The sequence below is a fragment of the Nannobrachium achirus genome (assembly GCF_963921795.1).
Source record: "Nannobrachium achirus genome assembly, chromosome: 16".
In the NCBI taxonomy this organism is placed as follows: Eukaryota; Metazoa; Chordata; class Actinopteri; order Myctophiformes; family Myctophidae; genus Nannobrachium; species Nannobrachium achirus.
This window is the reverse complement of record NC_137823.1, coordinates 45261029-45326169: the sequence shown is the minus strand read 5'-3', so window position 1 is coordinate 45326169 and position 65141 is coordinate 45261029. Positions and strand designations below refer to the sequence as shown.

The window sequence follows — 65141 nt, the reverse complement described above, 5'->3', positions numbered from 1 at the left end:
GCAAGCATTGGATATCTTGACATTGTGCTGCCCATGACATCTGCAGCAGAGACTTCAAACTTGATTATACTAGTAAGATGCCTCAGGGCGACATGAGACCTCGAGGTCGCGCCAATTCTTGGCCATCTGGCCAGGGACTGCCCATAAGTCTGAAGGTTCATTAGTCCGAAGGTTCATTAGTCCGAATTTAGTTAGGGTTACTGAGGTTAGGGTTAGGGTTAGAGTTAGGCATAGTATTCTTAACAAATTCGGACTAATGAACCTTCGGACTAATGGACCTTCGGACCAATGCCATGGCACCCATCTGGCCAGTGATGTATATTGGACCAGTTACCCATATATGGAGACCCCTGCATGATAGTCAACAATGTGATGTCAGAACATTACCAAATATGGGCATTCCCAGATATGCGCTTAATATTGATGACATCGGGACAGGGATCTCCATATATGGGCATAAAACGGACAGGTCGCAATTAATTTGAAAGAGTGACTCGTGATGACATCAGTGATCTCCATATATGGGCATAAAAGGGACATCAAGCCCATTCCGTTAAGAGTGGTTCCCCTGACATCACAGTGACATCAGAGCATGATGTCAGAGCGACAAACCCATAGAACCACAGACAAACCCATAGAACCACAGTGTCAGGCGTGACAGACAGACAGAGATACGTGGACATGTGCCGGTTTTCATTGTAAACCTACGGTCGCAATGAGATAGATAGAGAGAGAGATAGAGACAGGTAGACAGATATGTAGATACAGTAGATTGATAGACAACCATGGCTACAAGCATCATGCTAGCGGTCAAGCAAGAGAAAGTCTGTAGTTTACATTAGCTTGAAATTCCCGCAGGTCGATTTCTGAGCTATCCACAGACACCAAGCAAGTGGACACAAATGCTGACCTGAACGATTATATGGACAGATTGGACAGAGGGTTAAAGAATCAAATAATAAAAGTTAAGTGTTCCTTTCATTCTGATGGGGTTGATGCCACAGGGGTTCTGAACTTCTGCTGACAGTTCGTATTATAACCACATCCTGCAAAAGGACACTTGATACTGTATCTCCCACTAGACATGCTCCACTGTCGACGCGCAAAGGCCATCATGTTTGGCAGTGTGGTGAAAACTCAAATCCAACATATCACACTGAAGCAAGCTGTTATGAAGTAAACTCGTCAGGTTTAAATGCAAGCTGTGAAATTGCACGAGACAGACGTGGCGTCATTTGAAATCCATGACGAGGCAGCTTCCCAATAGCAACGAGTATTGACAATCCTTTGGTAATGAAGCAGAAGTGGGGAAAATACAGGGGTGACAAGCAGTTACATAATATAACGAAGACTTGCACTGCACTCTGCATGGGACCAGAGAATAAAACGTGTTTGTTTATTTCCTTTTATACATCTTCTTCCTTGCTCACTTTTTTCCTCCCCTTTTCTTTCTCTCCATCTCCTTCTCTCTTGCTTTCTCTCTTCCTTCTCTGTTAAACTGAGAACAGTAGAGCGACAAGCTTGCTAATTTTCCCTGGCCGTGTGTTAAGATGATGGTGGAATATTTGCGTTGTTCCTTTGGAATCCACCCATGCCTGTAGGCCTGTGAGTGGTACAGTACTTCTCCAGTCTGTGCTGCCTCAGAATCAATCAGCCAAGACCAGACTTGACTCCAATGCAATGTTGCAAATTATCTATTAGTGTTTATTTTAACTTGCACCAGATGGCCAGTTCAGAATCGTGTCAGGCCTGTTATCATGCAGTCACATGATAACTAAACTTAAGCGCTTGTACCACAACATCCATATTCTGGGGGCGAACATTAGACGTTGGTAAATCGACTATTTTTCACTCAACTTTGTGGCAGTTCTGGCATTGCGGCATACCTGCACCTTACTAGTTTGGTTTCTTGGTCTCTCTTTTTGTTGCCTTCTTTATTTTTCTTTCTCTTGCATCATCTAATGTTGATACCATACCTGATAAAGAAACCTCTACTCCCAGTGGCTGAGAAAAACAGAGAGGCAGCCAGCCAGACAGCCAGCCAGACAAACAGAAGGAAAACAGCAAAACAAAGAAGCCATCTGGGTTAAAGCTGCATAGTGAGCACGTCGGTCTTGTCCTTCTACTCAGACAGGTATCATCATTTACTATTCATAAATTGACCTGGGAACTGTATTCATCTGTATGCAGAAGAAGACAGACAGATGTGTGCCCATTGCCCAATTTAGCAAAACATCCTCACAAATGTGCATACAGTAGCCTACACATGCACACATGCGTGCACACACCCGAGTATCATGAATCTGAAACTAGGCATTAAATACTGTATATTATACGCATCACTCTCCTCCTTCCTCGGCGTCTGTATTAACGCCACTAAATCTCAACGAAAAACACATCACCACATCTTGAAAAGCCATCTGATACCAAGGGAAGTCATACATGGAAAAATTAGAACACAGTTTCCAGAAGCGCCTTCCAGAGCAATATATTACTTAATGTCTTATTAATCACCGAGCATTAAAAAACATCCTCACTGTCCAGGGCCAGAAGAAGATGCTGCGAGAGAGAGAGTGCAGGTCTCCCTCCACTCTGGCTGACTGGCCTTCTCCCACCATTGTGGATGGAAAAAGTCACATCACATGAGGCGCTGCCTGTGCTTTGCTGGCCAAGGTAGAGGGATACCGTAGCCAGCAGACGGAAGCGCAGGAGAAGGGAGGACAGAAGGAGCACAGTGTAATACGTTTATGAACACTTCAAGACGACTTTCCAGTGAACTTTGACAGGGAGCCTACGTGGACTCGTAAACACAGTAGGGCTGGCACTCAAGGCTGATTTATACTTAGTTGCGTGCGGCCGTCGTGCACAGAAAACAGCCGATCTACAAGCTCAACAACCCGCAGCGTTGACGTGCCGTGTCAACTTACAGTTCTTAAGTATACCGATGGGTGTGATTACTTGAGTCGTTCCCGCCAACTGTAAAGAATGTCAAAGGATGAAATGGATACTTTGGTTGGGAAAATGTTATATTTTGCTCACGCAACTCTGCATGTATGTTTATTGTACCTAGTATTTGTATTTGTAATGCGTCTGCCAGTCATGATGAATCTTGGTTTCCATCTTCTTATCTCTAATAAACAATCACAGATGTGCGTGTGTGTGTGTGTGTGTGTGTGTGTGTGTGTGTGTGTGTGTGTGTGTGTGTGTGTGTGTGTGTGTGTGTGCGCTTGTGTGTGTGCACTGTAGCCGCTTGCTTTGAAGATCTGTCCATAATGTGCTCATAACCGTATGCTCCTAACTAAGCGTGAACATGATGATGTAATGCCGAGTACAAACACTTCTGCCGTGGAGTGAAGGCATTTATTTTGTTTTGAAGGAACCCCTTGAAAATTCAACTGTATGAAAGTAATTAGAGCATATGTGTGTGTGTGTGTGTGTGTGTGTGTGTGTGTGTGTGTGTGCGTGTGTGCGTGTGTGTGTGTGTGTGTGTGTGTGTGTGTGTGTGTGTGCGTGTGCGTGCGTGCGTGCGTGTGAGTATGATGTGTGTGCATGTGTGTGTGGCTGTGCTTCTGCGAGTGTGTATGTAGTGCGGCCTGCGCACGTGTGGGTCGTAAGCCCCGGGGAGCACAGACTGAGGCTGCTGTGCCTCAGCTGTTAAAACGCTGCCGCATGTGCATGAGGATGAGCTCATGCACGTGCTGCCTCAAAGAGTTACGCTCACACCGGACCACCTCACATGGACACAGAGAGACATGGGGTGGGGGGGGGGCATGAATAATGAGTCGGGGGCGGGGGGGTTAGTAATTACTTGTTAGCTAAATCTTTCCTCTCCAAATACCATCGATGCAGAGAATTTGGAAATATGTGTGAACTCACTTTAAACCATGAACAGACCCCCAGAAAACGTCCCGCCTGAAGAATGACATGGTCCACACACACTGTCAACACTGACACTGTCAAGGGGTGTGAAATTAATTGGCGCCTTTCATCGAAAGCATCAGCAGAGGACAACGAAATCCAGTGGACTTTATTAACACCTTTCACACTGGCATTTTATTTATTGTATTTTTTAATTCCAAAGTTATCAAATCTACAGGCTGATAACATTAGCCACACATTTCCAAACAGGGCTTAAAAGAGTAGTTCACCCCCAAAATGTCATTTTTTCTATTGATTACTCATGCCATGGAGACTTGAGTTCCATAATACATTTTTGTATTTGTCGCATTACTAAGACAAAAAATGTATGGATGGGGACCCAAATGCAATACGTTTTTTGTCTTAGGAATAAGACAAATACAAAAAATGATCATTGAACTCAAGTCTCCATGGCATGAGTAATCAATAGAAAAAAATACATTTTGGGGGTGAACTACTCCTTTAAGTGTTTAAGCATGTTCAAAAAGAAAGACAAGACAGAGAAACAGACAGACAGAGCGGGTTATCATAATTTATACCAACTTTCAAGCTTGCTATAGCTTGAAATTCGATTATTTCCCGCCGCCGTGCAACAAAATATAAATTAGGCCTTCGTGAAGTGAAGTGAGGGCCCATTTTAAAAGGGGGGTGGGTCTGCAGTGAGAAAGAGGTTGGAGTGTGAAATTAGTTGGGACAGAGGCTGGATTGCTTTGAGGGCTTATTTTTCTAAAACTCTCTATAGCTCAGTCTCCTGGACACACTGCCAATATTGCATCTGTTTCTAGATACAGCCGTGAGTATGGAAAATCCCCTGGCAAAGAGAATCTCCTTCTCACACACACACGCACACGCACACACACACACACACACACACACACACACACACACACACACACACACACACACACACACACACTGTCATACACATTATGCTCATCTGAACCACTTTCAACCTGGCATCCCTATTTCGGGTCGATCATTATAGGCAAGTCCCCGGGGCCCTATACTAGTCCCTCTCGTGTTTTGCGCTATAATATCTTCTGCAAATATATCCGATCTACACGCTCACAGCACACCGCAAGGCAACGTGTTGTGAGATTGTAGATTGCCTATAAGTGTAAAATAGGGCTTGAGTAGTTAAAGCTGCTGTAACCTTAGTTTGCACATGTAGAGGATGTGCCCGCACCTCATCTACACACCCCCTCCATTTACCTTCACACAACAGCATGCATCGAGCAGTCCTGCATATTATGTTCTGATTTGCACCTATCAGTTGTAAGAAGACTGCTTGTTATTACAGAGTGAAAGTCTAATCGCCATTACTGTTCCTTCCCCAGCCTCCTTGGTTTGTTCCATCTGTTGGATCATCAGCTGGAACAAGCCTCCAGAGGGCCTGTTGCAGGTGAATCCAGAGGGGAGAGGTGGGGGGAAATCTGGCTTGGTGTCTTTCACCTCCGTAAATTCTCCCCCTGAGTCTCTTAAGAACTACAAATGTGGCTTCTGTGGGGAAAGCTATGTTTTGGGGGGATAGGGATTTCAATCTGGACCAGTGGCGTAGCCAGAAACCGACAGACAGACCGGGAGAAATTGAGGGTGGGTTCATAACAATTCCACAAACCTCCACAAAGCTGTTGTGATCAGAGAAGGATGTCCATATAGCCACCATAAAGACTGACAAGAGCGAGAGAGAGAGTTTGTATCCCTGTGTCTCCTCCTAGGGTAGGTAGTAGGTACCCTCACAAAAAACATGCAGTAATCCCGGTCTCTCTCTGTAATGGCCCAGATAAGCGACCGCAGTTTTCCCGGTGAACCTGTGAACTGCAGTCGCCCCTGATAAGAGGGGAAAGGAACTGGTTGGAATAACATGTTCCTTCCACACGCTACGTCCAACCGGGGAATCTCCCCCCTGTCAGGTGAAAAGAAGCGGCGTGGATAGAGGGAAGCATGAGGTCAGTCCGATGCTCTCCCCAGGTTGGCAGAGGGAGTGTAGCGCCCAGGATTATATTAGACAATTGACACCGGGTGAAAAATGGGTTACAAAAGTCATGGGATAAAAAAAGAAAAAGGAAAAAAAGAACTACAGTAAAATACTAGGCATAAGCAGTCCAGGCAATATTCAGCAATGTTCCGCACAACCAGCAAAATATGATTATGATCAGACCACTCATGATATGCTAACCAAGCCAAGCTAAATGCTATCTTTGAACCAGAAAGTAACTAGAAGCAGTGCTCTTCCGAGCACAGGTCTCTGTCAGGTTAGGTAGGTTATTGTGGCCTCCTGGTGGCGCTATAATAGGGCAATGTGAAAAGGGTGCCATGTCTTCTTTGGCCTTTCACGGTAATGCATGCACGATTTGCGGCATTTTTCTGTAAAAATGTGTTTTGCACCAATTGTGCCACTAGTAATTAAACTTTTTCTTTTTTGTTTTTAATTCTTTTTCCAGCAGTAGCCTCTAGTCTAGGGACCACTAACTGGGCTTGGACTTTTATTGTATTTATTTATTTATTTTCAACTTGTTTATTGGATTTTCCATGGAAGCATAAAAATCAAAGTAATAGCTTCCCCTTGTGCAATCCATCAAATACAATAATATTGCAATAAACGGAATGAATTATCACCCAAAACATACAGAGAATAAATAGGCCTACAGGATAAAATAAAAAAATAAACGTATTTAAAACAAAAACAAACAAGCCGATAAACACAGACAGATAAACAGAACAAACCATCAGTCAAAGAGCACGCATCCCTGTCACATCTATGACTTTTAGCCTTGTTTTACACAAACAAACAAGCAAATCATGTCTTTCATCCAAGCATTTCCATGGTCTTTATTTATTTGACACAAATATAAAATGATGACTGGAATAAGATTTATCTCAGCAAGAGAGTGGTGTGCATGCTTTTACAACTAATCAAACAAATACATAATATTTTAATTCCAGCACTGGGGATGGGTGGGTCAAGGCAGGGTGGGTTGGTCTCCAGGCCTGGCCATCTGTGGCTACGCCACTGGACAGGAGGTGAGAACGTCTTCTCTCTCTCGCTCTCTCCCACTCTCTGTCTCTTTTCAAAATACCTTCTGTCATGATCCCGTCACTTTTTCCACTGCTGGTTATCGGTCGCAGTGTTCCATATGCACACCAGTCTGCTGTGTTTAGTCCGAGGGTGACATACAGCAGACTAGAGAGATGGATTGAGACGGACGCTGAGAAAAATATAGCCTAGTGTCTCTTCTGTCCAGAGGGGATGGCCGATGACTTCATCTCATCATGGGTCTCATTATGACTGAATCACTAAGACAGCAGACAGAAATGTATCCAGATTGTTGAGACTATTGGATAGCACTTTTCTTTTTATAGTGGATAAATGTGTCGCTTTGCAGTTGCTGAAATATAACACCTGAGAATGCAATTGGACATTACTGTTGTAATGATGTATGATGGTGATGCAAGACACGTCTGGAGGCGCCAGATGCAAAAAATGAATTGAAGCAGAACGCAAAAATCCATCCCTAACAGAAAGACTATCAATGTCTGATCCCCCCCCAAAATCTGTGTTTGTCCATCAATAATGTACAGTTACAGTAACTCATATATCACAGGTGCTTTAGCAATTCACTTGAGCAAGTCACTGCTCATTTAATGTAACTCACTCTGCATGAGGCTGTCAGCCAAATGTGATATACTCGCCAATCAGTGCCTCCTAAGGACAAACACCTGTTTTATTCCATGTTCAGTCAAGAGGCATCTTGTTACTAACATGACCTCACCTCACTCTCTTTTCCCGTCTTTCTTGCGAGTACATCTGTCAAGGAGTCTGTTTTCCAACCAGTGTGTATTTTGAAGAAGATTCTGCCTCACTTCACTGCTCTAGAAAAAAAAAAAAAAAAGTCTGCTGCTGCAAGCACGGCCAGTTTTCCATACTGTATTGGTGAAGGTTAAGAGGGAAAAACTGCAGACGCAGCTCAATGTGTTGGCAGATGTGCGTTTGGTAATATATTTTATATCTTGTTCCACCTCACATGCACTCCCAAACATGTAACTTTGATCAGGATACCAAAACAGCACAATGTCTGAGCTTAATGGATACCATCAGTGATATCAAAGATTTCTTTTGTTTTGCTTGCTTCTTTTTTTAACTGACCATGCACAGCCTTTTGTAATGGACCATACCAGCCTTTTGAAATGTGGGTCCTTTGTCACTCTTACTTTGATAGGATTTGATATAGGTCCATTGTGTCGTAGGATAATCCCCCAGTCCCATGCGTATACATGCATAATATGGGACCTATGACACAATATATCCTACATTAAAATTGTCTTAAGGGCTGAATGGAGTGTGTTCTATAAGCTAGTGATGATGACATCAGGCAGGATTTCCATATATGGGCAAAAAAGGGACAAGGACTGACAGATGACGAATATGAATCTAGTTGCGACCGCAGGTCACAGTTTACTATGAAAACCGGCACATCCAGTCCGTCAGTCAGTCCGTCCGTCTGTAACTCCTCAATGTCTATACGTGGGCCAACGGTGACGCAATCGTAGTCCTAGAGCGGCCATATTTTGGGTCAAACACAGGTGTTAAGGTCTTTGCACACTGCTGCGTTTTTCGGGCCGAATATCGGAGTGAATTTCGGAGTGCGTGAATAAAAAAATCAACCTCACGTTATGTCAATCACGTTTGCACACTGCCGCCCGTTTCGTATTTATTTTCGGACCAGGGTTGATTTTTCCCTTACTCTCTCTCTCTTTCCTCTCTCTCTCCCTGGCCTACGGCTTTCAGATTTCCAAAACGCAACGAAAACACGCAGTGCAGTGTGCAACCACCTTAAGAATTGTTTAATTGGCATAGAACTAATGCTCTACTCCAATCTGAACACCTGTGTAAGGCTGTGTTGACCCAAGAAAAAGCCGCTCTAGAACTACATATTGGCACACCCTATAGCTGTTCTGACATCACATAGTTGACTGTCACGTCTGCTGACTATCATCACCTGGATCTCCATATATTAAGATCACGACGCTGGCCTCATCAAACCCTGGATATCCATACATGGAGACGACTGGATCATCACCTAGATCTCCATATATGGAGCTGGTCAATATCTGCTCCATGTGCAACGCACCTATGTGCATGACCTCGCTTCTCGCCCTTAGGGCGTCTTAATGGTATCTATAATGTGTAACCTTTCAGCATGTCTGTCTGTCCATCCGTCCGTCCATCGAGGACCATCGAACCGATCGACTTCAAAATTGCTGTCACAGACAGACACAGACTGACAGCCGGGTTACAATGACTGAGAGGGGGAGAGGGGGTACCCACCAAATAGGCCAATGCTGGGTACCAGAACCTGAACACACAATAACCTTGGCAACGCTGGGCAAGCTAATAACGCTGTGTGAAGTGCCATATTTTCTGCTTGTATACTGTATGAAACTGAGTGAAAGCAAAAGGAAATCAACATTTCCTTCTGTATTCTCCCTCACTCAAATCTCATTCCTTGATCTTCCTGTTGCAGAGGAATTGTTTCCAAATATTCCCTGTACATTTGCTAAATCCTATTAGGCAAGTATTATGGCCCCACACACAGTGCCAATGTTCTGTCAGAGATCTGTGCTTTAAATCACCAGAAGCAGATGTACTCTCCATATACACTTAAGAACATAATGTTAAAGGAAGCAGAAGCGATATATGGTAGTGTACTGTACCCCAAGCTTCTGTGTTGTCATCCCACATGCAGAGATCTTTTTCCTTTTTAGTGTCAATAGAAGGTGGCTTGAAGACCAGCGATATTTACATACAGTATGCAGTATAGATCTCACATGCCAATAAAGCCGATAGATAGATAGATAGATCGATAGAGCATGAGAGAGAGACAGCATGTTTGTGACTGTAGAACTGATTTTCAAATCGCAGTCTCTGGGCTTTATTCCATGGATGTGAAGCACGATTTGCTCATTTGTAATGTGGATCCTACCCCGTTTCATATCGTAGCGCTCTGCAGAATTCATTTCACTCCTGCAGTTGCAGTTGAAACCGGACCAAAGCACTGTGTGTGCACATGGATCCTCATGACAGAAGGAACAGCGTCCCTTCCAGACAGGAAGTACAGTCTGCTGCGACTGAGTGCCAGCACCCTTATGGCATCATGGGAACCTTTATGATATCCTGTCTGCGAGGGTCCTCCAGGATCTCTCCAGTTCCCTCTGACATCCTGAGGGCTCGGCCAAAGAGGATCTGCTGCTGAGGACCTCCGCGTCCAGAGGAGGAGGAGGGTCCCACATCATGCCAGAAGAACTCTCTCCTCTTGATTAAATCCACGGGGATTATCTCCCAAGATCCAGCAGGCTTAATTGCCAAGATGAATAATACAGCGATGGGGAAGGCCACTCCAGATTGAAAGGCCAAGAAACAACAGGCAGGAGGAGGGAGAGGAAACACAGCCTTGTTCACATATGCGCATCACACACACATCACACACAAACACACGCACAAACACACAAAATCAATCCTAGGCCACCTTGAATGATGAGGATATCTAAATTGCAAAGCTTTTAAGTTTTAAGGCTGGCCCAGTGGAAATGATTCACAAGCTTGTAAACTGATCCATAAAGTTGTCCAGAGTTGATGTTTTACAAATATAAATCTCACTCTCCTTGTTTTATCGACAGGAGGATCATTGTGGCCTCATTGGAGCTACAGCTGCCTGTCTCTCTCTCTCCCTCTCTAGCTATCTATCTTTTCATTTATAGTGCTGTGATGGGAGAGGAGACATTTGGACATATAATTGAAGAGCCTTGATCTCCGTGTGGATTTGTCAAGCCTGGATGGATCCCATCATTCTCATGTAAACCCAAATGACCCTAGTCCTGTGGCAAGTCCTCTCACTCTCCTGCCCAAATGATGTCCACAGTCCTTCAGATGCTGTTATACTCGTGAGTTTAGTCACTTACGTAACCGCTGAAAAAAAGCCATACAGTGTAGTCACCAGTCACACATCCCTCCCTCCCCTCTCTTTCCCCAACTCTACCTCTCTATTCTCTACTGAATGTGCATGTTTTGTCTATCCCTCTGTCTCTAATATCATAGCCACATGCACGCATGCACATTAGAGCCTGACCGATATATCAGTTTGACCAATATATCAGCCATTTAACTTTATCAGTAGTGCCAATTATGCAGCTGATGTCTCCCAGTTGTTAATTATGTTTTTCAGATTGATTGAAAATTCACTTTTTGACGAGATATTGGTAAGTAGGACTCAAAACTTAAGTCTGATTCAGCATCAGAGGGTTTGGGTAGACTCTAAGGCATATTGCACATGCAGACATGCAGAGTTGTTTTGTTTTCAGGCATGAATTATGGTGATGTTTAAAGAGATGGAACATTGAGGGAGCACTAAAGAAAGGCAGAGAGGTCAGAGACCAGTGCTATCTCCACTCACCTTCCTGTCTGTCAAATAGTCTCCTGTCTGAAAATAAAACAAAGCACTGCCTAAACAAAATCGTAAAGACATGTAACTGTTCTCTGCATAGGTCCTTCTCTGCCTGTCAAGCCCTTTGTTAACCGGAACTGCCCACTCACCATAGCTGCAGGAGAGGGCATTTAGCCAGTCCAGATGTCACGCCAGTCCCACTGAAAAGTCTAGTTCCTGGCACTTCAGTACCCGGTGGAGAGCTCCTTCTGAGAGCACTTATACTCAGAACCAAATGGGTGCCTTGTATGCAGCTCCATTGCCCCTCTTTGCCAGGAACAACGGACAACCAAAGCTGGAAAGTCTTACCTCCCTCTTGTTGCTACTCCATTTCTAATAGTTTTCCACTTCAAGTGGGATTTGTGACAGCACCATAATGCATTTTACACTGGTGAAAGACGGGACACCTTTTTTTTGTGGGGATTATAAGCCTGTTCTGATCGTTTGCTGATTAAGATAGCTACTACACTAGGGTACCAGGGTTGCTTTTGGGTTGCAGTTATTATCTGTGGTTGTCATAGGAAAGAATAGCCTATGTATTGGTTTGCTGGGAGCTAAATGCTATCCTTGTTTCACCAAAGGTAGATACTTATTGCAAAAGGACTCCCAAACTTCCCCTTGAAGCATTTAAGCATCTTTGTCTGTCTATCCATCTTTCTATATTTCTGTCTGTCTATCATTGTGTGAGCTGACAGACTTATGTCCTCAAATATTATGTCTTTTAAAGAAAAGTTATTACATTTCCGCACACACCAATGACTTCTGCATTGATTTTTATTCGACTTTTAGTTCACAAACACCTTTATCAAGACAACCCAACCATAAATAATACACTAGCAAAATCATTAGAGACAAGGGAAATTACAGTTTCAGCTCAATGTCTACAAATCCGTCCCAAAGTCAACTAGAGAGAATGTGAGAAAAAAAAAGAAAAAAAGGCAGCACTTCAGGAAGTCTGAATAAGTAATACAAGAGTTTATTTTTGACGACAGGTAGATAGATACTTATTGCAAAAGGACTCCCAAACTTCTTCCCCTTGAAGCATTTAAGCATCTTTGTCTGTCTATCCATCTTTCTATATTTCTGTCTGTCTATCATTGTGTGAGCTGACCAACTTATGTACTCAAATTTCGACGTTTAGTTCACAAACACCTTTATCAAGACAACCCAACCATAAATAATACACTACCAAAATGTTAGAGAGAAGGGAAATTACAGTTTCAGCTCAATGTCTACAAATCCGGCCCAAAGTCAACTTGAGAGACTGTGAAAAAAGAATGGCAGCACTTCAGGAAGTCTGAATAAGTAATACAAGAGTTTATTTTTGAGAACTGGTATGTTTTTCTCTCATTCGGGCCACCCTACATTTATCTTTGAAATGCAGAGTAACATTAACATTTTTATGCAAGGAAAACCTGACTCTGTGGTGTATCCAAGCCATAATTTGGGCACATTAAAGAACAGCATGTGATCGGCACGCACTTTCCTGCTCTTGCCATAACAATGAAAGTAAGGATGTGGGACAAAGCCACATGTGTGATTCTAGTGCATGCTTGTGTGCACTAGAATCAGTGGACCTTGTATTAATATCCCATCATGGCCATGGTGTATATTGTATTTCTGTAGACCTACACATGCATGCATGTCATGTGCTTGTCCGTGCACGCGTGCAAAATACTTTCTTTTCTGCTACTGTAAGCTCATCCTAATAATTATCTAATGTCAAGAGGATGTGTTAGTTTAAGCTTCACCTACAGCCATTCTAGAATGTTTAATTGCGTAAGAGGAAGATTTACATTAAACTAGTAATTTAAAAGCGTGTGCGTGTGTGTGTGCACACACACAGTATAAGCAGTCCCCTGGTCATTCCTAGTTTTCAAGACAGAATGACTTGTGAAAGAAAGCAACAGAGTGAATGGAGCATGAGAAAGAGAGAAAGAGAGAAAGAGATAGAAAGAGAGAAAGATAATAAACAGACAATGGAGGTGATTTGGGACGAGTGAAACTCTGGCTGAGAAATCTTGCCCTTTGTTCCATCCAGAGGTTAAAGAAACTGCATCTTGAGTGAGTTCACTGCTCTTTATAAGACTTGTGGAAGAAGGAAATACGTTTTGGCACGCATGCCCCAGATTCAACAGAGGAAAAGTAGGCCACATTTAGGCTACCATCTTATGGGGGGGAAGACTTCTGTTAAATAGTTTTCAAAGGCTGGCAGAATGAAATCAAACGTCATTAAATAAAGTTGCCAAAGCTTGTCTGCTAATGTTATTGCTATTACTAATATATTTACAAAAATAGGTGCAGCCTGTGTAATCCATACATAGAGAGCACCAAAGGGCAGAGGTTATGCTTCAGTGCTTAAGTATTGTTTCTGCAACATTCATGCAAAAAAACTGAAAACGTCTAACAGATCCTCTAATCAGAAATAAACCTCAGTTGACCCGACCATGAAAGTGGAAAAGCAAAACGTTTTTTTGATCATTTAATGGATCTCATTTATTAAGTCTATATATTGGTGTTGGGCCATTGCAGCATGTCCCTGCCCCGCATTGACATTTAGCAGGTTCTTGTTTTTTTTACTCTCAGCTCCCTGCATTGTTCTCAGATGTATTGTACAAATGGAATTAAGCATACAGGAAAGAAGCTTTAAAGTTGCAAATTGCCACTCATGAGAGCATAGTCAATTGTATTCAGGTATTGAACATAGAAAATAAATGGTAGAAAATTGTGTATAAGAACAATATATTGATTTGGTGCTGTGTCAAGTCTCCAGTCAAAGTATTGTGTAAATCACAGTATGAAGTCTGATCACTGCCCAGCTAGGACAGTGTGGCTGCACTTCATGACAGGAAGCTCTAAAATGAGGGTTGGACTTCTGGAATCCAAACTTCCTATTGTTAACTGGGGAGCCGAATGGCAGAAATTAAAATATCAAAGACAATTTTTGACAAGATCTGAGAGCATGCAACACAGCGAGGAAAAAGCTGTGATGAATGGTTTGTGTGCAGACATTAGACACACTACTCATGAAATAAAAGTCTGCTCACTGATGCAGAAAATTGAGGAACATTGGCCTTGTTAACATTTCTCCATAAATGAGCGCAATTGACTGCAAGGCATATATCAACTATTTAAAGCATCGTTTTGTACAAGACTATATATACTGTGCTGGTAAAGTGAGAAACCAAATCTTATAGTCTCAAAAGAATGGTTAAAGGATATGCACTATAAACATTATTAATTATTACAAATGTAAAGTATTTCTTTGGAAGCTGTTTTATGAACTTATTTAATCAGACAGAGATGCCCCTGAGACCACTTAGTGACACCAATTCACACAATTAGAGCAAAACATGGTAACTGGGGATTTTATTATTTGTTTGTTGTATGATCACATGCCATATAAAAGTTCTGTTGATTTTGAAGTCATTAATCATTGAGTATACACTTGACTCCAGCATTCTTTCTTGGAAAGGGTAATAGAGTTCTGGTGTGCAGCCAAAGCATAATTCTTGGGAGAACACTGCCACCTTTTGGTTACATGGTATACTTCCAGTGAATGTTAGATTGAAAAATAAGTCTTTGGTTATGCCATGTTTCAGCTGATGAGACTTCAGGACTCTCATATCACTACATTTGAATAAGTCTTTCCTCAAACAATTGTAAATCATTAACTGCAGAGCTCTAGATTCCAATATTTAAACTGGAATGTGCTCTAGATATTTGTATTGTGATGAAGTTATCATACATCTGGTGACCATCTACCAGTGATAAAAAAAGAAAACATGACATTCTATTAAGTTTCTATAAAGTGATACATTTCTTATTTTCCTTGAACCCTCACTGGTAACTTCATGTTGCCTGTATAAGTTCTGTATGGCTTCCCTTGCCTTCCCTTTACAACTGTCTTTGAATATAGAGTTTGAGAGTCAAGTCCAAAACAAACACAGAAAAAGATGAATTGAAAGCCACCATTTTATTATAATACATCAAAAACATATTTTCAGTGACTTCAACCGATCTTGGTGCCAACCATTATGACAAACACAAAGCTCCGCAGATTTAATATGCATTCTGGATATTTAACATTAACTACCGTATAACGGTCATCACTTGAATACGATAAGCCACCTTGCTCTGAAAGATATATTTGTGCGTTTAAGGGAATAAAGTCCAGGGGAGGGAGAAGGAACTGGGCCAGATCTTTGCATGGGCCTTTTTGAGCGATGCTAACCGCTCCAATACGTGACTTTGTGTGTATGTCCATGTGTTTTTCCAAGTGTTCAAATCAAATACTGATGTCACATATCCAAGAGTTTCCATGGTATCAAATACCCAAAACATGTGACGTCATGTGGGTCTATCATCATCAGCAACGCTCACTTCACAAGGGTGTGATTTATTTTATCTTATGTCCTACTTGAGTCAGATGGGTATCACATGAAAGACCATACGAGTCAGAAAAACTGACAATTACAACATTTGAAGTTAGTATCTCAATGTCAATAAAGTATCATTTGTGTTCATTTATCCAGAATTATTTGTGGATAATTATTTTTTTAGACTTTTAGTGCATTTTCTTGATCCATTAAAGAAAATCTTAGAACAATTTGGAAGTGCTATTTGACCCAGTTCAAACATGCTCTTACCCCTAGAAAGTGCCAGCTGGGGACATTCTAAAGGCTTAGAGTTCACTTTTTGGCGTTCTGGAAACGATCTGTAACGTTCTCCCAGTTGATGACATTCCAGATAGCTTTGACATAGTCAGGCCGGACGTTCTTGTACTGCAGATAGTAAGCATGCTCCCATACATCAATACCAAGGAGGGGAATAAGGGCTGTGGATCAGAAAAGAAGAAATCGATATAACAGAACTAGGAGTGGGTTCGATTCTACTTATAATAAACAGATTTGGCAACACAGACCAGTGCTACAGCTACTGTAGAATTAGTAGCCACAAATCCTCACACATTCTCCTAATAATTTTGCCTTAATTAAATAGGCCTATTCTTGATTCTGCTTCATCAGAAATTTGATATTAACAAAGTACACAAAAAGTAATTTTGCAATTGTAATAAAAAAAAATATATGTATATATATATATATATATATATATATAACGTATATGCCGATATATATATCTTATCGTGGCCTCTGTATCGTGATACATATCTATCGTGAGATTGCTGGCAATACCCACCCCTGTTCCATTTACAGTGGCATTGCCATTAGAAACTAACTGACCTGTGGTTCCCTGGAGAGGGTCCTGGTTAGCACAAGCAGCAATGCGGAGCCTGCCACTCTCCTTTTCATAGCCCAGCCAGCCCCAGCCTGAGCCCTGCACTGCCACTGTAGCAGCAGACATCTTCTCCTTCATCTTCTCGAAGGAGCCAAAGTCTCTCTGGATGGCCTGCATCAGCTCCCCTGCAGGATGCCAAAGAAAGCAACAAGCTATTGAGCTGACCGGTGATGAGGTGCAATTATATTATTATGTTATATTGCTTAGTAGTGAATATATTTGCTAGTTTGAGTGTGAGTCCTGAGAACTTGGATCTAACACCAGTTGTAGATTTCAGAACATGACCCTGAGACACAACTGCTGATAAGCTAAGATGAGAGGAGAGGTAGAGAGTGCATAGATGCCACTGCCAGTCAGTGGCCCCTTTGTTTTATTGCTGTGTGAAAGAGATACGTTCTTGACTTTTAACTAGAGCTGTAGAGAATAACGTGTTATTGTTATTGTTTTTGCTTTAGCCAATTTTATGAACTGAGAGTCAGGGTAGGGCAAGTCAGTCTTCGTCTTGTCTGTCGTTGGTGAAGGACATGTGTTTATGTTGTGTGACTGTTACAGCACTGTAAATAAATGTTTTCTATTATCTTTTAACATCGTTTCGGAGTCAAGGTTTACTGATCTTTTGAGTCTTCAATTCCGCTGGGCTTTAGTCATAAAGTAAGTAGGATTTCTATGTCACCGGTTCACATTAATGATTTAGCATTAAGAAAGTGCACTTTATTCACATCTAATCACAATATTTAGGGGGTTGGATGGCCCAGTTAGCTTTATAACAGTTAACGCTGTCCACCCATTATCTAGCTACCATTCAAATAAGTTCTTGTTCTTGAGAATATTCTTTTTTAATTTGAATGAATTTACAAAGGATACAAACAATTAGTTTCTGTTACAAAGGATGTTACAAAATAGGAGTGTGGCATATCCTATATACTGAAGAGTTTGTTGAGATAACATACGTTTCCATCCTGCAGAGTGGAGATAAGCGCTTGCATATCATAGGCTAAAATGAACGAGAAAGGAATTGTTGTTCTACAATAATGTTGACCAACTTCAGGGGTTTGTGATGGCTCAGCCAGTTAATGAACAGATGATCAAAGATCTCAGTATACAGATGTGTCAGTCAGGTGACATCTAAATTCAATGAATATTGAATCTAGATCTATTATCTGAAATGTTATCTTGCATGTACATGTTTAAGTTCTAAAATGTACTACTACTATCTGTATCTACTATTACATTTTTCTTAGAGCCGCATCCCACTTCCAAAGCCATACCCGCCCCTTTACATCGACTTCAACTCATAGCTAGCTCCGATGTCGGTAGAACGCCATACACGCCCCCTTTACATCGACTTCAACTCATAGCTAGCTCCGATGTCGGTAGAATGCACGGCACAGCCGTCCGCTGATTCGCCCCCCGTCGCCATGGTGTGAGAGAGAGAGAGAGAGAGAGAGAGAGAGAGGCACGTTCCGAGAGACTATCAGTGCAGAAGCGCAGAGACTATCATATCAGTGCAGAAGCGCGTGGAGAGAGAGAGACAGAGAGAGAGAGAGAGAGAGAGAGAGAGAGAGAGAGAGAGAGAGAGAGAGAGAGAGAGAGAGAGAGAGAGAGAGAGAGAGAGAGGCACGTGCGAGAGAGAGAGAAACGAGAGAGAGACAGAAACAGAGTGTATATTTCCTCTGTCTGTGTGAATCACCTAAAAACAGTCAACAAATCTCGCACGCCGCAAATGAGAGAGGGGGGAGGCAGCAAGAGAAGGCAGGAGAGAGAGAGAGAACAGCGCAAGGACTTGGTGGAAGTTTGAGGGAAAGAGAGAGAAAGACAGGGGAGGGGGAGGGGGCAGGGGGAGAGAGCGAGAGAGAGAGACGGAGAGAGAAAGACGGGTGATGTGTGTTGCGCACCAGTAGCCACTAATCACAATATACAAATAGGCTACACCGCTACAAATGTACTGTCTGTGTTACTATCGGGAACCAGGCTTCAGATTCAACAATGGACAAGATGATCTGACTGCCTCTGCTCCGCTCTGAGAGGGGAGAGGTTGGAGAGAGAGGCACGTGCGAGAGAGAGAGAAACGAGAGAGAGACAGAAACAGAGTGTATATTTCCTCTGTCTGTGTGAATCACCTAAAAACAGTCAACAAATCTCGCACGCCGCAAATGAGAGAAGGGGGAGGCAGCAAGAGAAGGCAGGAGAGAGAGAGAGAACAGCGCAAGGACTTGGTGGAAGTTTGAGGGAAAGAGAGAGAAAGACAGGGGAGGGGGAGGGGGCAGGGGGAGAGAGAGACGGAGAGAGAAAGACGGGTGATGTGTGTTGCGCACCAGTAGCCACTAATCACAATATACAAATAGGCTACACCGCTACAAATGTACTGTCTGTGTTACTATCGGGAACCAGGCTTCAGATTCAACAATGGACAAGATGATCTGACTGCCTCTGCTCCGCTCTGAGAGGGGAGAGGTTGGCGGCCCTTCGGGCCACTCACATCTAGAGTTCGGCCCACTCACCCCGACCGACCGACCGACCGACCGACCGATTAGTCGGCGACCTGGCCAACTCGGGAACGATGTAAATAGAGAATGAATGCCCCGCCCTTTAATGCAAACCCCATTATACCTGTTGTCATAGGACCCGTTTTGACCATCTGTTTGCCTGTGTCCATTTATGCCCATATATGGAGATATCTGTATCTGTCTGTCTGTCGGCGTCCATTTTATGTCCATATATGGAGATCACTGCAGATATAGTTCTGGGTCCATTTTATGCCCATATGCCCATATATGGAGATATCTGTCTATTTGCGTCCATTTTATGCCTGCCCCACCCTTTAATGCAAACCCCAATATACCTGTTGTCATAGGACCCGTTTTGACCATCTGTTAGCCTTTGTCCCCACCCTTTAATGCAAACCCCAATATACCTGTTGTCATAGGACCCGTTTTGACCATCTGTTTGCCATTGTCCCCTTATGCCCATATATGGAGATCTCTGCACACACAGTACCGGTTGCGGAAAACTCTGATGTCAGACATCAGTTCCGCATACAGGCATTCATTTTATGCCCATATATGGAGAACGTGGGAAGAATGGTTTAGAGATACTCGGATTACATACATACATACACATTCACAGAGATTTTTTGTTGACTCATGTGGCGTACGTGATGTCAGAGCCTTTTATGAAGTGATGTCACAATGAGTCAGCGCTTCCTCCGGAACAGCCTGATGTCAACAATCAGCTCCGCATAAGGAGATTCCGAACGTTTCGCGCCGGTTTCGGAAAACCGCGAGTCGGGTCGGGTCGAGGCCCGGCACTGCACTCCGCGCGGCGGCGGGGAACGCGCGTGCCGAATCTGAAGCCGGTGGGACAACGGTTCTCGAGATACGCGGATTACAAACAAACAAACAGACAGAGATTTGTCGCATTTATAGATAGATAATAATAACACAATTAGGCCAAAACTTTTTTTTTTTTCCAAAAAACTTTTCTTTCAAAAAAAAAGTTTTTTGAAAAAAATTTTTTTTTTCTCAAAAACCCATTACAAATCCATTTGATTGCTGGTATACCGTGATTGAGGGCCCCCAAAGGGGGCCCGAAATTCTAGTCTTTTACATTTGACTAGTTTCTATCCTTCTCACATGATTTCTGGTCTCTCCTGCTCATCAAAACGACTACAAGTGTAAAGAAGTGGGTGGCATTATTAAACCTGTGATGTAACAATACAAGCTTGGTCTTCTGGCTCACCCTGTGGCTCCCCTCCACCATTTGGTGAGAGATTTGTCCAGAAGATGGTGTGGTTGATGTGGCCTCCGCCATTGAACTTCAGAGCACCCTGGAGGGCAACCTGTGCCGTCACGTCACCTGGAGTAGGAACCAAACACGTCCATGGGAATTAGCACAAGAACACAAGAACCCCTCCACCCCCAACATTTCATTTGAAACGTCATCTGCGCTCTGTACCCTTTGCAAGTGCTTCCTGGTACTTCTCCTCCGTGACGTTGAGGTTGTTGACATACGTGGCGTGGTGCTTGCTGTGATGGATCTGCATTATTTCAGCGCAGATGTGGGGCTCCAAGGCGCCATAGTCATACGCCAGGTCAGGTAGCGTGTGCTTCTGCCTTGATGCAGTCACCTGGTTTAATGTTTGACACAGGCTGGCTGCACACCTGAAACAAAGACAAGTGCTTGAATTAAAATAATATCCACAGGCAACTTAAGCTACAATGCCAACTGGTATCTACTGTAAGTTACAATACCAACCCTTGACAGCACATTCATTGAAACCCTATCATAAAAGTCCTATCTATCTGGCAGTGGTGGCTCCTGGCAAACGTGTTAGCAATAGCATTCAATCATTATATCAGATAGCATTATATAATTATATCAAGTTGCTTTCGGCTATCACTACTAGATATTTGGTGGCTTCCGAGGAAATGTGAGTTCAGGCAAGAAATGTCACTGTTAAGTAAGTAGCAGCCTGGTCCAAGTTATCCAATACAATGGGTGGAGCAGCTGTCCTCAAGTGCCCTATACTACTACTTTAAGTTCACTGCTAAATTAAATTAATGGGGACAGACAAATAATGCCATACATGCATCATAGCTCATAGCTTACTAAATGAAATAAGAAACATACAGTACTTGTGCGACTGTTTAAACGCCCCAAAAGCTAACTTAGCCCTGCTGCTAGGCTATGATAGCATCTCCAGGTTTCAATAAACATGCCTTCGTCTCAAGTTCATGTACATGCTATCTATCTCTGGCTAACATTAAGACTGTGCCTTGGATTAGCTAGGCGCTTTCTACAGTTAAAGTGCTATTCGTGTTTGTTTTACCTGCGTACTTGACCAACTCTGCAAAGCATGATGTTATACGATCCACACACGTCGTCTCGATTCGAATGTATGGTTAATGCACGCTCACATACACACAGCTGGGACTGTCCTTGAAACAACTGACAGCGTATAATACAGTATCTGGCTTAAAGTCCTGTTTGCAATTTGGTGTTAGGGGAGTTTCTCACCTGAACTGAGTCAGTGGGTCCCTAGACATGAAAAATCACAGAGGTGCTCGTCCGCCATAGTGCCAGGAATGGCGCAATGGCCAAATCAAATATGGCTGCCATCGGCTATGATGAAAATCCAACTTTTCTGTTTCTGCGTGTATATGCACATGTAATACCTCTATTTGGACTAATTGTGGTGTGGGGAATTCATTTCTGATATTGGCCATTGTTAGGAGTAAAAACAGGTGCAGTAGGTCTAAATCAACTAATGCTGACATGTATAATTCATTTCTGACATTGTTTTGACCATTAAGGATCATCTTGTCTTTGAAATATCAATGTCAATGCCATTTTCTAAAAACGATTTTGTTCATTACTTGCACTTTTATAGTATTTTTTGTAAGTTTGTTACTATTTTATAGTAAGTTTGTTTTGTTTATAACAAAAGACATACTAGTGGGAAATACAACAAGTAAACATCCACATTTAACTTTAAAGGGGGGTTTTAAATGGGTGTTTAAATGAGCAAATAAGACTATTTACGAATAAAAGTGACAAATAAAATCACACAACAAAAGCACACACAAAATTAAATAACAATTTCCAAAGTGCACCATATTGGGATTGTGTGCATCCAAGTTAGTATGATGTGTTTTTACAGGATGTATTCAGCAAGGCAGCCATATCCTCGAGAGTCGAAGTGTTCCTTGCATCCGTCCATGTTCCATTGGTTCTAGTCTTTCCTCAGGTTCCTTGGCTGTTGCAAGCAGGTGGCAAGACATGCACTAGAAAGGTGCCTTGTTGGTCTCAGGCAGCAGTTGTAATTCTCTGCTACCAATGCTGTCTTGTTCTGTCAAGGTCTTTGCCTCTCCAAAGTTTGTTAGATATTGTATTCGGTCAGAAGCCATAGCTGCATGCTTAGTCCCCACCTGGCCCATGCAGTCATGTCCAGTTTCCAAGGCATATGTCCCCTGATCACTGTCTTGGCTAGTGGTGCTCCAAGATGAGAGACTGCTTGATGCTGTAGAAGCATGTGCCGCTGCACACCTAGTGCCATACTGCTACCAGATCTACTTAATCCCCAGTGCTTGGAAGTATCACTACGACAACTCTCTGGGGTCCACTCATAATCCTGGCGACCCATTATTCCCTCCATTAGGTTAGGGTTATGGGTAGGTTTAGTTATAATAGGGCCAGTTGACTCCACATGTACCAGCAGCTTGGTGACAGCCTCCTCAATCTAGTTCAATCTTTGGGATCTCTTCACCTCCAGCCCCTTTTGCAGGGAGCCACTCATCATCATCAGAGATAACAGAGTCGATAGACGCACCCATCCCTCATCAACTTTACACATTCTGGGTGTCTGAGGTGAACAAACAGCTCTCCAGCTGTGTGTTCGGAATATGGTGGCCATTCAAGCTTGTGGCGATGTAGGAAGAACGGCTGCCTTGGAATCTGAAGGTTCCAGGGTCGATTTATGTCTCCTCCTGCTTATTTGTCGAAGTGTGCTTAAGCAAGACACTGAACCCCTAACTGCTCCCGATGAGCACCTTGCATGGTTTCTTGGTGTGAATGTATGTGTGAATGTGTGTGTTAATGGGTGAATGTGAAATACATTGTACAGCGCTTTGGAGAAGAGCGCTATATACTGTAAATGCAGTCCATTTACCATTATCAGCTCTGTTGTCTCTGTTGATGATGTCGCTAGTGGAGAAGAGATCCCAGACATCTTGAATAGGATTAAGGAGGCTGACACCTGGTGCATGTACAGCCTCCATTATAACTAAGCCTATCCCTAACCTTCACTAACCTAATGGTCAGAATAATGGGATGTCGGAACTATGAGCGGACCCCAGAGAGTTGTTGTCTCCTTCACATTACTGCTATACTACACCCCATATTTCCAAGCACTGGGGATGAAGGAGATCTGGCAGCAGTATGGCACTGGTGAGACTCACTTGCACTGCATCAAGCAGTCTCATCTTGGAGCACCACTAGCCAAGACAGTGATCAAGGCACATATGCCTTGGAGACAGGAGATGACTGCATGGGCCAGGTGAGGATTAAACATGTAGTTATGGCTTCTGACCGAGTACAATGTCTAACAAACTTTGGAGAGGCAAAGACCTTGACAGAACAAGACACAGTATTGGTAGCAGAGAAGTACAACTGCTGAGACCAACAAGGCACCTTTCTAGCGCATTTCTTGCCACCTGCTTGAACAGCCAAGGAACCTGAGGAAAGACTAGAACCAATGGAACATGGAACAGGGCATGACATAAAGGCTTGTCCTGTTGTCCGGGACAAGTGCCCATACTATGGAGTGGAGGGAGCAAGGGGGGTCATTAGCCGTCCTTTTGTTATTATTTCAATGTATGAAATTTTTATCCGGACAAGTGACTTTTGTCTCCGGACAAGTGAATGGGAAATATACTTGTCCAAAGGACAACTGCCTCAAAAAGTCAATGTCAAGCTCTGATGGATGGAAGGAGCACTTTGACTTTAGTACACTCCTGCCATGTCTGAAGCAAGACACTCGACACTGATGGAGTTCTGTGCATCATATTTTGCCATGGAACAATGCCAAATCAATCCTGTAAAAACACCTCATACTAACTTGCATGCACACAATCCCAATATGGTGCACTTTGAGGGAAATTGTTATTTAATTGTGTGTGTGATTTTGTTGTGTAATTTTATTTGTCACTTTTATTCGTAAATAGTCTTATTTGCTCATTTAAACACCCATTTTAAACCCCAATTTAAAGTTAAATGTGGATGCTTACTTGTTGTATTTCTCACTAGTATGTCTTTTGTTATAAACAAAACAAACTTACTATAAAATAGTAACAAACTTACACAAAATACTATAAAAGTGCAAGTAATGAACAAAATCGTTTTTGAAAAATGGCACTGACATTGATATTTCAAAGACAAGATGATCCTTAATGGTCAAAACAATGTCAGAAATGAATTATACATGTCAGCATTAGTTGATTTAGACCTACTGCACCTGTTTTTACTCCTAACAATGGCCAAGTTATGGCCCACGGTCTTCGGAATAGCAAAATGACCTTGACCATGACCTTTTGAGGTCCAAATCGCCCAAAATGGTCAAAACAATATCAGAAATGAATTCCCCACACCACAATTAGTCCAAATAGAGGTATTACATGTGCATATACACCCAGAAACAGAAAAGTTGGATTTTCATCATAGCCGATGGCAGCCATATTTGATTTGGCCATTGCGCCATTCCTGGCACTATGGCGGACGAGCACCTCTGTGATTCTTAATGTCTAGGGACCCACTGACTCAGTTCAGGTGAGAAACTCCCCTAACACCAAATTGCAAACAGGACTTTAAGGCAGATACTGGATTAGTAGGACTGTACCATTTAACACCTCTTGGGGTGGGGGGGGGGGGGGGGGGGACTTCACAATTTATGGACAAATCCACAACATCACAGTTCGTTTACAGCCTACCCGTGACAGTTTTGCTAAACGATTTGTAGTGTGATTGTCGAGACACATTAAGTTTCTGATACATTATTAATTCACCACACTTTTTTTTAACTTATAGTTCCCCACTCTCATTCCATCAGGTTGGTACCGCTCTTGGCCTCTACACAAAGTGACTGTAAAAAGGGTTAAACTAATAATTGTGGAACTGTTACATAATTTGAACATTTAGCCTAAATTAGACTTCCTGAAAGTATTATTTGATTGTTGAAAAATATGCTATTTAGATCTTTCAATTCAACCCCATCATAAATCAAGGTTTTACCACAAACAAATAAATACTCCCGTCGTGTTTAAACAAACATTGCCAACGTAAACTAAATTAAAACAGACCCAATATAATACAACAAAAAGAGAATACTATTTTGTGGCGGGGCCAGCATGTTTACGTTCGTGTCGCTGATTGGGCCTTTAAATGTCTAATATGCTCCGGCTTACGACTGCATCGCGCGCCGAAAATAGCCGATCTACATAGTCACGGTGTGACGGGCGTCGCATCCGCTCATACACCTCGTGAGCTTGTAGATCGGCTATTTTCCGCGCGCGACACCACTTGTACGAAGTACAAATCGGGCTCAAGTAACACAAAACCGACCAATAACGTGATGTTGTTAGTCTTTTTGTCCCGCCCCCTCCGGTGCAACGTTGCCATGTCCGCTTATTATAAGCGATTTTGTGCTTATTATTCTGTGAAGTTGTAGGTTGCAAGTTTTTGGGCTTGTGTAGTTGCTTATTTGGGCTTTCATTTTTTTTTTTTTTTATCCAGTGGTTCTCAAATATTTTAATGACAGCTCATGGTCATGGACCTCCCAAATTAATATGTATTTGTCGGACTCTGTATTAAAGTAGTAGTTCAAGGTCACCCCCAAAATGATTTCCCCCCCCCTATTGATTAGTCACGCCATGGAGACTTGAGTTCAATAAATATTTTTCTTTTTTGTATGTGTTGCCTTCCTATTAAAAAAAAATATTATAGTAGATTTACCCCCAAATAAGGCTCTGAATGGGGACGGGTCAGAATCAATGGGGGTAAATTTAGGGCAGGCCAAGGGTCAAGTAAATTTACCCCCATTGATTCTCACCCAAATGCATTTCATTGGTCCCCATCTAGGGCCATGCATTGGGTCCCCATTCAGAATCAATGGGGGTAAATCTAACCTAATCATTTTTTTCTTAGGAATGCGACAAAAACAAAAAACAAATTATTGAACTCAAATCTCAATGGTGTGAGTACTCGATAGAAAAAGGTATTTTAGTGGGAGAACTACTCTTTTAAAGCCCCATCATCTGAAAATGTTTTGAGTCAGGGAGCCAGAGTTGGACCAGATTTGTGTTGTTATAATGTTTTCAAAAATCTTCCAAATATTCCACATATTATTTAAAGATTTTTTCCCCCTTCAAAATAGCAGATCTACAAGCTCCCAACGCGTCGCATCGTCCCATGCATGGCCTAGTGCCCTAGTTGCCTCTTTTCCTAGCCCTGGTTGCTTATTTCTCTCACAAGACGTGGCAACGGCCGCCTGTCAGCTCGTGTGCCGCAAAGCAAAGCAGCCGCGCAGCAGCACAACGACGCAGAGAGAGCTCAGAGCTGGCCAGCGCTGCCATATCTGTTTTCTCTTCGCGGTGTGATGATGATGATGGCGACTACACCGACGCAAGACAGCGTTTAGTCCCCTTTCCAAACTGTGGATTGTATCGATTACGTTGCGCGGCAGCATTGGTCACTGAAGCCGAGGACAGACATCGAAGGAAACGGCCCTTGGTGAGTGTTTTGTGCTCGGTGAGGATTTTAGTGCGCGAACGGGAGGCGAAGACCCCGATATTACTTTCAGGAAAAGGAACAGCACCACAAGGGAGGGAGTCTTTTTCCTTCACCGCCATTTTGTGATAACAAGGAGCAGCAGGAACCTAAAGGGGGGACCAAGAAGTTGCGTGCCGCCTTGACAGAGCTTTTTTGATTTAAATCCCAGTGTTAATTTAATACAGTCTTATTTGCGTGACCGAGCCGCTTCTAGGTTTTTATTGACAGACCTTCAGCCAGGTAGCAGAGCGGGTGAGGCGTTGTTTTAAATCACCGACATGCGTGCACCGCAGCCGCTGGAACACACGGGCTAACACAGCGGCTATGCAGGGCAACATTTATCCACACTGCTTAACCTTATATTATCTATTCTAGACCAGTGGGTCTCAAACTTTAAAATTTGAAGGTCTCCCCCTAACTTTGACAGTCTACAAATGAACCAAATGGACCTGTTAGGGTCCATTTGGTTCAATTTCTACACTGTTAAAGTTACAGACTTGTAAGGGTCAATTTAGACCCCCATAATTGAACCTAGAGTCCTTGAAATCCACTATGAGAACCACTGATCTAGACAGTTCATATAGTCAATCTGGCTGGTGTAATTACCCCTTATTACTAACCCCTTATTAAACCCAGCAACATCAACACCGGAAGCATGTGATTATTATTATTTTTAATTCCCCCCAGAAGATTATCCCACGCTTCCACCTTGTATGTAGACAACATGATGCTGCTGTCTGTATTTCATGTTATTTGAAAGGCTGTTGGAATTACATTTTACTTTTCTTTTCTCCTTTTTCAGAGTTGAGAATGACTAACGAGGAGCCTCTTCCAAAGAAGGTCAGTATTGATGTTTTCACAGCGTCCTAATGTATGTAATGTAAACACGATGGGATATTTTCTGTTTATCTGACCATTTGTTCATGTTATCTTTTCATACAGGTTCGCCTCAGTGAATCTGACATGAAGACCATGACCAGGGAAGAGTTGTGTGTCAGGTAGGTAAACAACATCCCATTGCTGGAAGTGAGTGTGTGTGTGTGTGTGTGTGTGTGTGTGTGCGTGTGCGTGTGTGCGGAGGGACCTCTTGTATTGCAGAGTAACTGATGTTAGAAATGCTTTCTTCCCCATAGGTGGAAACAACACGAAGCTTATGTCCAGGTCTTGGAGGCAAAATACGCAGACCTTAGTTGTAAGTGCAACAGTCCTGACATCCTACATGCTGTATATTCATTTAGCACACAACATTTCTATCTCTCGCATGACTGCACACTGTGACTGGTCTTATGTTTTTGGAATGATTTTTTTAGGGCTGTCACGATTACAAATTTAAGTTGACGATTAATAGTCACTCAAATAATTGCAATTGACGATTTAATTGTGTTTTTGTTGTTGACAATTACATTTCTGTTTGGCTCGTAGGCAGTTATGACATAAATATACATACAGTGGAAATGGCCGTTGTAGACCAGCTATTTCAAATGTTTGAAAATATATGAACATTTTTCAATAATTGCGATTATGTCAAATAATTGCGATTAGACGATTATTATGTAATGATTGAGAAACAGGCCTATCTATCTTGTGATGTTTATTTTATCCATATGATTCTCTCCACCGTAGCAAATGATGTGACGGGGCTGAAAGAGTCAGAAGAGAAGCTGAAACAGCAGCAGCAGGAGTCTGCACGCAGGGAGAACATCCTCGTCATGCGGCTGGCCACCAAGGAGCAGGAAATGCAAGAGTGCACGGTATGTGCTCCTTGAACTTCTATAGTTACTTTTTCTAGAGCATTTCGGGGGAAATGGTCCATGACCTACCTTTCAATAAGGGGCTATAAATGGCATCTGGACTGTTGTTTGCCCTTAGCAAGCACAGAAGTGTCAGTAGTGCCATTTTAGTGGATAATGTAAACACTAAACAGTCATGCCTGGTAAACCTGTGTCGTCTTTTGATACTCGATTCTTGATCATTTACAGGTTATCGTTATAACTTGAGACCATTCACAGTGTAGCCTATTCATTTGAGACTTTACTTCGCACCCTGTTGTCATTCTGTGCCATAAAACTGCAGTCTAAAGGTGGAGGGCTGCTTTTATCAGATTGACAGTTCGGTGGATCATTCAGGGGCTTAATGCCAGCAAATGGCATTCAGTCAGTTAAGGTCAGGTGAACTGACTGCCGGGGGGGTTGGTACTTGGTAGTTGGAAATGGCTTCTCTGCTTGCTATGACTGTATAAGAATAGCTTGAATTGATGCAGCGTACTACCCCATCTCAAAGAATATGAGCTATTGCATGTGCCTTTTGAGTCATGTGAGCTGCACCCTTTGACTTGTATGTAAATGTAATCAAATACGTTGGGTGTAAATATTAGAGGTCATCATGCAGGCTAACACTTACAAAGGTGAGTTTCTTTGTGGACGCATCCATAGTGTGCCATTTATTAAAACAAAAACTAATTAGTGGCTTGGGCCGTGGTCCAGCAGCCCAACAGCGCATCACGGGTTCGACTCCCGTTCCCTGGCCATCTTTACTGCATGTTTCTCCCCATCTCTCTCCCCTGTTAAACCTCCACTATCAATCTATAAATAAAGCCAGTAAAAATATCTTACAAAAAAAAAATATATATTATAATAATAATTGGAAAGCTACAAATTCTTATGGGGTAAATGGGGAAATTGGTTCCTAGCAATAGTCTCATCATTTTAGAGATTGAAGAGCTGTGCATAAGACTGCTGCATCTATTCTAAAAGAAGTCTACAAAAAACAATTTGAGCAAGCAAAAGTTTGATTCTAAAGGTCCTGCACACTGGTGTGTTATTTTGTGCAATTAATCAGCATTAATTTAAACAGGTGTTTTCGTCATGAGTATATTGACTACAGAATGTAAATATTTGTCTTTCACATTAAAAGCGTAAAGCAAAGTAATCAACCCAAATAAGTCATCATCAAATTAATATTTTGATGTGACATATTCACACATTTTCGACATAAGGAATTGAAATGTCCTGCAGTAACTACCTTGCTATTAGCATGGGATCACTTTCCGGGTTTCTGATCCGATCAGGAGCGGAAATAACTTGTGTCATGTTGTAGTCATCAGACGGACTACACTTTGGCCGGAATCACCAAACCGGAACCAGTTTTACTTTTAACCTCCTCCCTCGCACGGCATTCGAAAGAAGACAGTTGTCTCTCAAGACCGCCATGCCATGATATGACCGTTATGTTTCAGGGCTAACACTACTCAAGCATTTAAATGGGGATTGGGGAATCATCGGGGGGAGCAAAACAAAGCAATGCTGAAAAACCGGAACCAGCTGATTTTATTTCCGGTCACATAAGTTTAGAACGAATACCAGGCTTTCTTCTGAGGTGGAAAGTCTGGTGATGCGAGGTTAGCCTGCTATGGGTACGTTGCTGCCTTGAGCAAAAAATCATGGATGGGTGAAATAATTATACAGTATGCAACATTTAGCGAGCTTACATCTGTACCTTGGACTGACACTTGTCTCTGTTATCCTGCAGACCCAGATCCAGTACCTCAAGCAAGCGCAGCAACCCAGTGCCGCCCAACTGAGAACATCCATGGTGGACCCGGCCATCAACTTGTTTTTCCTCAAAATGAAGGCCGAACTGGAACAGACTAAAGACAAACTGGAGCAGGCCCAAAATGAATTGAGTGCCTGGAAATTTACACCTGATAGGTAAAAACAATCAAAATAACCTCCCCCCTCAAAAAGTCAAGACTTCCCCACGCCCCCCACTCTCACTGCAGGCATGCAGGACTAATGGTGGGGGGGAGGCTGAGAAGTGCTGTACTCACCACGAGACACAGACTTTACAGAAAGACAAACACTGCAGCAAACTGCCATTTGTTTTTGTACTCTTGCACTGTGCCAGCTACATATCACATAATCATAACTGAAAAGACAGTATGGTCAGGTGACACTTGTGTTTCAGCTCTCTCCCCTTGCCATCGGAGGGCCCGAAGGAGTCGGGATGGTTCCTGAAGAGGTGGTCACTCACTTCCGACATGGATATGCCCAGCCTGCCCCCTAAGCCCAAACCAGACAGTTGACATTAATAAATAGGGGGGTTATGTTGGAGATCGAGTCAGACTTGGGTACACTGCCCAAGCAGAGAGCGTCCCTAGCCTAAATCAGCAGTAAAGACTATTCTCACATGCGATTGCATAAGACATTTAACGGTGGAATACACCACATGCATATGTGCTAGTCTGCCTGAGATTCATAAAGACATTTTGGACAGTTCTAGAGTACATTGCAGTAACATGGGAAAGTGTCTAGGATAAGCTTTTTAAGACTTTGGGGGAGGAGCCACTAGAAATGACATAAGACTGTGGGAGGAGCCGGTAGGGGTGGAGCCAGACCCTCCGTCCAGAAGGGACTATGTTTCAGGCATGAGGGTCCGATCACCTGTGTGTTTGAGCATGGGTCCACGGCCGGGTAGAGTGTATTTACATGTTTTACTTTGTGACTGCTTTCATTTATTGCCGTTTTAATTTTTTTGTTTCTCTGAAGTCCCCTCGGGCACTCAACTGCAGTGTGTGAACTGAACGGTAGCATACTTGCTGCAAACGCCATTTTACACCTTGTAAAACAAGAAATGTGAACAACGAAAGGCTACATTCTTCGCATTGTTTTTAGTGGCACACACTGCTGTTGGTGCATTGAGGGCTATTCTTCACATTGTGAATGCAAATGTCTTAAAACGGATAATGTTACCATTTAATGAGTGTATTTATGTGATATATCTGTTATGTGCGATTGACATCGCAACCCCCAGCGATTGTTTTTCTAATCACCCATTTTTTACATTAGCCTATTATGTATTAACAGAACAAAATAGGGGGAGTCAGCTTCTCCTTATTTTGACAACAAAAACAATATCAGGTGTCCGTCACATAGCAATGAATCCGATTTCATGACATTGTACATTTTGGAATCAATCCTCCAGCCACTTGTAAAAAAACACTAATGTTACTCTTAAGTTATACACATTAGTTAGAGTTTACAGCTATTGCTTCAACTCTTGAAGCAATAGCAACTTGAAGCAACTCTTGAAGTTGACTACTTCTGTTTTTTAGGGTTCATCAGCTCGACAATGTGCAAGCAATTGCTAATGTATAATTTCTTCTGGGCAGAGCCAATTCCAATTCATTTTTACAGCCTGATAAAATGGCGGGGTGTTAATGGCTTGCATTAATTTTGAGCTTAATCCCATTGTTTCACAGCTTGGCCGGAAAATGTCGTGATAGTGTCTTGATTGTAAAATCTAATTGCCACAGTTCAGTGTGTCAATTATACTTAAGACTGCCAAGCAATTTTACTCGACCCTTGAGATAAAGCTTAGAAACGTTCCTAAATTTAAGTTTTATCATTTGTCCTGATTGTTAAAGTTGAACACAATCCAATGTGCTTGGTTTTGCAGAGCATAGTAATTGGATGTTTGGGGGATAATTAAAAGCCAGGGATCTTTTAGTTGGCAACATAGCCACTGCTTGTTTTTGGTGTTTATTCTGCCTTAATCTTTTTAACATACAATGTTTCGAGCTACAGCTAGGTCGAATTTTGTGGTTGCTAAATTGTTCTGTTTGGAATGTATTTTGTTCTTTGATACACCGTGTGGTGAATTACGTTTTTACTGTAATGATGGGGGCTTCACGTAACAGACCAGTGTGACCATTCTTTAAGTTCCTAGACTTTTCTAATGTGGCTAGTGTAAAAGTGTAAAAAATATTCATTACGATTTTGTCTACTATAGGACAAGGATCAATTTGTATTTTGGACTCTCAATGCAATAGATGCAAGCATTGTTAAATTCCACATGTTACTTGGAATGTGACTCCTGATGATTTACTGTAGCAATGCATTCAAGTCTTGAGTTGAATGAAATCCCAAATGCAACTGATTCTCTCTTAACCTCAGAGTAAATCATACATTAGTGGGTCGAAAAGTTCTTTTGGGGGTTTGGCAAACAGGAAAGTAGGTCAGGCATTTTGGTAGTGTCCCTGTAGATGTCATTGTCTCCTGGTTCACTGTGTGATGTCAGAATTATTTCCCTTACAGCCAAACAGGGAAGAAACTGATGGCCAAATGTCGAATGCTGATTCAGGAAAACCAGGAGTTGGGCAGGCAGCTTTCCCAGGGACGCATTGCCCAGCTGGAGGCTGAGTTGGCTCTACAGAAGAAGTACAGCGAGGAACTCAAGAGTAGCCAGGATGGTGAGAAACATAGCTTACCTCTATATTTTGACTGGTCTATACATTGCTGCATGCCTGCAAGTGTCGCTCTCCTTTTCATTTGTGAAACATTACGCAACATGGCATGTTTCTCAGTTTAAAATATATTATTTTCTCTGAGCCAAAGTGTTTTATAATTCAGTATAAATCAGGCTTCAACTGACTACTTATATTACTTGCTTTGCTCTCCAACACATCATGACAAGTTCATTTTTGTTGATTTTCCGGCCATCCTCTTTCTCCTGGAATATTGATATGTCTATGAATCTGCTCCTTCCCCAGAGTTGAATGACTTCATCATCCAGCTGGATGAGGAGGTGGAGGGCATGCAGACCACCATCCTCGTCCTGCAGCAGCAGTTGAAGGACAGCCGTCAGCAGCTCAACCAAGACCCAGGGACCTCTGCCGTTGCAGGCCCCAGCAGGACTTCCCCTTCCACCGAGCCATCTGCTCAGGCTGAGCAGGCCACCACACCCTCTGAGCCAATGGGCAAAGACTTCGGGAGGCTCTCTAACGGACCAAGCAACGGGAACTCATCCCAGAGAAGTGAGACCACTACCCCCAGCCTGTACCGAGAGGTCAGCAGCACCGAAGAAGACTTTCCCATGTCCCCGGTGGCCTCCAGTCCCGGGGAGGCAGAGACCAAACTCTCAAACCACTCGGAAGAGGCAGCAGGGAATCAGACACGTGCGGTGAAGGAGGAGCGGGTGGGGTTCGGGACCCAGCTGAGCGCAGGGTACGAAAGCGTGGACTCTCCCACAGGCAGCGAGACGTCTCTGACTCAGCACTCAAACGACACAGACTCCAACACTGACCCCCATGAGGACAAGACTGGCCCGGTGACCAAGGCCACCAGGACTGCGGGGTCACGGCACACTCTAAATGGCCTGGACTCCAACATGAGCGACGGTGCTGTTTTGTAATGTACTTTGTAACACGTACTGTCTTCTCTCTTTTTTTTTAATACAACACAAATTACAAATGCGTAGTCTGTAACGGAACTGCTGTGTGTAGTCTGGAACAGAACTGCTGTCCAGAACCTTTATTTTCTTCTTTCTCCTTTGGATATTGTGATGCCTCTGCCACGTTGTGTTGCTAAACAAAGATATTAATGTGAATGGTATAATGTTGATAGATTTGAAATGAGTGGGTGTATGATTTAAAGTAGTTTATTTTCCTTTGGCTTCTTGCTTGGTTATTCGAACACACCTGGTTATTTGAACACAACTGGTTCCGTGCTGTTTTTGTTTGAGCTCTCGACACTGAAATCATCAGGCATCTGGTGTTGTAACTCATTGTCAATACATGTCACTAAATCACAGCTGACTGATTCACAGTACCCTTTCAATGTTAAGGGAGGTATTCTTTTTTTAGATGTTGGTCCATGTTTTTTTTTTAAATCCATATTTTCATTTTTCCATCCCTGACAAAGAATTCTGTTTGACTTGTGTGTAGTTTATATACAATGTACCTTGTTCGTATCGTTCTGACTTCAATCCTTTTCATGTACTGACCAAATATCAATAAACAACTTTTAATATTATGGTGAGGAACCCTGTTATTTTTGCCTCGTGTAGAGGAAAAATTGCAAATGACTTTGATTTAAGTCTATATCTTTATGCATTTAAGTCTATGTAAGCTTATGCAAGTAGGTTGAGGCAAACCAACTTTTTTTTTTTTTTTACATTCATTTAAAATGTCCTCCGGGACACATGGTGGCGCTGTGGTTGCGCCAACTGATCCATACTGTTGGGGAAAGTGTAGTGCTGTCAGGCAGTGAGTAGTGACAACAGCCCAGCCCACACTACAGTCATCGGCAGCAGAGCAGCGATCATCTGAAGCAGGGACACCGTCGGGATGAACACCGAGGCTATCGTCATCGTTTCTGCTGCCAGGACACCGATTGGTAGGGTATTTTCTTAGTAGAACATGGGCGCATTTGATAACATTTTCCAGACCCAACCACCTTGTTACTGTTGCTAAACAACGCCTCGTACGTGTCTCTGGTGAAATGATTTCTCTAGGATTGCTGGAAAATGTGTTTTTCTACTGAATAGTTAACGTGCATGTCTTTTTGTCATCATTGAATAACACTAGTCATAATTTAATAAGACTAAGTGGCTGCTTGACATTCATTCAGACGCACTTGGTCTTGCTGGAACCTGATTGGTTTCTTCGCCTGTCCAGTTTTCTTCCGAGGCAGCGATTGGTTCGCTGGCCATAGAACCACGGAGCAGGAACTTTGTACCATTGGTTGGTTTTGTTGTCCAACTTGTCCTCCTGGCTGGAACTACGCCTGGAGGAGTCGGCATGTCTGCAATAACTGACCATCCAACTTTGTATTGATTGATTGATGATGATAGGATAAGCTTTTAAACACATTAACCCCTGGCATCGCTATTGACTGAAAGAGAAGGCAAGCGCACAATGCAGCTTGTAGATTGCTGTTAGCTTGCCTAAATAAGTGTATTACATGTATTTGTTTACTTCACATAATTAAAGCTCCTATGACATGTGGCAAGTGATAGTATTCAATCAATCAGTCATCTCTAAATGATAGTCATGTGAATAATGCACATTCACATCAAATGACCCAAATAATACATTTTAATAATAATAGGCATTTTGTCATCTATAATGTAATGTTGCCTCATTCCTCCTGAACGGGGTCTAATCGACATATTTGTTTCATTGGTTATATCTGCATGTGTCTGTTTTAAATGTTGTGCCTACTGTCTGTGCTATTTTATTCACTGATCTTTTGTTGTCGATTTTCCTTAAATGCATATGATGTTGCTCTTTTACCCTGCTCTGTGAAGCACTTTGTGACTATGTCTGGAAATGTGCTATATAAATGAATTGATTATCATTTCCACGCATGCAGTAAACAAGTTCAATGAATCGTTTGCAACTTTAGGGTGTTTCAATGGTGCCCTGTCCACGGTGCCTGTCCATGACCTGGGTTCGGTGGTGATCAAGGATGTACTGCAGAGAGCTGGCCTGAGGCCGGATGAGGTGACTGAGGTCATCATGGGTCACGTCCTCACAGCGGGTAAAGCTGATAATCACTTTGATAGACTTATGTGCATGTTGTTGTCATAATAACCATGTGATTATATGTGAATGACCATAACTGATCTGTAACACAGTAAACACACTCAGTGTTATGGGGGTCCTTGCAAATAAAACGTGTGAGAACCACTAGTACTAGTTGGTCTCCTAATATGTGTCATAGTAAATACGTGTAAGTATATATTCTGAAGAAAACCTGGAGACTTGACACTCAGTAATTGGGTCGTATGATGAACATAAGAACATTATAATGGTGTGTAAAAAAGAAAATCTAGTATTTTCCACAGACAAAACCAAGTCTTGCCACAGACACATTTGTCCGTGTACGGACAAGTTGATGACCCCTGATTCTAAACTAATTTATTTTCTTTTTATTTGCCCCTCAGGCCATGGGCAGAACCCTGCCCGCCAGGCCAGTGTTGCAGCAGGGATCCCCTATCCAGTGCCAGCCTGGAGCTGCCAGATGGTGTGTGGCTCTGGACTGAAGGCTGTGTGTCTGGGAGCTCAGTCCATCCAGACGGGGGAGTCCACTGTGGTGGTTGCTGGGGGAATGGAGAGCATGAGCAGGGTGGGTATCACCATGAGGAGTGCCAGAATTGAAGGCTAGGTGCTATCATTTAGTAGGCTGAGTTTGGAATCAGACCTGGGCCAAAGTGTAATTTGCAAATGCCCAAACTATGTATTCAAAATTATGCATCTACTTTCTCTTCAGGCACCTCACACGGTGCAGATGAGGGCAGGAGTGAAGATGGGCGATGCCTCGCTGCAGGACTCCATGGTGGCTGACGGCCTGACCGATGCCTTCCACGGTTACCACATGGGCATCACAGGTCAGTATGACACAAACCCAAGACACAGGCCAAACACTGATTGCCACTCATTTACTTGATACAGTATATCACCAATAGGGGAAAAGCCTTTCGGATGTCATTATGTCCGTAACTTGTGTTTAGTCAAATCAGTAGCTCTCCACTCCTCAAGCACCGGTGGTAGTGCTGCTGGTTCTCCATTTCATCAGAACAAATGCACTGCACAGATACACACCATTAACTACATAGAATAGAAAACGAGGAGTGCTTGAGAACCCCTGTTTTAAACAATGAATCTTTCCATATTTTCTCAGCTGAAAATGTGGCTAAGCAGTGGGGTGTAAGTCGAGAAGAGCAGGACCATTTTGCCATCCAGTCCCAAAATAAAACCGAGGCTGCCCAAAAGGCAGGACATTTTGACCAGGAGATCGTCCCGGTCACGGTGCCGTCCAGAAAAGGTAAGAAGTGCTTTTAAGTTTTAGACATTTGCTCCTCTACTTTACATTTCAGCATCTGTCAGTTGCCATGTCATTACTTCGTAAGAGGAAATCCTGCAATGTACTCAGGGGTGTCTCACCAAATTCTGGGCCCTGGCTACAAAGACCCACTCACATTTTGTGCTTTAACTATTGAGAAATAGCAGATATACAAGCTCACAGCGCGGCACAGAGTGCCGCACCGCACTGCGAGCGCTGCAATGCGAGCTTGTAGATCTGTTATTTTTGAAAAATTGTCTTCCTAAAGTTTTTTGAAAAACCTATGTTTCTACGTCATTGGTGCTCAAACTTTTTCATGTGAAGGACCCCCAAAAGGATTTGTATTTGGCCGCGGACCCCCGTCTCAAAATATTTAGTTCCAAGGACCCCCCAGAAGTGAAATTTGTGTTCCAAATCGCTTAAAAAATAGATGTATTCAAAGATTTGCACAAATGTTCAAAAATAGCTGATCTACAAGCCCGCAGAGTGCCGCGCTGTGAGCTTGTATATCTGCTATTTTTCATTAAAGCATAAAATAATTAAGGCCCCTCCACCTTGGGCCCTAGTAACTCAGTCCCACTTTTCTCTCAGGTCCAGTGGAGGTGAAGGTGGATGAGTTTCCTCGCCATGGGGCCAACGTGGACGCCATGCTCAAACTCAGACCTTGCTTCATCAAGGACAGCAGTGGCACCGTCACTGCTGGCAATGCCTCAGGTACACAGAGGGCTCAGCACACGCAGACAGATTTTATCACTCGGGGGTTCTTTCATTTATCAGTCACTTATCAAATGGCTTCTTTCCAGTGGGGCACTCTGTGTTCTCCCTAGACCAGGGGTCTTCAACAGTGGGTCCGGGACCCCTAGGGGGTCCTCAGAGTTACCACAGGGGGTCCTCCAAATCTTCCAATCCTTTTTATATTAACCACTTGAACCTTAGCATCCATATTCTGAGAACTGTAGCCAAAAATATTTTTGGCAAAAAGCTTTGGTGTAGAGGGGAAAAAGAGACAACTAATTACAGAGTGAAAGTTAAAGTTCATTAACTATTGGTGGTTAAATATCTGAAAACACAAATTGACATGAATCCAAAATACACTGATGATTGTGCTGCCAAACAATTAAACTATATGGAATCTATGAAAAGGTTGTGAGGGTCCCTGCTTCATCTCTCTCTCAACTAAGGGGTACTTGGCCTGAAAACGTTGAAGACCGCTGCCCTTGACTTTTCTAGTCTCAGCTTGGTATCGAGGTACATACCGGTTAATATCACTGGGGTCTACTTAAAAGGCATTTTCTTTAATCAAGTTAATCCTGCTAGGTATAAATGATGGCGCAGCAGCAACCCTTCTCATGAGCCAATCAGAGGCTGAGAGGAGGGGCCTAAAACCGATGGCCAGAATCACCTCTTGGGCTCAAGCTGGACTCGATCCATCAATCATGGGCACTGGACCAATACCAGCCATCAGGAAAGCGGTCAGAAATCCCTGAATATGCACATCTGTACACAAAATGCTCTTTAGATTTAATATTGTATTCATTCCTGTATTTGTTTGTTTTCTGCTAGGTTGAGAAAGCAGGTTGGCAGCTGGAGCAAGTTGACCTGTTTGAGATCAATGAGGCTTTTGCTGCACAGTCCATTGCTGTGGTCAAAGAGCTCGGACTAAACTCGGACAAGGTAAAATCCTTTGGTCACGACAAATCAAAATATATTTTAAGACATTTTAGGTATGACACACAAAATGTGTGAGGGGGGGAATCAATTGGCATAACGACTAAATTGGGGAGAAAAAGGGGTAAAAAAAGGAATAAGAAAGTAGTTGTAGTTGAACCTGCAACACCTGAGAGAACATTACTTAAGCTTTTGTCCATATGCCATATCAGTGATCTGGCATGCTTGACCCACCATTGAATACGACTCGCAGAATGCAGTTACCATTATGAATTATTTGTAAAGTCTGACCCAAAATAGTCCCTGGTATGAATATTGATTTATGAGGGAAAACACGTGTTCATGTCCATAACCTTTGAAATGTTGAGCCAACATTGACTTGTTAATATTGTAAATAAAGACTTTGATAAAGACAAGAAACCATTAACAGGGAAATAGTCTATGCTTATCTACAATAGTGTGTGGCTGAAGTTATGATTAGACAATGATGTGTATTTATGCTGGTATGATTACTACTTATGATGCCAATGCATAAGCTGTAATCTCATACAGCTATAACTGTATTGGTTGTATGGCTAAGTGCTCCATTTCATAAGCAGTAATCCCAGACATCTTTGCATACCTCAGGTGAATGTTAGCGGAGGTGCCATCTCTTTGGGCCATCCCATCGGCATGTCCGGCTGTAGGATTCTGGTGACATTGCTGCACACGCTCCAGAGGACAGGAGGCCATAAGGGTGTGGCCTCCCTTTGCATCGGAGGAGGAATGGGCATTGCCATGTGTGTGGAGAGAGTGTGAGGTGACCAGTTCATCACACAGTGTCCAGGAGTTACAACTTTGGGAAAAGCTCATGGAGAATAAGGAACCCCGGGACTCATTGTTTACAAGAGGGAATGGTAACTGTTAAGGGCTGGGCGATATGGACAAATGCAAGTATTGCTTTGACTAAATACCTCTATATATTGTGGGGATGAGACGTAGGTAATTATCAATAAACAATCATGTCTATATAATAAGTGGGTAAAGGCAAATAGAACAGCTAAAATAGTAAGCAAAGTTCAGAAAATAACATTGTAATGCATCCTTTAAAAACTGTAAAGCCGAGTTTTGATATCCAAATCCCAGACATCTAGTCATATCACAATATTGATATGTCGCCCAGTCCTAGGCAACTTCTCTCAGCCTAGACACTGTACTTATAGCAGAGCTACTGAATGTACGTTTATTGCCTTCATTCAAACCTGCATTATGCACTGTGAATCTACAACTTGCTCCTTCCAATTTCTGACTTGAAATTAGCTATTGAAATATTTTAGTCTTGTTTAGTCAATGAGTGATACTTTTATCAGGTGAGGACATCTAGTCTTAGGTGACAACTACACTAGTCTTATGAAATTTAAGATAAAAAGGGCATGTTATAGCATTTTACCCCTGTAAGTTAGTACACCTCAATACAGAATAAAGTGTCCATTTTAACACCCATTTATATGCTTTTGCCTTCGACCCATCACTGACAGGAGGTTGGTGTCAATTTCTCAGCCTCTGAAAGTGAAAATTAACATACAGGATAAACTTACTCTTATCTCTTTAATGGTAGGTGATTAATGTAGGATGAATCTTTGTGCCAAATACTACAGATAGTCTCCTTAAAGATGCCACCATGTGATTTAACATTCCATTTATCGCCCAGTCTTCTGTAAGGTATCCTAACCATTGTTTTCCTATAATAGATGAATAGCGTAGTAGACTACAGCCTTTAAGTGCCCTGAGGTTAATGCTAGCCGTACCAGTGCTTCCTGTAGATATCCAGCTGTGAATGGTAGTACTAGCTACTACAAACCTGTCCCAATTGTACTCAAGTGAAAATGTTTACCAATGCGTAATTGTTACAAATATGTAATTGTTACCCATTTCTAATTGTTAAACTATATCAATAAAGAATTACCCCTAACTCGTTCCTGCAAATCACATGAGAAAATGAATTAACAAATCAAAATGGTAGTTGACAACCATTGAAGATTTATTTGCAAGTGTCCAAAAACAAACAGTATCAGTTAATAGTTCCCATAGTAGTGGCTGCCCCGTGGGAATGGAGAGATCAGTAAACAGGCAAAAGTGCACAGACGGCCTACACTATAGACAACAGCCATGAAGAGCTCCATGTATAAATACAGACATTTTAACCTAGCGGGACCACGACCGCTGTTGACTTAAAGAGCAAGAGGAAATATCGAATCGGGACCAGTCAAGGCCTTCAACCCTCCAGAGATCCTGATGCCACAGCATCCTGGTATGAGGGTCCTCCCTCTTTCTGGTCAGGGAACAGCTTGATGAGGTCATCAATACGGAGGATGGTGATGGCGGCTTCTGTGGCGAACTTGAGGCTTTTGGTCTTGACCATGGTGGGCTCGTACACGCCTGCCTGTTTGTTGTCTCTTGGTTTGCCGTTGACCAGGTCCAAACCAATCCTGGAGGAGACAGCGTTGTCCGTTATTTATTATATACATATAACGACATACCGGCAAGAGTATATAGACCTGCTCAGTGCTCAGGGGTATGGTCAGGCCATAAAAATGCATGCACAATGCACACCGAATGTCTTCCCCGAGTAAGCTTTACTTGAGCTGCCATTTCTGACAAAGCACATTATTGGGAGATGGCTAGCAATCTCAGCTAAAACATGGTAGCACTATTTTATGCATGTTTGCATGCTTTATATGGTTCCTGTCCGTTTTAATTAGTTAGCATACAGCCTTTTTTAAAGAAATTACGCTCATCGATTTGAGGTTGTGCCATCATTTCATATGGAGGTGGTGGAATTAAGGCCAGTCAACCTCCTCAGATCATGAAGGACATTTTCTGTATCCTGCTAGCATGGCCACACATCTGAAGGGGAGGCAGATGGGTAGTCCAAGAACAGGAAATTAAACTTTTCAATGTATATAGGACATATGCCCTTAACCAAAACAGACTATATCAAAAGTAGTGTATGAAGACAACACACCATTTGAGGTTCTTGCGTTCAGGGTTAACTTGGGCCTCGTTGTGGAAGGCACGTAGCTTAGCCACCAGGTCAGTGGAGTCCTGTGCTGCATTCACAGCCAGCGTCTTGGGGATGACTAGGAGCGAGCGAGCAAACTCTGCGATGGCCAACTGCTCCCGGGAACCCTGAGAACAACCCATTATATACAGTAAATGCCACAATACAAGACCTCTCATGATGCAAACAGAATGCAGAGTGTTTAATTCAAATATCAAAGTCACATGTACGCTTATCGATTTGAAATTGTGCCATCATTTCATATGGAGGTGGTGGAATTAAGGCCAGTCAACCTCCTCAGATCATGAAGGACATTTTCTGTATCCTGCTAGCATGGCCACACATCTGAAGGGGAGGCAGATGGGTAGTCCAAGAACAGGAAGTCAAACTTAAAAAGACACTTAGTACGCGTTTACACAATTCCTAAAAGCGACTACATCTCATTTACAGTCCAACCCCTCTATGCTGGACAGCTACTCAAATCATATTTACGAGCAGCCATTCAGTAAAAGTTAGGAACTTGTCCAATGTGGCAGCACACGGTGTACTGACTAGCAACATTGAAACCTTCAGTTCATATATACAAGTAAGAGCTAAATTGGCCACCACACCGGGACAGCAGTCTGATTGCGTTTTTCTATGCATGTTTTCTGCCATGGTAAGAGTCTCACCATGCTGGTGGCGTAGTTCTCCAGGTAAATGGACAGAGCTGCCTCCACAGCGCCACCTCCTGGCACAACAGACTTGGACTCTAGCACCCTCTTCACAACGCAAAGTGCATCATGAAGTGAGCGCTCCATCTCGTCACACATGAAGTCATTGGCCCCGCGCAGGATGATGGAGGCACATGTGCGTGCTTTGGTGCTGACAGAGAAAGGCAACGGAGAGGACAGAATAAGGAAGGTTTAGAACAAGAAAACTAAACAAAACACACAGGTGCTTTTCAATGATCACCTGAACACACAACATTTGAGTCCATCAGTAAGGAAATAGGACATTTACATTTAGGACATTTACATTTAGCAATTACACCCTAGCAATGCCTAAAATGTTGTTATACCAAACCATAAGATCTATAATGGGTACGGATTTGAGATTGTGCCGTCATTTCATTATGGAAGTGGTGGTAATAAGGTCACTCAACCTCCTCAAATCATGAAGGATATTTTCTCTATCCTGTTTGCATATCTACACATCTATTGGATGCAGATGTGCAGGACTGAAAAACAGGACAAACGTTTCACTGGAAATCAGAAATATCTTGAGTATCCAAAATAAGGCAGTATTATACTGTGCAGTGTAGAAAATAGATCAATGATATCAAATATTGAAAACGCAGATTTCGAGGTAGTGCAAAGTCTGCTGCCACAAGTGATACTGCTGTCCTTAGGATATTCATAACAGCCCCTGGTTTTACTACACATCATCGAAGTTGTTGACTTGTTAATGCATTGGATGTCATGCATCCGGAACCTGCTGATTTACTGTGTAGTATGTATGTGGATAACAATGTTTTCCCTGCCATAAAAAAAGAATCACCATCCCATTCAGTGTTTATCCAATTTACTAACAATATGACTTCAGAGAAATTATATAAGTATGTTATTTATATTCCTTTGTTTTCAGGTCTTACTTCTTAACAAGGATGAGTTCGTCGTCACAGATCTTTTCCTGCACCACCTCCTCAGCCTGACCCAGCATGGTGGCCTCAAATGTCTCCTCTCCCTCCAGGTTGGTCAGTGAAGGACAGACGGTGGCTGGGGACAGACAAACATACAGTAAGTAAATAAACAATACAATGATTATGGAATATGGATAGTTTACAAGTACTGGCAAATGGGCTTCAAGAGTGGCAAACAGAGGTCATTTCCAAAGAAATTTGACAACGCAAAAGGTATCACGTTACCTCCTGTGGCTTTGGCGATGCGTTTGAGGTCCCTCTTGATGACCCTCCTGACAGCCATGGCACCCACATCCACAAAGTACTTCAGACACATGTCGTCAATGCCGCCTGTGGTCAGGATGACGTTAGCACCCGATGCCAGGATTTTCTGAATTCTCTCCTTGGTGATGTCTGATTCCCTGGAATGGCAAATTCACATGCAATAGTTTACAAAGTGACAAATGGGATTATGTGTCTTTATTGCTGGCTATAGTGCATAGTATTTTTGTATCTGAATTATACAGACATATTGATGAAAGGCATGAAAGATAACAATTACAAACGGCAGTGCAAAAGAACATTATGACACACTAGACTAGACTATATTACAGGTTAAGGGAGGCAACCAAGTTGCACTTGTGTATGATCGCACACTAAATCCTTAATCAAAGAATGCTGGCAAATTTATGAGGTATGAGATTGTGCCATCATTTCATATGGAAGTGGTGGAAATAAGCCACAAACTCCTCAAATCATGAAGGACATTTTCTCTATCCTGTTTGCATATCTACACATCTATAGTGGAAGCAGATGTGCAGGACTGAAAAACAGGAGGTCAATCTTTTCACTGGAAATCAGATGAACAAGTATCCCAAAGAATTTCAAATTTAGACATTTGAAAATTAAGTCAAAGTATTTCCACATGGCGACACAAAAATCCTAGGCATGTTTATTCTAGAGCCATTTGACCACCCCTAGCGTTCAGTCGCTCCTCTAGGCCACTGAATCGGAGGTGGTTAAACATCAAAATTGTAAATAATGTAAACAGCAGTGCAAAAGGACATTATGAGACAGTAGACTATACACAACCACATATGTACAGCATATACTGTATAGCACATGAACATCTGGGCTGTGTCCAGTTCAGAAAATGTTGTGACTTAACTGAACATTGATGCAGCCCAACGATGTTTCAAAGTTGTACAGCCCACAGTGACAGAACAGCACAGAAAGAAGCTGCACCCTTGACATAGGGCTGATTAAATTTCTCCCACGCGTATCACTGTGTACGCCACTGACTTAGCATCACAGTAATGTTAATACAGTCAATTTAAAACGGGAGGGTCTTTTGTGTGTGTGCATACAAGAGAATCGCAATCCACTGTCACCTCTGTCTGATCAGGTCAAGCTTCTCAGGATCGTTGATGACGACTTGGACACCCATCTTCATCTTTGTCTTCATCAGGCTGAAGTCAAGGCAAGCAATCTTTGCGTTGGCAACACGTTTTACCATGCCTTTGGAATGACAGCAAGCAAACATTAACGGGAATATCCAACCAGTTATTTACCATCAACAAGCGCAAACACTATTAGGAAAATATTATTTGGTCTGGCTCATAAAAGAGGTGCCATGGTTTATAGAAGAAGCACTGCAAGTGCAACCCTTTCAAAGTAAAATCACCCGACCGTTTCACTACATATACCATCAGAAGGGATTGGGAATTAGCAGTAAATACAATTGGAGTAGATTGATTAATCTAATGTGCACAAGTGCGTCAAGTGTTTTGTCCGATTGTACGTACCTTGTGAGCCAACTGTGCAGTTCACTGCGTAACCATTGACCAAGAAGCTTTCTTTCTGGCTGCGACCGTGGGCTTTAAGCACATTGACAGAGTTGATTGGATACTTAGCCACACCCTTGCCGTCAACAAACTTCACGGCCAGGGCAGCATCTACCACCATGTTGGCAAAGAAGTCTGCATCACTGAAGAATCATAGGTTAAGGGAGGCAACCATGTTCCATTTGTGTAGGATTGTACACTCAATCCCTAATCAAAGCATGTGGGTGAGCTTATGAGGTATGAGAATGTGCCGTCAAATTCATATGGAAGTGGTGGAAATAAGGTCACTCAACCTCCTCAAATCATGAAGGATATTTTCTCTATCCTGTTTGCATATCTACACATCTATAGTGGATGCAGATGTGCAGGACTGAAAAACAGGAGGTCAAACTTTTCAGGGGAAATCAGAAGTATCCCAAATAAGGCAGTATTATACTGTGCAGTACAAAAAAAATAGATCAGTGACAAAATATTGAAAACAGAAATTTCAATGTAGTGCCGAGTGGTGGAGGCAGTACTGAAAACAGGAACTCTAGTCTGTGACATTGCGAAAAGACTCCAAACTTAATATTTTGAGGGTTGATAGAGATTTCTGCCACTGGCATGGATATTCCAATTATCTGCAGCAATATTCACATGGATAACATGGTATACAGGCCAAAAGGTTGTCTGGTAGAGAAGGGAATTTAGTAACTGACAGACAAGTACTTAGTTATTCAAAAAATTATAAATCACAGAAAGTCCTAGGCATCTTTATTCTTAAGTCGTTTTAGGTATCACAAAGATAACTGCCCTTGACCATCCCTAGTGACTTCAGACTTGTGACTCTTGCCCAAACCAGACCACTGAATCGCAGGCGGCTAAAGTGTAAAGGGATTCAATGGACTGGACGCATGCTAAATACTTCCCACTTACCCAGGTAGGCAAAGAACAGGAAGGATACGTGCCAATGATTTTAGAAGACATGGACGTCTTGGCTACATTGATCAGGCATTCCCTGCCGAGGTCATCTGTTCCAATGGTGAGATTCTCATTAATGTAGCGCACAGCCTCCCTGGAAGATGAAACGCATACAAATTGATTTAAGAACTTATGCTTACTGATTTGAGTTTGTGCCATCATTTCATATGGAGGTGGTGGAATTAAGGCCACACATCCTCCTCAGATCATGAAGGACATTTTCTCTATCCTGTTCGCATAGCCACACATCTGAAGTGGAGGCAGATGGGCAGTCCAAGTACAGGAAGTCAACTTTTTATAACACAAACACTTTTAGATCACAATTCCTGAAGGGCTCAGTTTAATTGGCATTAAACGCAAAAGAGAGCAAAGATGACTTACTTGCAAGCCAGACGGTATCCACTGATGACCGATGTTGGGTGAATCCTCTGCTTCACCAGTTCATCTGCATTCTTAAGCAACTCTGCAGCAATGATCACCTGAACAAAACCCCAACAGCACAAAAATGAACCTTGCCATGCTTAAAATGTTATACCAAACCATAAGATGAATGATGCTTATGTTTTGAGATTGTGCCTTCATTTCATTTGGAAGCGGTGGAAATAGACCACTCAACCTCCTCAAGTCATGAAGGATATTTTCTCTATCCTGTTTGCATATCTACACATCTATAGTGGAAGCAGATGTGCAGGACTGAAAAACAGGAGGTCAAACTTTTCACTGGAAATGAGATGTACACAAGTATCCCAAACAAGGCATTATACAGTGCAGAAAATAGATTAGGGATATAAAAGTATATTTGAAAAAAAGTCAAGTGATACTGTCGTCCTTAAGATATTCATAACAGACCCTGGTTTTACTACAAATAGTCATCGCAGTTGATTATAATGTAGGCCTGTCAATTATTTAATAATCGCCTAATTTCAATTATTTAAGATAATCTCAATAATATTGTTTACAAAGCCTAAAAGCCAAAGAGAAATTAAACTTTTAAACAATTATTTGTGAGACAATTAATGGTCATGTAAAATGTCATCATGGTGACAGCCCTACTCACCACTGAGGTGGTCCCATCCCCGACCTCCTTGTCCTGCAGCTCAGCCAGTTCACACAGGACCTTGGCTGCTGGGTGCTCCACCTCCAGCAGCTTCAGGATGGTCGCTCCATCGTTGGTGATGGTGACATCCTGCCAACACAGCCAACCAGATATTAGTTTTCATCATTTACAACAAATCTAATCATCGATGCAGGGACGACGATATAGTCAAGTAGGGATGGGACGATAATTATTATTATCGTGATAAAAAAAAAACATTCACAATAATCGCATCGTGGAGATTTAAATTTATCATGAAATCATCCTCCGTCATGCACTGGGATCAATTCACCTTTTATTTGCCGAGCTGCATATCGGTACCATTTAAACCCTCTATAATTGTTAAAACGGACATGGAAATAAAAATTGTAATTCTAAATAAAAATGTCATTCTACCAAATCTCTTTGCAAAAAAATAGCCCATCTAAAACGTGCGTTGTGAGCTTGTAGATCTGCTATTTTTTTGGCAAATGTTCCACCCCAGGATAATGGATGTTGGGGATATTTATATTTTGATTATGATAATCGTAAAACACAATTTCTTTGGTCACAATAATCGTGACATTTTTATCATCCCATCCCTATAGTTAAGAGAATTACACTGACCCCAATGTCGTCAACCAACATCTTGTCAAGCCCAACAGGCCCAAGGGAGCTCTTGACAATATTGGCGATTGATGATGCCGCCATTACTACAAAAGAAAGGGGAGACTATGTTACAATATGCAAACCATATTAATCATTACAATTGCAAACAATATTTTATACATTGTGCCATCATTTCATATGGAGGTGGTGGAATTAAGGCCAGTCAACCTCCTCAGATCATGAAGGACATTTTCTGTATCCTGTTAGCATGGCCACACATCTGAAGGGGAGGCAGATGGGTAGTCCAAGAACAGGAAGTCAAACTTAAAGGAATTAGTACGCCTTTATATCACAATTCCTTAAGGGCCCAATTTAATTGGCTTCTTGGCCAAATTACAGAAGGCTAACGGTAGAAATGAAGGACAGAGCATAGATATGACTTACTTGAAAGCCAGACGTATCCACTGATGTTTCGCCATGAGCTTCATCAGGTACTGAAGCTCACAGCGAAACGCATATATAGTCCTAATAATTTGTAATAAAAATCACTTGATGCAGCAGTAAATTGTCCATTTCTGTTCTGAGTGTGCAGTCCCTTCCTTGTGGAAGGTTTGTCTGTTTTAACAAAACATACAATGTAATGAATGCAGTGTGTGTCTCTCATACATACATACACTGTTCGGTCGCTTCATTGAGTGGGGTGCGTTTATGTAGCTGCAAGCAATTTAAATGCTTTATGCATCCAAGAAGGGATATTTCACTTTAAAAAAAAATTGGTAATTTTATCATCTAATCAGGCTTTTATGAACACCCTGAACAGTTTTTAATTAGCTTGATTGACTATTTAGATATTTGATGTAAATATTACCAGGCCCTCCAGGCCCTCTCCCCACACACCTATTGTAACTTCAAACTTCATTTTAACCATAATAGATGCATTAAAAACACCCATTATTTTTTCTGGTGACTCATACTACCCTCCTAATATGTGAACAGGCCGTGTTTTTTCAATAACTTATTTTATTTATTTTTAATAATTATTTTTTTGTATTTCATTTTTTCCATTTTCCCAAATAATTATTAAAAATAAATGAAGTTATTGAAAAAACACGGCCTGCTCACGTATTAGGAAGGTAAAATGAGTCACCAGAAAAAATAATGGGTGTTTTTAATGAATCTATCATGGTTAAAATGGAGTTTGAAGTTACAATGTTGTTTGTATGTGGAGAGAGGCCCTACCACTGCTCCCCGTTGAAAGTGGAATATCCCTTTAAATGACCAACATTTACTTGACAATATTGCACCTCTTGTCTCAAGTCTTTGTTTGAACAAAACCCACCTGTGTCACATTATTATGAGCAACTTTCTGTCAACATATATACGTTTGGAAGCAGTCATTTTAAAAGCACTCGGCGTCCGTCTTGCAGCACCTGCCTCGAAATTTCACTTGTGCAGGAGGACGTACAGCTTTAGCCTACAAGCTCTTCCAAACTCAAACACACAGATGGATAATCGCTGCACGGAGATAGACATCAAATTGCTCATAACACGACCACGGTTGATCTTTATGAAACAAATACTTGACAGACAAAAAGGACCAGTAAGACTCCCTAATCGGGAGATAAGCGACCGTAGGTCACATGTATACACAAAGAGTAGGGAGCAGTGTCCCCAAAAAATGTGGACGGATCCATGTTGATGACATGAGTGTAGACATACTGTGTAGCGATTTGCGTGATTTTAGGGCAAAAATTGGAGGAGCAGTGTCCAAAAATGTGCTTTCAAAAATCGGCCTGAAGGTGGCGCTAGAAGAGGGCCATGTGAGAAATGAGGGGTGGGGTCTCCAATAGGTACCGGCCCCGGCTCTCCCGGTCGCTCCTTGCCCAAGTTTTTATGTGCGCTGCAGTGGCAGGGGGTCCTCCACTGGGGGCGCCACCACTTTTGCATCCGTTCTGAAGCACAAGGAGTTGGTGGTCCCCGGGAATTCCCCGTGAGCAGCCCCGTTGGGGTGGTCATTTTTGCACATTTGGAAATGTTTTACATCTGGGGGTCCCCCAGGTCCCTGGAGCTCCGGGGGTCCTTGGAGGTTTTAGTTTGGCAGGTAAGGAGTGTGTGTGCAAAATCTGGCATGGATCGGGGCAACGGTTGCGGAGATATGAGCAGGGCAAAAGTGTGACGTGTGACGGACTGACGCACGGACACCTGGTGGAGCTTTCTGTAGTAAGTGCGACCTACGGTCGCAATAATCCAAGCTGCACATAGTACAGTGGTTCAACACAATCAAACAGGAACTTTCTGTTCAATTATGAGCTGTCGACTGTCGTCAAGGGAGATGCAAATAGCATCATAGCATCTAAGTTACTTGCGGCTAGGCTAGCACTGATGCGCACATCGACATTAGCCACACCTTCACATCATGACAGTGTTCATTTTCTCTTGTTAGCATAGCGGTTCAGTCAGGGAGGGCCAAGTGAGCTGCGCTAAAAGAGGAACGTTTGCATGGAATGTCCAAAATGCACATTTGGAGAAAAGCTTCCATTACAGGTTCAGAAACGAATAACTGACTAAATAAGCCGTTACGTCTAGACATTACAGGAGAGAGAATAGCCATAACAGCATAATCCACACGTGCTGCGCGCAGTGGCTAAACCGCTATATAGCTTACTTCTATCAAGAGTCCCGTTTCTGTCTGACAGAACGTCGTCAACTTTAACCGAAACATAAAGGGAATTATTTTATTAACTCACCATTTTGAGTGCGGACAGACTCGCCAGTTGTTCTCTGGCCGAGCACATTTAGCGGACCTTCTAGCATCGACATTTTTGTTACTTGGACCACCGCACAGCCGAGAAGAAAGACGGTGGTGATTGGTGAAATGCACTGTGGGTAAGCCGGTGTATGGGGCGCATGCGCCGAGGCTTCTGGGGACTCACCACCGTTTTTATATGGTCGCCACTTTAGCAGCATCCAGAGTGAACCAGAATGTTCCAGAAAATCTGTCAAGTCCCAAGTTTCAATTATATATAATTTGTTCATTATATCATTTTTATCATCCATTATGTGCAATTATTAATCAATGCACGTATATAACTCTAAATTCACGTTTTGTCGACATAGGACATAGAAGCTTATAAACTACATGTCCCAAGACTCCCAACATCACCCCCCCCCCTTTTTATTCTCCCCCTTTTCTGCCTTTGTGATTGATGTTATCCTAATATGTAAAGTACTATGTTCTATCTGTCTGTCGTTCAATGTTATATGAGATGATACATGAAGTGGTTCCTGTGTAAATAAGCCGTAAAGTTTACTAGTCTAGAATCTCCTTTTAGTTGACCTTGTACCAGTGATTTGTGCTGTCATGACTGTTCTTTTTTTCCTATTGCAAACTGCTATAAAAATACGTAGTATTTGTATCTCAAATACATTTCTCAGACCAGTATTTATATTTTGATACTTTTTTGACCCAGTATTTGTATTTTGTATCAAAAATACTTTTTGATGTATTTTCGCCCATCTCTCTGGCCACAAGGTGGTGTGGCACGAAACCTATTTAAAATATTCATAAATGAGACCATAGATTCATACAAATGTATCTGTTTTATGGTTATGCAATATAACAAATACAACAAATCCAGGTACTAAACGCCACAATATTGCACTACTTTTAATCTGGGTTCCCAGAAGTTTCTCTCTTTTTCGCCACTAGGGGGCGGGGGATGAGAAATAAACCTTCTTGAATCATCTTGTAGATTTACGCCATCTGCTGGTTGAATTCAAAATGTGCAGATTATCATTTTCCTAGAAAGGCACTTTGTGATTATGCAGTATGGTATGGATTTCATGAAACGGGCATTTTGAGACAGTTTATTTTGAAATGTTAACATATAATAGTTATGAAAATGTAAATACAATTCAACAGAAAGAAATAAAAAGCTTTGCTTTGCTCTGAGATACATTCACAGGTTGTGACATCATAGCAGGGTGTATAACTCACTGTAGGGCACAGGCCTGATTGGGAAAAATGTGACTAGTTGTGTTGGTAGCAGTAAACTACAGGTAAAGTACTGTAACAACAGCATGAGAGAAGCCATTTGAGCTCTTGTTAAAATACTCAAAATAATCAAAGATATTCCAATCAGGGGTATCTATCCACGAGTTTCCAACGCCCCATAGTGCATTGCGCAGACGTCTGCACCGAGCTTCCGCCGCCGATTTACAAGCTCACAACGGGTTGCATCTGCGACGTGAGCTTGTATGTCTGCTGTTAAACCCGGAAGTTTGGTCCTGATAGTCTCCAGTAAACTCCCGGGGAAACTTGTGGATAAAGAAAAATGATGCTCGCACACTGACACTGCAGAAGAAATGGAATGTTTACACTAAGGGTTTCAGATGCAAACACATATTTAGAGAGAATAACGTATAATAGAAGAGAAATAAAGTGAACAAATAGTGCAAAGTGAATAAACTTTGCAAAATTAAATGGTTGTTTTGTAACTCTGTACACTCTCAAAATTTGGTATCGATACACATGCTGACAGTGTTTATAACGTTCATCAAATCACTCTGAAAGTGATCACAGCGGTATCGTTCATCACTGTCGTCGTTATGGTATAGGTGTGGACGCCTTCCACATAACGATATTATTTAGCTATCGTCAGAGTTGTCATTCTTGGTGTGGACGACCTGTCTCTGGAACAGCTGGGTGTCTGTTGGTGAAAAGGAAAGCAGGGTCAAGACCAGCTTTGAGAAGTTAAAGGTAGGGTAAGATATTCTGTGTGTGTGTGTGTGTGTGTGTGTGTGTGTGTGTGTGTGTATACACACTGACTGGCATAAAGCAGGTGTTACTCAGGCATTTGCAACTGGTACAAAACGCAGCAGCCGCTTTTAAGGTGATTTTATTACGTAATAATATTAACGTATAATATATATAACGTGCCTGACTTTACATTATTTAATGGGCCTTGATGCCAGTCATTTTGTTTAATGTCGGCTAAAGGTCTAACGTGCACGAGCTTGCACGGCCGGGCTATAAACATAGAATGGTTGGGTCAGCGATTTTTTTCTGTCTACATAGCAAAAAAAAGTAAGACAATCCGATAAACGGTTATGGAGATAATGGCCAAAACGTTTATAATATAATCTGGTGTAAAAGGAAAATAGAGGAAATATGTCATATTTGAAATACGTGCAAAATTGATATATGATATGATATGATATCATATTATATCAAGTTTGCGCTCATTTCCTGTATATATACACCTATATAAGTGACATTTTTTAATTTGAGTTTAAAAAAAAAGTTTTTTTTTTCATATTAAAAAAAGTGTGTAAAAGACGTTTTTGGCACCAGGAACCCCTATTAAAAAGTGTGTAAAAGACGTTTTTGGCACTCAGGGAGTTAATACACAATCAAATCCCCAGTATTCATGTTCCATTTGAAGCTCTGAGAGTATACAAATGGAATCAGATGTGTGCTAATATCCGTTACCTCACCTACCTGACCTGTATATGTGCAGCCTTCATCCTGACAGACAGACAGTTGAACATGAAGCGAGCAGTGTACTTATTAACCCCCTCAATTTTCCATGACTGTCTCTCATCGCAGTACGTCTCGATGGAACGGTGAAGTGCATGATTCCCTCTACATGAAGAGAGAACAACAGTCAATAGAAAAATGTAGTTCTCATCTTGATGACCAACCTAATTCTAACCCAGCTCAGGGTAGGAGACAGGGTAAAGTAAATAGCACTGGGATTGGTATTTAAGATGGTCAAAGTAGTCCGGGAAAAATGGGGGTGAACGTGGATTCGCCTGTAAAAGTTTTTTTCTCAACTGATTCTTGTAGCTTGGGGTCACCTCTTAAGGATTCAAGAGGATGACCAGTGATATCCATTAAGCTCAGGGTAGGAGACAGGGTAAAGTAAATAGCACTGGGATTGGTATTTAAGATGGTCAAAGTAGTCCGGGAAAAATGGGGGTGAACGTGGATTCGCCTGTAAAAGTTTTTTTCTCAACTGATTCTTGTAGCTTGGGGTCACCTCTTAAGGATTCAAGAGGATGACCAGTGATATCCATTAAGCATTTTTTATTATTAACCCCTTAATGCCTGAAACATGGGCTCCCATTGACTTTCTATACAGGAGGAAAATACCCAGAAAAAGATTATTTTTCTGGGTATTTAAGGAGGATCTGAGGGGTCTAACTAGGGGTTTGTCATGATGCTGAATCCATTGCAGGCATTTGTTTTGCACAAAAAACATTCCGTGGGCTAGAAATAGCCTCAGAAAACAGCTCAGGGCTTGCTCTAATGATTTAGCTAGGGCACCCGAGTCTGCGACATTCGGGGTCGCCACAGCGGCCAAATCAAGTTGGGCTCCCATCGACTTTAGTGATGAAAAGTGATGAGTCATCACTTTTCAGAGTTTTGTGGGTGTTGTGGTGACCCCGAAGGTCGCCGACCTAGCTAAATCATTAGAGCATGCCCTGAGCTACATCCGTGCAAAGTTTTGCACTTTTAGACTGATTAGCACGAGAGAAAAAACCCTAAGGCCTCCGACTAACATGAATACTCACCCATACGTGTATTGTTTTCTGAGGCTATTTCTAGCCCACGGAATGTTTTTTATGCAAAACAAATGCCTGCAATGGATTCAGCATCATGACAAACCCCTAGTTAGACCCCTCAGATCCTCCTTAAATACCCTGAAAAATAATATTTTTCTGGGTATTTTCCTCCTGTATAGAAAGTCAATGGGAGCCCATGTTTCAGGCATTAAGGGGTTAATAATAAAAAATGCTCAATGGATATCACTGGTCATCCTCTTGAATCCTTAAGAGGTGACCCCAAGCTACAAGAATCAGTTGAGAAAAAAACTTTTACAGGCGAATCCACGTTCAGCCAAAAATCACCCTTTTTTTCCGGACTAAAGAGACTATTAGCTAAGCAGATTAATGGGTGATTTCAAAAGAATCGTTCACTTTGTGATGCAAGCATGAAACTTGGTACATATACACTTCGAATCCCACTCTTTTCAAAAATAGCAGTAGCCAAGCAAAATTTCAAGATGGCGGCCCCCGAAATCCAAGATGTCCGTCCAAAAATGTAGTTTTTCCTTTATAACTCAAATTGCATTGATTTTAAGACCCATAAATGTATTGAAGTTGAATATAAAGATGGACATTGCGGATGTTTTGGTACCAAGTACATGCCTGTATCTATTACGGATCTTGAGATACAGCATATAGCCGGAGTAGATTAATGGCTCATTTCATAACAATCGTTCACTTCGTGATGCAAGCATGGCATTTGGCACAAATACTCTCCAAGGGACACTCTTATGGAAAAGGACACTGGCTGTTCAAAATTCCAAGATGGCGACCGTTTTCTTCATGATGGCCACCACCTTAGCAGAGCAGATAGTGATGTAATCTTTCAGGATGTGATACAAGGATGACATTTGGCAGAAATACTCTCTAAGGTCTACTCTTGTGGAAAAAGGCGCTGGCCACTCACAAATTCAAGATGGCAACCATTTTGTTCATGATAGCCACCACCTTAGTGGAGCAGATAGTGATATGATCCATCAGGACGTCATACAAGCATGAAATGTGCCATGAACAAGTCTCCATACCTCACTTTATAATAAAACACTCAGACACATGAAATGTGAATATGGTGACCATTTCCCAAGATGTGTGTTTTGCCAAATAGTTTTATTTGCATTTGCAACTGCACATTGCTGTGCAGACACACCCAATTTGAAGCAAGCTTGCACCTTCCGCTGCAACCTGATTTGCAGCACGGCTGTCCAGAAGATCTGCCATTCTTCACCAAACGTCTTCCATCCCCAATTCCCCAGTCAGCTGGACTCTCTGATTCTGGCTGCCGCTGGGTGGACTGACCCCATATGCAGCCTGCCTGATTAGTGTGTTGAAGCAGAGCTGCTCTTGTTGGAGGAATGGCTTCATATGGCCTCTGCTTTCGGGCAAACATGTCCAGTCTAGCTTCATCCACACTAACAGCTGTGCTCGATCGATCATAAGGACCACAAACTTCTCTAGTATCTTCAGGTCAACTTCACTGGCTGAGTTTGGTGAAGATGGGAGAAGCCTCTGTACAAATATCCCATTTTTGCCAGGTAGTCTTTTTGCCTTTATTGCAAAAGGCAGATACGGTATCACAACCAGTGAAGGCATGAAAGAACAGTATGCCTTTTGTATTTTCTGGTCCAATACAATAGTACAGGTCATGTACCCAAATCTACCTTACCTTAAGTTCTGACCAAATGCAACCCACAGCTGCTGGAGACCAAGGACCTGAAGTGAGGGAAAGATGCCTACCGGTAATCCTATGACGAGAATGTCAGTATCATTGGCCTTGATCAGGATGGCTTTGCTACCCTCCTCTGTGGCATGCCTGGCATGTACAAAGATCTGTGTATCGGCTTCTTCATGGAAAGATTTGTCTAGACAAGACTGGTTTCATAGGTACTCAAGACATCTGGTCCTTTGGATTTTTTAGTGGCCAGCGCCTTTTTTCCATAAGGGTGGCCCTAATAGAATATTTTCATTTTTTAAGTTTCATCCTTGTATCACAACCTGAAAGATTATATCAAGATCTCCTCTGATAAGGTGGCTTCCATTTTGAAAAAAAATGGTCGCCATCTTGGAATTTTGAGTGGCCAGCGCCTTTTCCATAAGAGTGTCCCTTAGAGAGTATTAGTGCCAAATGTCATGCTTGCATCAGGAAGTGAACGATTCTTATGAAAATTAGCCATTAATCTGCTCCGACTGTATGCTGTATCTTAAGAACCGTAATAGATACATACATGTAATTGGTACCAACATCCGCAATGCCCATCTTTATATTCAACTTTAATACATTTATGGGTCTTAAAATCAATGCTATTCGAGTTGTAAAGGAAAAACAACATTTTTGGACGGACATCTTGGATTTCGGGGGCCGCCATCATGAAATTTTGCTTGGCTACCGCTATTTTTGAAAAGAGTGGGATTTGAAGTGTATATGTACCAAGTTTCATGCTTGCATCACAAAGTGAACGATTCCCTCATTATCCTGCTTAGCTATATGTCTGCAGTCAACAGACCAGCAGTTGCATTATACTTTTATTTTGTTTGCATCTCGGGACAGGAGCACACCTGTCACCTTGATTGAAATCAGATTCACCTGTGTTGCTGAAGGGCTGTGTTTACTTTGGTAGGAGATCGCGTTTAAGGGAAACAGAGAGAAATGACAGCAAAAATGCTGGAAATGGACAGGTAAAGGAAAGGAGTACGGATACATGAATGAGATTTGATACATCCATGCCATGGTCAAACAAAGGCTTGTTAGCACATAGCTGAAATGGGGGCACGGTAAATGTTGGAGTCTAGACGGAAAACCGGGCTCAACCAGCAGTGATTCCCCGCTCCCCGTTATAACTCTAGTCTTGTAGAGAGAAAACGTATTCAAAATAAAAGGCTTCTACAAGGGTTATAATTTATGGCTGCGTAGACATTCATATGTCCTCACTGTTTTACAATTCTGACTAATAAATAAAAGTATTTAATCAAACAATTAAAGCCATCGGTCTGTTACCTGTCGTTACCCACAACGTAGAGCTTTCCATCGAACACTGTCACACCAGGCCTGAGACGACACCTGTTCATGGGGGGGGACATGCTCCACTGATTGGTCTTAGGGTTGTAGCATTCGACCTGGTCTGTGTGCGTGCGTTCCACCTGGTCTGTGTGCGTGCTGTCTCTCATAGTCCCACCTATAGATTAACAGGAATTGACAAGAGAGTGACTGTTCTATGGGCCCTATTGTGGGCCCAAAATACTGTGAGGTTGAAGTGAGTATTATGGAACTAATAGTCCTTAAGGAGAGATGTGATACCTATAACATAGATCTTTCCTTTGAACGCACAGACAGCTGCTTCAAGCCGATCTACCAGGGGAGGAGCAGCTAACATCCATGTGTTTGTTTTAGGGTTGTACTTGGACAAACGGCTCCGCTCTGTGATAGAACCATCCTCCATAACAGCGACACCAAGTCACCAAGAGGACACGACAAAAACATTATTCATTGTGTTCATTCATGTGAGAAGGATTAATATCTAATAATCACAACACAATCTTCAGTCCATAATTATGTTAGGGAGTCTTACTGGTATAAAATGATAAAAAGCATGAGCTGAACGTGCGGGTATATCAAACTTGTATGTACCAAAATGATAGACAAATCCATCTAGAGCAACCACAACAGAGCTGCTTAAAAAGTGTGGCATGCCAACACACTCTGTGAGCTGCCAGGTGTTGGCATGCGGGTCGTAACGTTCCACTGACTCCACAAGTGGCCAGCCCCCAACTGCAAACACATAACCATCCAGCATCACCAGGCCTATTGAACATGTGGGTTGTACAAGGAGGAAAAAAATAACAAGATCATTAGAACTGATGACAGTGGCCATGCTGCATCTCCTTGGGTAACCAAGGCAACAGCCCATAGTGTGGATGAATTGTATGCCATAGTTTGACAGTCTTACCACAGTAGGCGCGTCCCTTGATCATGGGAGCCATCTGCAACCATGAGTCACAGGAAGAGTCATAGCGCCACATGTCCCTACTGGGTGAATTATCAGGGAACAATCCTCCAGCCATATACACTGTAGTAGAGCCTGTGGTGAGAGCAGAATTAAAACAATAGATTATGCCCAGGCATCATTTATCTCTACTCACTTGTCTCATATGGACCGTTTACCTGCCAAACAATGACACAGAGTCACAGACTGAGCAGACAGAAATGGTAGCATCTTGTAATTAGCATTAGTGAGGAACAAATATATGAAGATAGGTTGAAAATGAGTGGTCCTTTAAAGAAAGATTTTCAGAGTCAACACATAACATTCATAAAAGGTTTGCCTGCATTTCTATGTGATTGTTTGTGAATGGTTCACTAAACATCATAATAGGTCTAGTGTATCGTCCCCCAGGTCGGTGAAGTGGACAACATTCTTGTATTAACATTTTGTTCAAATGTCACAACATTGTGTGAGCAAACAGTCATTCAAATGGTGAAATCTCACTGCTCCTGGTTGTCAACTCAAACAATCAAGATGCTCTGTGAGGGGAAGTGCCTACTGCACTGGCTGTAGTGGTTTGGGTTCCTGTGCAGCACTAGCCTTTACTTTGTTATGATGGCTGTGTAAAGACCTAAAAAGTATAACTATAGTTTTAATGGCTTCATAAATGGACCATGGACCCATCAATAATTTAAACTGCCTTTCCAAGGCAATATTGTTACAGTTCCATTCAGGAGCAAAACAGAGTAGGATACTAGGATCCATAACAGGTCCTAAATGTATTGTCCTCACCTTCATTGGCTCTGATAGTACTCCTTACCTGAAACAACCAGACTAGGATGTTGTGCAGTGGAAGGCGGACATGCCAGAGCCTTCATTCGTTTGTGTTGGGGATAAAAGCTCTTAAACAAGTATTTTTTGGTTTGCACAATCTGCGTTTCATCGATATACATCATCAGGATCACTGCATGTACAATACAGAGGAAAAGAAGATAAACACATATCCAGGTGAATGCAATGCATGAGGCTGGGTAGTCTGAGTAATGTGTGAGCATGTGAAATGTTGTGATAAAATAGCAGTGCAAAATAGCAGTGATTGAATTAATACAGGATAAGAAATGTGCACCAAGTTGTATACCGCTTGAAAGTTATTAAAAGTATGTATACAAAATTTTGTCAAACTAAGTTTAAAATGTAAAATACAATGTAATGATACAATTACAATGGAATCTGCGCTAAGCCCCACCCACTCCACTCTGCCAGGCCAAGGTCTGGCAAGGACTGCTTCTCACCCATTGACTTGCATGTTATATGATGACTTTTTCCCAATACTCGAATATTTCAGGAGCAAGAGCTTCAAAATCTAAAAAAAGGGATTCCCATATATGGACTTTTACATAGGTGATGTCACCTGTGATGTCACGGTGACAATGGAACCAACCCATAGACTGTAAAAATGTGTACTGACTGACTGACTGACTGACTGACTGACTGACTGACACAGTATGGAAGTCCAGGGTTTGATCGTTGATGAGGTGATGTCACGTGATGTCACGTGACATCACTTCCTGTACTGACGGAAGGACAAGCTGCAACATTTCTCATGGTATACTGGGACCGTTGGTCGCAATTATGCCAGTTCAGTAATGGTTGCTAAGCTAACATTGGACAACTGCTTTTGGGGTGGGGCTTACGAAGGGTCCATTCCATTGTGAAGCCCAACTAGCAAACTAAATCACACATTTTTTTAAAGAAAACACTTTCTGAATCATTTCTATTGGAAGGTATATTTGCACATTTGAGGAATTTGTATTTTTTATCACCATCAGTGGTATGCAGCATGTGTGAGGCAGGTACCTGTAGACCAGCGTGGTGGAGCCTCTCTGGCCTCAGAGATGATCCTCTGGCAGGCCTGGGATTCTATCTCCACATCCAGATAGTGAGTTATCATTATCTCTATCTGGTGGAGGTAAGATGGACTGAGAAGAGCCATACGGATTTGAGACAACACCTTGGAGAACAAAATAGAATACTATTTATTTAGTAGTCGAACTGGATATATTGGGTGAATAACATTCAGCATTGCTTTTGAAGTCTCTACATGTGCCACATGACAAGCTGAGGAATCAAACATGACACTTTTTGGACCCTGTAGCTTTAGGTTGTGGAAACATTATTCATATGTGTGTGTGTGTGTGTGTGTGTGTGTGTGTGTGTGTGTGTGTGTGTGTGTGTGTGTGTGTGTGTGTGTGTGTGTGTGTAGCATTTAAGCTTGTCCTCAGTCACATTGCTTTGACTTCTCAATCTTTCATCAGGTAAAACAGGGTACATCCACATATGTATCTCGCGACAGATGCATTGACCCCCATCCACTCCCATGTTAAGAGAATAAAGGCCTGTCCATAGTATCTCCAAAACCTCAGAAATGTTCTGTGAGTTGCGACTTTCCGACGTCACACACACACACACAAGAAAAATCTAAAAAATGATACCATTTTTTTATTTATTTGCCATTTGAATGCGTGAGTACAATACCTCAAGAGCATTGTCAATGTTTTCATTCATGTGAAAAAGTTTAATTAATATTTGGAAATGTTCATTGAACATTGTCAAAATAATGTTTAATAGGCTATTTACTATGAGCCTTATTTGTATTTGTACTTAGAATGTGAAAACCTCAAAGGCAGGCTTTTGAAAAAGTGCACTACCATCTACCTCAAAAAGTTTTGTATTTTTATTTCAATTAAAATAAACATGTTTGCACTAAAATCTCTGTGGTTTGTGTGGTATAAAAATGGTATCAAATATCGATATTCTTTCACTATATCGTATCAAAGTTAGAAATCCAATATCGTGACAGACATCAAGCCGTCAGTAGACATATTAATGTGCTCAGTTTCCTAGGCAACTAGGGTTGCTGTGTCAAGGGCAACGACCTCTCTAATTTGATGGAGGAACCGGGAGTAGGGTAGACGATTTCCCTCTGCAGCCATTTACCCGGCCTTGTGGCATGGGAACCTGGGTGTTGTTGGTGCTCTAAGAAAATATGTAAATTGTTATTATTGTTATTGTTGTTGTAATTATTTTTCTCAATATTGTTTTGTGGTTTTGTTACAGGATTGTTTTTGTTTAATGTTTGTTTGTAAATATATATATATATATATATATATATATGTTCGATATTTGATGTTCTCTGTAAAAAGGAAAACTCAATAAATATATTGTAAAAAAAAAAAAAAAAACTAGGGTTGCTGTGACACTACAACAGTAAACAACTCAGAGGTTAACTTGATATTTGTAAAAAAAAAAAAAAGAAAAGTAATAATAAATAAATAACTTGATATTGTGACTTCTACAAGCCATTCTACCAAAACAATGCTGATAACAGCCTCAGAGGCACAGACATTTTAACCAAACGGATACACCAGAGTCATGCTGGCTATATGCACAAGGACATACAAATGAAATCTATCCATAAGAGTGATACATAGTAAATACATATATATTTCACTCCATCAGGGACTGACCTTTATAACGCTCTGCATGTGGGTAGGACACTTGTTTAACCACAACATGGCAGCCTCAAACACCATCTCCTCCTTGGTCACATTGAGTTTGTCACATGCAAGAATCTCTGTCAGTTTGTCTACAGAGAGAGATAGGAACTCTTCCTAGGAGCATAAGAAACACTGTATATTAGCAGTCACTGGATCAGTGCTCCAGCTAATGTCCTCAGTTCATTCCTACTGACCAACGAGGAGATCCTGCTCATTGGTGACAGGTGTTTTGTTGACAAAAAAGAAAGTGACTGTAGCTTGTTATTATTGATCCAATCACTTTTTGAAACTTTAATATTTGATCAGCTTGGGTGGGTCTGTCTGTTTCGTTTCATACTGTGAATCACCACATATTTATAGGAGAAAAACCAACAACAGAAAATGCGATAAATGTATGTTGTAGAATATCCTTCAATGTCTGACCTGCTGGTAGACGACACTGAAGTGTTCCAGAATGTAATCCATGCTGTGTTTCTCCAGCCTCTTACAGGAGTGAGTCTCAGCAAAGAGATGAAATCCTACACAGTTCTTTTCATTCATGTGACGACTCATGTAATGACAGCAGACCTCTTGAACAGCTGTGACCCCCAGCAGGTTTGATGCTGCTAGCAGGGCCTAAACGACAGAAACAGAATACAGTATGTTTGTTTTAAAGCAAAGGTGCTGGACAAACATGGAGATCATAGCGGTTTAAGATAATCGAACATTACCTGCACATTTTGCGTGGAGATGACTACCTCTGAAGTGTAGGCATAGCTCACCAACAACTCCATCACCTGAGGTTCCACATCAACCATGTCAACCTTTTCCTGTCTGGACTCCATCATGCTAGTTGTAAACATCGCCTGTGCAGGTATGAATGTGAATGGTACTGGCATGACTAAATGTTCACATGGAGAGTAAAGTGTTCACATGTGAACCATGTGAACATTTATTGTTCACATAGAGAGTTGAGAATGTGTTTACCTCAAAGTAAGAGCTGAATGAGGTCAGCACATTACGATGACAGGGGAACTCTGTTCCTCCACAACACAGAATCACATCACACAAAGTGTTGTTCAGACGAAGTCTGTTTAGGCGACGGCGTTCTAACATCTTGTTGGGATGTGTGTTCTCTGTGAATACAAAGTTGTCACTCTCCGGTGAGGATGTAGGTACACTGGTGACATCCATATGGCAGGAGGGTGAACTGGCATCAACTGGAATCATTTCAGCCATGGTGTCTCTTTTTACTAGTCCAGCCTAAACGACAGTAGGATGGGATGGAATAAATGGTCAGTGATTGTTTACATGTTATGTTTAATAAACAGAATAGGATTAAAAAGAATAGAAGTCCGCACAACAGCTGATGCTCCACAATGTTTATTACGTTTAAAACAAAGTTTGACAACGTTTCGACCATCAGCTGGACTTCTATTCTTTTTAATCCTATGTCGACCTGAGCCCAGCACCAGCACTTGGAAAGGATGTGCGCATCACCTTGTTCCTTTAACTAATGAACAGAATACTCATGGAGATAAATTAGTGTGTGAGCATCACTTGAGTACAATCACATTATGAGACAGCTTTAACAAGTCAAATAACTATGGAACCAGATAACAAAGCTGGCAATGGTTTAACCACCTGATTGCAAAACCAGGGACCTGTTTCACAAAATCCAGACTTGACACAGCCTCCTCCATATAGCCTGGTTTATTCCATTCCACTAATGCCAAGCCAGGCTGAGAAGGAGTGACTTTGTCAAACATAGGTGTTGAATTAACTTAGGAAAAAGTTATTGGTTTACAATTGGAGTCACTGGACTAACAGATATTTCACAAAACTTGGAAAACAAGGCACTGACTGGGTTAATAAAGTTTGGCTGTTAGCCTAACCTCACATCACTGCTCGATTCTGATTGGTCAATCGCTGAAGTCAGCGGTCTGTTATTTCTGGATAACAGACCGCTCAGCTTGATAACAGACCTTTAATCAAAGGCTCAGAGTCTTCTGCACTCAGGCTTCACTGCGTGAATTTAGTGCCGTATCCAACATGTGACACGTCAGCCATGTAAACAAACACACAGCGTCATGTTGCTCTCAAGAATCTTATGAAAAATATTTTAAGAGAGAAATAGACGACGCAGTATCAGAAAATGGATTCTATATGTGATCAGCACTTCCTTGTTTTCAGAGGCGACCGTGAGCACTCTGTAAAAAAGGAAATAGGTCTATAAGCTATTCAAAAGAGACAGAATAAAACAAGCAAAGAAACACAGTCATGAACAAACCTTTTCCTCACTTCACGACTTCAAAGCATACATATCCCGAAACGCTCAGTGGCAACACAAAAAAACAACCAACACAAAACACCAAAAATAATGACAGTTCATTGTTGGCTGACAAATCCGCAACACCAGCCGAAATGAAACCAAGTTTTCCACTCACTCCACTTCTTTAAAGTGACGCAGTTACCCCTGAAGGGGTACAGAAAGGAGGTAGGGCCTACAGAACACTTGGGTGAA

The 65141-nt window shown here is 42.0% G+C and overlaps 4 protein-coding genes across 7 annotated transcripts; 2 read left to right on the top strand and 2 right to left on the bottom strand.

The window, feature by feature from the left end:
- Window positions 1–15360: 15360 nt before the first annotated feature.
- sod2 (superoxide dismutase 2, mitochondrial) lies at window positions 15361–21787 on the bottom strand. Of its 2 annotated transcripts, none has more exons than XM_080744487.1 (5): window positions 21714–21787; window positions 20652–20857; window positions 20436–20552; window positions 16643–16822; window positions 15361–16236 (listed from the first exon to the last, which is right to left on the bottom strand). In XM_080744487.1, exons 1-5 carry the CDS (start codon window positions 21740–21742, stop codon window positions 16091–16093), a joined length of 678 nt encoding a protein of 225 aa, XP_080600613.1. In that variant the 5' UTR covers window positions 21743–21787; the 3' UTR covers window positions 15361–16090. The 2 variants fall into 2 exon arrangements, with proteins under 2 accessions (XP_080600613.1, XP_080600612.1); XM_080744486.1 differs by lacking the exon at window positions 21714–21787 and adding an exon at window positions 21526–21674.
- Window positions 21788–26802: 5015 nt separating this feature from the next.
- On the top strand, window positions 26803–34825 carry wtap (WT1 associated protein). 3 transcript variants are annotated; one of them, XM_080744555.1, is made up of 8 exons: window positions 26803–26978; window positions 27820–27857; window positions 27960–28015; window positions 28151–28209; window positions 28641–28768; window positions 30546–30724; window positions 33110–33264; window positions 33565–34825. In XM_080744555.1, exons 2-8 carry the CDS (start codon window positions 27828–27830, stop codon window positions 34203–34205), a joined length of 1248 nt encoding a protein of 415 aa, XP_080600681.1. In that variant the 5' UTR covers window positions 26803–26978; window positions 27820–27827; the 3' UTR covers window positions 34206–34825. The 3 variants fall into 3 exon arrangements, with proteins under 3 accessions (XP_080600681.1, XP_080600683.1, XP_080600682.1); XM_080744557.1 differs by lacking the exon at window positions 33565–34825 and having other exon boundaries at window positions 30546–33120; XM_080744556.1 differs by lacking the exons at window positions 26803–26978; window positions 27820–27857; window positions 27960–28015; ... (1 more) ...; window positions 28641–28768; window positions 30546–30724 and adding an exon at window positions 30731–31486.
- Window positions 34826–35062: 237 nt separating this feature from the next.
- acat2 (acetyl-CoA acetyltransferase 2) lies at window positions 35063–40789 on the top strand. The gene is made up of 9 exons (XM_080744505.1): window positions 35063–35188; window positions 36200–36334; window positions 36741–36922; window positions 37067–37184; window positions 37478–37621; window positions 38231–38353; window positions 38957–39111; window positions 39203–39313; window positions 39935–40789. The coding sequence occupies exons 1-9, from the start codon at window positions 35140–35142 to the stop codon at window positions 40103–40105; spliced, it is 1188 nt and encodes a 395-aa protein (XP_080600631.1). The 5' UTR covers window positions 35063–35139; the 3' UTR covers window positions 40106–40789.
- A 516-nt stretch (window positions 40790–41305) lies between these two features.
- tcp1 (t-complex 1) lies at window positions 41306–51377 on the bottom strand. Its single transcript, XM_080745181.1, has 12 exons — window positions 51243–51377; window positions 48514–48599; window positions 47869–47997; window positions 47193–47290; window positions 46795–46905; window positions 45813–45994; window positions 45399–45525; window positions 44254–44429; window positions 43981–44104; window positions 43019–43211; window positions 42312–42475; window positions 41306–41775 (listed from the first exon to the last, which is right to left on the bottom strand). The coding sequence occupies exons 1-12, from the start codon at window positions 51313–51315 to the stop codon at window positions 41562–41564; spliced, it is 1677 nt and encodes a 558-aa protein (XP_080601307.1). The 5' UTR covers window positions 51316–51377; the 3' UTR covers window positions 41306–41561.
- Window positions 51378–65141: the final 13764 nt, after the last annotated feature.

Coding starts and splice junctions, on each gene's coding strand:
- sod2 (XM_080744487.1), bottom strand. CDS start 21,742: ATGTCTAGGGACCCACTGACTCAGTTCAG. Junction 20,858..21,713: donor GACCCACTGACTCAGTTCAG/GTGAGAAACTCC, acceptor TCTTTGTTTCAG/GTGTGCAGCCAGCCTGTGTC. Junction 20,553..20,651: donor CCAGGAAGCACTTGCAAAGG/GTACAGAGCGCA, acceptor TTCCTACTCCAG/GTGACGTGACGGCACAGGTT.
- wtap (XM_080744555.1), top strand. CDS start 27,828: ATGACTAACGAGGAGCCTCTTCCAAAGAAG. Junction 28,769..30,545: donor AGGAAATGCAAGAGTGCACG/GTATGTGCTCCT, acceptor GTTATCCTGCAG/ACCCAGATCCAGTACCTCAA. Junction 33,265..33,564: donor ACTCAAGAGTAGCCAGGATG/GTGAGAAACATA, acceptor CTCCTTCCCCAG/AGTTGAATGACTTCATCATC.
- acat2 (XM_080744505.1), top strand. CDS start 35,140: ATGAACACCGAGGCTATCGTCATCGTTTCTGCTGCCAGGACACCGATT. Junction 36,923..37,066: donor GAATGGAGAGCATGAGCAGG/GTGGGTATCACC, acceptor CTTTCTCTTCAG/GCACCTCACACGGTGCAGAT. Junction 39,314..39,934: donor TCGGACTAAACTCGGACAAG/GTAAAATCCTTT, acceptor TGCATACCTCAG/GTGAATGTTAGCGGAGGTGC.
- tcp1 (XM_080745181.1), bottom strand. CDS start 51,315: ATGTCGATGCTAGAAGGTCCGCTAAATGTGCTCGGCCAGAGAACAACT. Junction 48,600..51,242: donor GTCTGTCCGCACTCAAAATG/GTGAGTTAATAA, acceptor TTTCTTTTGTAG/TAATGGCGGCATCATCAATC. Junction 45,526..45,812: donor CTGCACAGTTGGCTCACAAG/GTACGTACAATC, acceptor GTCATTCCAAAG/GCATGGTAAAACGTGTTGCC.